The sequence below is a fragment of the Sceloporus occidentalis genome, unplaced genomic scaffold (genome assembly GCF_023333645.1).
Source record: "Sceloporus occidentalis isolate IW3139 unplaced genomic scaffold, rSceOcc1.0.p SCAF_108, whole genome shotgun sequence".
In the NCBI taxonomy this organism is placed as follows: Eukaryota; Metazoa; Chordata; class Lepidosauria; order Squamata; family Phrynosomatidae; genus Sceloporus; species Sceloporus occidentalis.
This window is the reverse complement of record NW_028317088.1, coordinates 2,553,281-2,625,369: the sequence shown is the minus strand read 5'-3', so window position 1 is coordinate 2,625,369 and position 72,089 is coordinate 2,553,281.

Sequence of the window (72,089 nt, the reverse complement as noted above, 5' to 3'; positions counted from 1 at the left end):
GTACACTCTGTTACTGTCTCTTACACTCTGTTACTGTCTCTTACACTCTGCTGCTGTCTCTTACACTCTGTTGCTGTCTCTTACACTCTGTTACTGTCTCTTACACTCTCTTACACTCTCCTACACTCTGCTACTGTCTCTTACACCCTCTTACACTCTTACTGTCTCTTACACTCTGTTACTGTCTCTTAAACTCTGCTACTGTCTATAAAACTCTCTTACACTCTATTACTGTCTATTACACTCTGCTACTGTCTCTTACACTCTCTTACACTATTTTACACTCTGCTACAGTCTATTACACTCTGCTACTGTCTCTTACACTCTGCTATTGTCCCTTACACTCTGCTACTGTCTATAACACTCTCTTACACTCTGCTACTGTCTCTTACACTCTGTTACTGTCTCTTACACTCTCCTACACTATGTTACTGTCTCTTACACTCTCTTACACTCTGTTACACTCTCTTACACTCTGTAACTGTCTCTTACACTCTCTTACACTCTGCTACTGTCTATAACACTCTCTTACACTCTGTTACTGTCTATTACACTCTGCTACTGTCTCTTACACTCTCTTACACTCTGCTGCTGTCTATTACACTCTGCTACTGTCTCTTACACTCTGCTATTGTCTCTTACACTCTGCTACTGTCTATAACACTCTCTTACACTCTGTTACTGTCTATTACACTCTGCTACAGTCTCTTACACTCTCTTACACTATGTTACACTCTGCTCCAGTCTATTACACTCTGTTACTGTCTCTTACACTCTCTTACACTCTGCTGCTGTCTATTACACTCTGCTACTGTCTCTTACACTCTGCTATTGTCTCTTACACTCTGCTACTGTCTATAACACTCTCTTACACTCTGTTACTGTCTATTACACTCTGCGACTGTCTCTTCAACTCTCTTACACTCTTCTGCTGTCTCTTACACTCTGTTACTGTCTCTTACACTATGTTACACTCTTACACTCTGTAACTGTCTCTTACACTCTCTTACACTCTGTTACTGTCTCCTATACTCTGTTACTGTCTCCTATACTCTGTTACACTCTCTTACACTCTGCTGCTGTCTCTTACACTCTGTTACTGTCTCTTACACTCTGTTACTGTCTCTTACACTCTCTTACACTCTCCTACACTCTGCTACTGTCTCTTACACCCTCTTACACTCTGTTACTGTCTCTTACACTCTGTTACTGTCTCTTAAACTCTGCTACTGTCTATAACACTCTCTTACACTCTGTTACTGTCTATTACACTCTGCTACTGTCTCTTACACTCTCTTACACTATGTTACACTCTGCTACAGTCTATTACACTCTGCTACTGTCTCTTACACTCTGCTATTGTCTCTTACACTCTGCTACTGTCTATAACACTCTCTTACACTCTGTTACTGTCTATTACACTCTGCTACTGTCTCTTACACTCTCTTACACTCTGCTGCTGTCTATTACACTCTGCTACTGTCTCTTACACTCTGCTATTGTCTATAACACTCTGCTACTGTCTATAACACTCTCTTACACTCTGTTACTGTCTATTACACTCTGCTACTGTCTCTCACACTCTCTTACACTCTGCTGCTGTCTCTTACACTCTGTTACTGTCTCTTACACTCTGTTACACTCTCTTACACTCTCTTACACTCTGTAACTGTCTCTTACACTCTCTTACACTCTGTTACTGTCTCCTATACTCTGTTACACTTTCTTACACTCCACTACTGTCTCATATACTCTTTTACTGTCTCTTACACAGGTTTACGAGGTCTACGCGAAGAGATCCCCAAAGACGTTCACAGTATACTGAGATCATTCAGGACTATGTGATCCTAGAGGACGGTATATGCCATGTGACACTCTCTTACACTCTACTACACTCTACTACTGTCTCTTTCACTCTGCTACTGTCTCTTACACTCTGTTACTGTCTTTTACACTCTGTTACTGTCTCTTACACTCTGCTACTGTATCTTACACTCTGCTATTGTCTCTTACACTCTGCTACTGTCTATAACACTCTCTTACACTCTGTTACTGTCTATTACACTCTGCTACTGTCTCTTACACTCTCTTACACTATGTTACACTCTCTTACACTCTGCTGCTGACTCTTACACTCTGTTACTGTCTCTGACACTCTCCTACACTCTGTTACTGTCTATTACACTCTGCTACTGTCTCTTTCACTCTCTTACACTATGTTACACTCTCTTACACTCTGCTGCTGTCTCTTACACTCTGTTACTGTCTCTTACACTCTGTTACTGTCTCTTACACTCTCTTACACTCTGTTACCGTCTCCTATACTCTGTTACTGTCTCCTATGCTCTGTCACACTCTCTTACACTCCGCTACTGTCTCATATACTCTTTTACTGTCTCTTACACAGGTTTACGATGTCTACGCGAAGAGATCCCCAAAGACGTTCACAGTATACTGAGATCATTCAGGACTATGTGATCCTAGAGGACGGTATATGCCATGTGACACTCTGGTACACTCTACTACACTCTACTACTGCCTCTTTCACTCTGCTACTGTCTCTTACACTCTGTTACTGTCTCTTACACTTTGCTACTGTATCTTACACTCTGCTATTGTCTCTTACACTCTGCTACTGTCTATAACACTCTTTTACACTCTGTTACTGTCTATTACACTCTGCTACTGTCTCTTTCACTCTCTTACACTATGTTACACTCTCTTACACTCTGCTGCTGTCTCTTACACTCTGTTACTGTCTCTTACACTCTGTTACTGTCTCTTACACTCTACTACACTCTGTTACTGTCTCTTACACTCTCTTACACTCTGTTACACTCTCTTACATGCTGTTACACTCTCTTACACTCTGTTACTGTCTCTTACACTCTCTTACACTCTGCTACTGTCTCTTACACTCTGCTACTCTCTCTTTCACTCTGCTTCTGTCTCTTACACTCTGCTACTGACTCTTACGCTCTGTTACTGTCTCTTACACTCTGTTACACTCTCTTACACTCGGCTGCTGTCTCTTACACTCTGTTACTGTCTCTTACACTCTTACTGTCTCTTACACTCTCTTACACTCTCCTACACTCTGCTACTGTCTCTTACACCCTCTTACACTCTGTTACTGTCTCTTACACTCTGTTACTGTCTCTTACACTCTCCTACACTATGTTACTGTCTCTTACACTCTCTTACACTCTGTTACACTCTCTTACACTCTGTAACTGTCTCTTACACTCTCTTACACTCTGCTACTGTCTATAACACGCTCTTACACTCTGTTACTGTCCATTACACTCTGCTACTGTCTCTTACACTCTCTTACACTATGTTACACTCTGCTACAGTCTATTACACTCTGCTACTGTCTCTTACACTCTGCTATTGTCTCTTACACTCTGATACTGTCTATAACACTCTCTTACACTCTGTTACTGTCTATTACACTCTGCTACTGTCTCTTACACTCTCTTACACTCTGCTGCTGTCTATTACACTCTGCTACTGTCTCTTACACTCTGCTATTGTCTATAACACTCTGCTACTGTCTATAACACTCTCTTACACTCTCTTACTGTCTATTACACTCCGCTACTGTCTCTTACACTCTCTTACACTCTGTTACACTCTGTTACAGTCTATTACACTCGGCTACTGTCTCTTACACTCTGCTATTGTCTCTTGCACTCTGCTACTGTCTATAACACTCTCTTACACTCTGTTACTGTCTATTACACTCTGCTATTGTCTCTTACACTCTCTTACACTCTGTTACAGTCTATTACACTCTGCTACTGTCTCTTACACTCTATTACACTCTGTTACTGTCTATTACACTCTGCTACTGTCTCTTACACTCTCTTACACTATGTTACACTCTCTTACACTCTGCTGCTGTCTCTTACACTCTGTTACTGTCTCTTACACTCCGTTACTGTCTCTTACACTCTCCTACACTCTGTTACTGTCTCTTACACTCTGTTACACTCTCTTACTGTCTCTTACACTCTGTTACACTCTCTTACACGCTGTTACACTCTCTTACACTCTGTTACTGTCTCTTACACTCTTACACTCTGCTACTGTCTCTTACACTCTGCTACTGTCTCTTACACTCTGCTACTCTCTCTTTCACTTTGCTTCTGTCTCTTACACACTGCTACTGTCTCTTACGCTCTGTTACTGTCTCTTACACTCTACTACACTCTCGTATACTCTGTTACTGTCTCTTACACTCTGTTACTGTCTCTTACACTCTGTTACTGTCTCGTACACTCTGTTACTGTCTCTTACACTCTGTTACACTCTCTTACTGTCTCTTACACTCTCTTACACTCTGCTGCTGTCTCTTACACTCTGTTACTGTCTCTTACACTCTGTTACTGTCTATTACACTCTCTTACACTCTCCTACACTCTCCTACACTCTTCTACTGTCTCTTACACCCCCTTACACTCTGTTACTGTCTCTTACACTCCCTTACACTCTGTTACACTCTCTTACATGCTGTTACACTCTCTTACACGCTGTTACACCCTCTTACACACTGTTACTGTCTCTTACACTCTCTTACACTCTGCTACTATCTCTTACACTCTGTTACTGTCTCTTACACTCTGCTACTGTCTCTTACACTCTACTACTGTCTCTTTCACTCTGCTACTGTCTCTTACACTCTGCTACTATCTCTTACGCTCTGTTACTGTCTCTTACACTCTACTACACTCTCATACACTCTGTTACTGTCTCTTACACTATGTTACTGTCTCTTACACTCTGTTACTGTCTCTTACACTCTGCTATTGTCTCTTACACTCTGCTACTGTCTATAACACTGTCTTACACTCTGTTACTGTCTATTACACTCTGCTACTGTCTCTTTCACTCTCTTACACTATGTTACACTCTCTTACACTCTGCTGCTGTCTCTTACACTCTGTTACTGTCTCTTACACTCTGTTACTGTCTCTTACACTCTCCTACACTCTGTTACTGTCTCCTACACTCTCTTACACTCTGTTACACTCTCTTACACGCTGTTACACTCTATTACACTCTGTTAATTTCTCTTACACTCTCTTACACTCTGCTACTGTCTCTTACACTCTGCTACTCTCTCTTTCACTCTGTTTCTGTCTCTTACACTCTGCTTCTGTCTCTTATGCTCTGTTACTGTCTCTTATGCTCTGTTACTGTCTCTTACACTCTACTACACTCTCGTACACTCTGTTACTGTCTCTTACACTCTGTTACACTCTCTTACACTCTGTTACTGTCTCTTACACTCTGCTGCTGTCTCTTACACTCTGTTACTGTCTCTTACACTCTCTTATACTCTCCTACACTCTGCTACTGTCTCTTACACCCTCTTACACTCTTACTGTCTCTTACACTCTGTTACTGTCTCTTAAACTCTGCTACTGTCTATAACACTCTCTTACACTCTATTACTGTCTATTACACTCTGCTACTGTATCTTACACTCTCTTACACTATTTTACACTCTGCTACAGTCTATTACACTCTGCTACTGTCTCTTACACTCTGCTATTGTCCCTTACACTCTGCTACTGTCTATAACACTCTCTTACACTCTCTTACACTCTGCTACTGTCTCTTACACTCTGTTACTGTCTCTTACACTCTCCTACACTATGTTACTGTCTCTTACACTCTCTTACACTCTGTTACACTCTCTTACACTCTGTAACTGTCTCTTACACTCTCTTACACTCTGCTACTGTCTATAACACTCTCTTACACTCTGTTACTGTCTATTACACTCTGCTACTGTCTCTTACACTCTCTTACACTATGTTACACTCTGCTACAGTCTATTACACTCTGCTACTGTCTCTTACACTCTGCTATTGTCTCTTACACTCTGCTACTGTCTATAACACTCTCTTACACTCTGTTACTGTCTATTACACTCTGCTACTGTCTCTTACACTCTCTTACACTCTGCTGCTGTCTATTACACTCTGCTACTGTCTCTTACACTCTGCTATTGTCTCTTACACTCTGCTACTGTCTATAACACTCTCTTACACTCTGTTACTGTCTATTACACTCTGCTACAGTCTCTTACACTGTCTTACACTATGCTACACTCTGCTCCAGTCTATTACACTCTGCTATTGTCTCTTACACTCTGCTACTGTCTATAACACTCTCTTACACTCTGTTACTGTCTATTACACTCTGCGACTGTCTCTTCAACTCTCTTACACTCTTCTGCTGTCTCTTACACTCTGTTACTGTCTCTTACACTATGTTACACTCTCTTACACTCTGTAACTGTCTCTTACACTCTCTTACACTCTGTTACTGTCTCCTATACTCTGTTACTGTCTCCTATACTCTGTTAAACTCTCTTACACTCTGCTGCTGTCTCTTACACTCTGTTACTGTCTCTTACACTCTGTTACTGTCTCTTACACTCTCTTACACTCTCTTACACTCTCCTACACTCTGCTACTGTCTCTTACACCCTCTTACACTCTGTTACTGTCTCTTACACTCTGTTACTGTCTCTTAAACTCTGCTACTGTCTATAACACTCTCTTACACTCTGTTACTGTCTATTATACTCTGCTACTGTCTCTTACACTCTCTTACACTATGTTACACTCTGCTACAGTCTATTACACTCTGCTACTGTCTCTTACACTCTGCTATTGTCTCTTACACTCTGCTACTGTCTATAACACTCTCTTACACTCTGTTACACTCTCTTACACGCTGTTACACTCTCCTACACTCTGTTACTGTCTATTACACTCTGCTACTGTCTCTTTCACTCTCTTACACTATGTTACACTCTCTTACACTCTGCTGCTGTCTCTTACACTCTGTTACTGTCTCGTACACTCTGTTACTGTCTCTTACACTCTGTTACACTCTCTTACACTCTGTTACTGTCTCTTACACTCTTACACTCTGCTGCTGTCTCTTACACTCTGTTACTGTCTCTTACACTCTGTTACTGTCTCTTACACTCTGTTACTGTCTCTTACACTCTCCTACACTCTGTTACTGTCTCTTACACTCTCTTACACTCTGTTACACTCTCTTACACGCTGTTACACTCTCCTACACTCTGTTACTGTCTATTACACTCTGCTACTGTCTCTTTCACTCTCTTACACTATGTTACACTCTCTTACACTCTGCTGCTGTCTCTTACACTCTGTTACTGTCTCTTACACTCTGTTACTGTCTCTTACACTCTCTTACACTCTGTTACCGTCTCCTATACTCTGTTACTGTCTCCTATGCTCTGTCACACTCTCTTACACTCCGCTACTGTCTCATATACTCTTTTACTGTCTCTTACACAGGTTTACGATGTCTACGCGAAGAGATCCCCAAAGACGTTCACAGTATACTGAGATCATTCAGGACTATGTGATCCTAGAGGACGGTATATGCCATGTGACACTCTGGTACACTCTACTACACTCTACTACTGCCTCTTTCACTCTGCTACTGTCTCTTACACTCTGTTACTGTCTCTTACACTTTGCTACTGTATCTTACACTCTGCTATTGTCTCTTACACTCTGCTACTGTCTATAACACTCTCTTACACTCTGTTACTGTCTATTACACTCTGCTACTGTCTCTTTCACTCTCTTACACTATGTTACACTCTCTTACACTCTGCTGCTGTCTCTTACACTCTGTTACTGTCTCTTACACTCTGTTACTGTCTCTTACACTCTACTACACTCTGTTACTGTCTCTTACACTCTCTTACACTCTGTTACACTCTCTTACATGCTGTTACACTCTCTTACACTCTGTTACTGTCTCTTACACTCTCTTACACTCTGCTACTGTCTCTTACACTCTGCTACTCTCTCTTTCACTCTGTTTCTGTCTCTTTCACTCTGCTTCTGTCTCTTATGCTCTGTTACTGTCTCTTATGCTCTGTTACTGTCTCTTACACTCTACTACACTCTCGTACACTCTGTTACTGTCTCTTACACTCTGTTACTGTCTCTTACACTCTGCTGCTGTCTCTTACACTCTGTTGCTGTCTCTTACACTCTGTTACTGTCTCTTACACTCTCTTACACTCTCCTACACTCTGCTACTGTCTCTTACACCCTCTTACACTCTTACTGTCTCTTACACTCTGTTACTGTCTCTTAAACTCTGCTACTGTCTATAACACTCTCTTACACTCTATTACTGTCTATTACACTCTGCTACTGTCTCTTACACTCTCTTACACTATTTTACACTCTGCTACAGTCTATTACACTCTGCTACTGTCTCTTACACTCTGCTATTGTCCCTTACACTCTGCTACTGTCTATAACACTCTCTTACACTCTCTTACACTCTGCTACTGTGTCTTACACTCTGTTACTGTCTCTTACACTCTCATACACTATGTTACTGTCTCTTACACTCTCTTACACTCTGTTACACTCTCTTACACTCTGTAACTGTCTCTTACACTCTCTTACACTCTGCTACTGTCTATAACACTCTCTTACACTCTGTTACTGTCTATTACACTCTGCTACTGTCTCTTACACTCTCTTACACTCTGCTGCTGTCTATTACACTCTGCTACTGTCTCTTACACTCTGCTATTGTCTCTTACACTCTGCTACTGTCTATAACACTCTCTTACACTCTGTTACTGTCTATTACACTCTGCTACAGTCTCTTACACTCTCTTACACTATGTTACACTCTGCTCCAGTCTATTACACTCTGCTATTGTCTCTTACACTCTGCTGCTGTCTATTACACTCTGCTACTGTCTCTTACACTCTGCTATTGTCTCTTACACTCTGCTACTGTCTATAACACTCTCTTACACTCTGTTACTGTCTATTACACTCTGCGACTGTCTCTTCAACTCTCTTACACTCTTCTGCTGTCTCTTACACTCTGTTACTGTCTCTTACACTATGTTACACTCTCTTACACTCTGTAACTGTCTCTTACACTCTCTTACACTCTGTTACTGTCTCCTATACTCTGTTACTGTCTCCTATACTCTGTTACACTCTCTTACACTCTGCTGCTGTCTCTTACACTCTGTTACTGTCTCTTACACTCTGTTACTGTCTCTTACACTCTCTTACACTCTCCTACACTCTGCTACTGTCTCTTACACCCTCTTACACTCTGTTACTGTCTCTTACACTCTGTTACTGTCTCTTAAACTCTGCTACTGTCTATAACACTCTCTTACACTCTGTTACTGTCTATTACACTCTGCTACTGTCTCTTACACTCTCTTACACTATGTTACACTCTGCTACAGTCTATTACACTCTGCTACTGTCTCTTACACTCTGCTATTGTCTCTTACACTCTGCTACTGTCTATAACACTCTCTTACACTCTGTTACTGTCTATTACACTCTGCTACTGTCTCTTACACTCTCTTACACTCTGCTGCTGTCTATTACACTCTGCTACTGTCTCTTACACTCTGCTATTGTCTATAACACTCTGCTACTGTCTATAACACTCTCTTACACTCTGTTACTGTCTATTACACTCTGCGACTGTCTCTTCAACTCTCTTACACTCTTCTGCTGTCTCTTACACTCTGTTACTGTCTCTTACACTATGTTACACTCTCTTACACTCTGTAACTGTCTCTTACACTCTCTTACACTCTGTTACTGTCTCCTATACTCTGTTACTGTCTCCTATACTCTGTTACACTCTCTTACACTCTGCTGCTGTCTCTTACACTCTGTTACTGTCTCTTACACTCTGTTACTGTCTCTTACACTCTCTTACACTCTCCTACACTCTGCTACTGTCTCTTACACCCTCTTACACTCTGTTACTGTCTCTTACACTCTGTTACTGTCTCTTAAACTCTGCTACTGTCTATAACACTCTCTTACACTCTGTTACTGTCTATTACACTCTGCTACTGTCTCTTACACTCTCTTACACTATGTTACACTCTGCTACAGTCTATTACACTCTGCTACTGTCTCTTACACTCTGCTATTGTCTCTTACACTCTGCTACTGTCTATAACACTCTCTTACACTCTGTTACTGTCTATTACACTCTGCTACTGTCTCTTACACTCTCTTACACTCTGCTGCTGTCTATTACACTCTGCTACTGTCTCTTACACTCTGCTATTGTCTATAACACTCTGCTACTGTCTATAACACTCTCTTACACTCTGTTACTGTCTATTACACTCTGCTACTGTCTCTCACACTCTCTTACACTCTGCTGCTGTCTCTTACACTCTGTTACTGTCTCTTACACTCTGTTACACTCTCTTACACTCTCTTACACTCTGTAACTGTCTCTTACACTCTCTTACACTCTGTTACTGTCTCCTATACTCTGTTACACTTTCTTACACTCCACTACTGTCTCATATACTCTTTTACTGTCTCTTACACAGGTTTACGAGGTCTACGCGAAGAGATCCCCAAAGACGTTCACAGTATACTGAGATCATTCAGGACTATGTGATCCTAGAGGACGGTATATGCCATGTGACACTCTCTTACACTCTACTACACTCTACTACTGTCTCTTTCACTCTGCTACTGTCTCTTACACTCTGTTACTGTCTTTTACACTCTGTTACTGTCTCTTACACTCTGCTACTGTATCTTACACTCTGCTATTGTCTCTTACACTCTGCTACTGTCTATAACACTCTCTTACACTCTGTTACTGTCTATTACACTCTGCTACTGTCTCTTACACTCTCTTACACTATGTTACACTCTCTTACACTCTGCTGCTGACTCTTACACTCTGTTACTGTCTCTGACACTCTCCTACACTCTGTTACTGTCTAATACACTCTGCTACTGTCTCTTTCACTCTCTTACACTATGTTACACTCTCTTACACTCTGCTGCTGTCTCTTACACTCTGTTACTGTCTCTTACACTCTGTTACTGTCTCTTACACTCTGTTACTGTCTCTTACACTCTCCTACACTCTGTTACTGTCTCTTACACTCTCTTACACTCTGTTACACTCTCTTACACGCTGTTACACTCTCCTACACTCTGTTACTGTCTATTACACTCTGCTACTGTCTCTTTCACTCTCTTACACTATGTTACACTCTCTTACACTCTGCTGCTGTCTCTTACACTCTGTTACCGTCTCCTATACTCTGTTACTGTCTCCTATGCTCTGTCACACTCTCTTACACTCCGCTACTGTCTCATATACTCTTTTACTGTCTCTTACACAGGTTTACGATGTCTACGCGAAGAGATCCCCAAAGACGTTCACAGTATACTGAGATCATTCAGGACTATGTGATCCTAGAGGACGGTATATGCCATGTGACACTCTGGTACACTCTACTACACTCTACTACTGCCTCTTTCACTCTGCTACTGTCTCTTACACTCTGTTACTGTCTCTTACACTTTGCTACTGTATCTTACACTCTGCTATTGTCTCTTACACTCTGCTACTGTCTATAACACTCTCTTACACTCTGTTACTGTCTATTACACTCTGCTACTGTCTCTTTCACTCTCTTACACTATGTTACACTCTCTTACACTCTGCTGCTGTCTCTTACACTCTGTTACTGTCTCTTACACTCTGTTACTGTCTCTTACACTCTACTACACTCTGTTACTGTCTCTTACACTCTCTTACACTCTGTTACACTCTCTTACATGCTGTTACACTCTCTTACACTCTGTTACTGTCTCTTACACTCTCTTACACTCTGCTACTGTCTCTTACACTCTGCTACTGTCTCTTACACTCTGCTACTCTCTCTTTCACTCTGCTTCTGTCTCTTACACTCTGCTACTGACTCTTACGCTCTGTTACTGTCTCTTACACTCTGTTACACTCTCTTACACTCGGCTGCTGTCTCTTACACTCTGTTACTGTCTCTTACACTCTTACTGTCTCTTACACTCTCTTACACTCTCCTACACTCTGCTACTGTCTCTTACACCCTCTTACACTCTGTTACTGTCTCTTACACTCTGTTACTGTCTCTTACACTCTCCTACACTATGTTACTGTCTCTTACACTCTCTTACACTCTGTTACACTCTCTTACACTCTGTAACTGTCTCTTACACTCTCTTACACTCTGCTACTGTCTATAACACTCTCTTACACTCTGTTACTGTCCATTACACTCTGCTACTGTCTCTTACACTCTCTTACACTATGTTACACTCTGCTACAGTCTATTACACTCTGCTACTGTCTCTTACACTCTGCTATTGTCTCTTACACTCTGATACTGTCTATAACACTCTCTTACACTCTGTTACTGTCTATTACACTCTGCTACTGTCTCTCACACTCTCTTACACTCTGCTGCTGTCTCTTACACTCTGTTACTGTCTCTTACACTCTGTTACACTCTCTTACACTCTCTTACACTCTGTAACTGTCTCTTACACTCTCTTACACTCTGTTACTGTCTCCTATACTCTGTTACACTTTCTTACACTCCACTACTGTCTCATATACTCTTTTACTGTCTCTTACACAGGTTTACGAGGTCTACGCGAAGAGATCCCCAAAGACGTTCACAGTATACTGAGATCATTCAGGACTATGTGATCCTAGAGGACGGTATATGCCATGTGACACTCTCTTACACTCTACTACACTCTACTACTGTCTCTTTCACTCTGCTACTGTCTCTTACACTCTGTTACTGTCTTTTACACTCTGTTACTGTCTCTTACACTCTGCTACTGTATCTTACACTCTGCTATTGTCTCTTACACTCTGCTACTGTCTATAACACTCTCTTACACTCTGTTACTGTCTATTACACTCTGCTACTGTCTCTTACACTCTCTTACACTATGTTACACTCTCTTACACTCTGCTGCTGACTCTTACACTCTGTTACTGTCTCTGACACTCTCCTACACTCTGTTACTGTCTAATACACTCTGCTACTGTCTCTTTCACTCTCTTACACTATGTTACACTCTCTTACACTCTGCTGCTGTCTCTTACACTCTGTTACTGTCTCTTACACTCTGTTACTGTCTCTTACACTCTGTTACTGTCTCTTACACTCTCCTACACTCTGTTACTGTCTCTTACACTCTCTTACACTCTGTTACACTCTCTTACACGCTGTTACACTCTCCTACACTCTGTTACTGTCTATTACACTCTGCTACTGTCTCTTTCACTCTCTTACACTATGTTACACTCTCTTACACTCTGCTGCTGTCTCTTACACTCTGTTACCGTCTCCTATACTCTGTTACTGTCTCCTATGCTCTGTCACACTCTCTTACACTCCGCTACTGTCTCATATACTCTTTTACTGTCTCTTACACAGGTTTACGATGTCTACGCGAAGAGATCCCCAAAGACGTTCACAGTATACTGAGATCATTCAGGACTATGTGATCCTAGAGGACGGTATATGCCATGTGACACTCTGGTACACTCTACTACACTCTACTACTGCCTCTTTCACTCTGCTACTGTCTCTTACACTCTGTTACTGTCTCTTACACTTTGCTACTGTATCTTACACTCTGCTATTGTCTCTTACACTCTGCTACTGTCTATAACACTCTCTTACACTCTGTTACTGTCTATTACACTCTGCTACTGTCTCTTTCACTCTCTTACACTATGTTACACTCTCTTACACTCTGCTGCTGTATCTTACACTCTGTTACTGTCTCTTACACTCTGTTACTGTCTCTTACACTCTACTACACTCTGTTACTGTCTCTTACACTCTCTTACACTCTGTTACACTCTCTTACATGCTGTTACACTCTCTTACACTCTGTTACTGTCTCTTACACTCTCTTACACTCTGCTACTGTCTCTTACACTCTGCTACTGTCTCTTACACTCTGCTACTCTCTCTTTCACTCTGCTTCTGTCTCTTACACTCTGCTACTGACTCTTACGCTCTGTTACTGTCTCTTACACTCTGTTACACTCTCTTACACTCGGCTGCTGTCTCTTACACTCTGTTACTGTCTCTTACACTCTTACTGTCTCTTACACTCTCTTACACTCTCCTACACTCTGCTACTGTCTCTTACACCCTCTTACACTCTGTTACTGTCTCTTACACTCTGTTACTGTCTCTTACACTCTCCTACACTATGTTACTGTCTCTTACACTCTCTTACACTCTGTTACACTCTCTTACACTCTGTAACTGTCTCTTACACTCTCTTACACTCTGCTACTGTCTATAACACTCTCTTACACTCTGTTACTGTCCATTACACTCTGCTACTGTCTCTTACACTCTCTTACACTATGTTACACTCTGCTACTGTCTATTACACTCTGCTACTGTCTCTTACACTCTGCTATTGTCTCTTACACTCTGATACTGTCTATAACACTCTCTTACACTCTGTTACTGTCTATTACACTCTGCTACTGTCTCTTACACTCTCTTACACTCTGCTGCTGTCTATTACACTCTGCTACTGTCTCTTACACTCTGCTATTGTCTATAACACTCTGCTACTGTCTATAACACTCTCTTACACTCTCTTACTGTCTATTACACTCCGCTACTGTCTCTTACACTCTCTGACACTCTGTTACACTCTGTTACAGTCTATTACACTCGGCTACTGTCTCTTACACTCTGCTATTGTCTCTTGCACTCTGCTACTGTCTATAACACTCTCTTACACTCTGTTACTGTCTATTACACTCTGCTATTGTCTCTTACACTCTCTTACACTCTGTTACAGTCTATTACACTCTGCTACTGTCTCTTACACTCTATTACACTCTGTTACTGTCTATTACACTCTGCTACTGTCTCTTACACTCTCTTACACTATGTTACACTCTCTTACACTCTGCTGCTGTCTCTTACACTCTGTTACTGTCTCTTACACTCCGTTACTGTCTCTTACACTCTCCTACACTCTGTTACTGTCTCTTACACTCTGTTACACTCTCTTACTGTCTCTTACACTCTGTTACACTCTCTTACACGCTGTTACACTCTCTTACACTCTGTTACTGTCTCTTACACTCTTACACTCTGCTACTGTCTCTTACACTCTGCTACTGTCTCTTACACTCTGCTACTCTCTCTTTCACTTTGCTTCTGTCTCTTACACACTGCTACTGTCTCTTACGCTCTGTTACTGTCTCTTACACTCTACTACACTCTCGTATACTCTGTTACTGTCTCTTACACTCTGTTACTGTCTCTTACACTCTGTTACTGTCTCGTACACTCTGTTACTGTCTCTTACACTCTGTTACACTCTCTTACTGTCTCTTACACTCTCTTACACTCTGCTGCTGTCTCTTACACTCTGTTACTGTCTCTTACACTCTGTTACTGTCTATTACACTCTCTTACACTCTCCTACACTCTTCTACTGTCTCTTACACCCCCTTACACTCTGTTACTGTCTCTTACACTCCCTTACACTCTGTTACACTCTCTTACATGCTGTTACACTCTCTTACACGCTGTTACACCCTCTTACACACTGTTACTGTCTCTTACACTCTCTTACACTCTGCTACTATCTCTTACACTCTGTTACTGTCTCTTACACTCTGCTACTGTCTCTTTCACTCTGCTACTGTCTCTTACACTCTGCTACTATCTCTTATGCTCTGTTACTGTCTCTTACACTCTACTACACTCTCATACACTCTGTTACTGTCTCTTACACTATGTTACTGTCTCTTACACTCTGTTACTGTCTCTTACACTCTGCTATTGTCTCTTACACTCTGCTACTGTCTATAACACTGTCTTACACTCTGTTGCTGTCTATTACACTCTGCTACTGTCTCTTTCACTCTCTTACACTATGTTACACTCTCTTACACTCTGCTGCTGTCTCTTACACTCTGTTACTGTCTCTTACACTCTGTTACTGTCTCTTACACTCTCCTACACTCTGTTACTGTCTCCTACACTCTCTTACACTCTTTTACACTCTCTTACACGCTGTTACACTCTATTACACTCTGTTAATTTCTCTTACACTCTCTTACACTCTGCTACTGTCTCTTACACTCTGCTACTCTCTCTTTCACTCTGTTTCTGTCTCTTACACTCTGCTTCTGTCTCTTATGCTCTGTTACTGTCTCTTATGCTCTGTTACTGTCTCTTACACTCTACTACACTCTCGTACACTCTGTTACTGTCTCTTACACTCTGTTACACTCTCTTACACTCTGTTACTGTCTCTTACACTCTGCTGCTGTCTCTTACACTCTGTTACTGTCTCTTACACTCTCTTATACTCTCCTACACTCTGCTACTGTCTCTTACACCCTCTTACACTCTTACTGTCTCTTACACTCTGTTACTGTCTCTTAAACTCTGCTACTGTCTATAACACTCTCTTACACTCTATTACTGTCTATTACACTCTGCTACTGTCTCTTACACTCTCTTACACTATTTTACACTCTGCTACAGTCTATTACACTCTGCTACTGTCTCTTACACTCTGCTATTGTCCCTTACACTCTGCTACTGTCTATAACACTCTCTTACACTCTCTTACACTCTGCTACTGTCTCTTACACTCTCCTACACTATGTTACTGTCTCTTACACTCTCTTACACTCTGTTACACTCTCTTACACTCTGTAACTGTCTCTTACACTCTCTTACACTCTGCTACTGTCTATAACACTCTCTTACACTCTGTTACTGTCTATTACACTCTGCTACTGTCTCTTACACTCTCTTACACTATGTTACACTCTGCTACAGTCTATTACACTCTGCTACTGTCTCTTACACTCTGCTATTGTCTCTTACACTCTGCTACTGTCTATAACACTCTCTTACACTCTGTTACTGTCTATTACACTCTGCTACTGTCTCTTACACTCTCTTACACTCTGCTGCTGTCTATTACACTCTGCTACTGTCTCTTACACTCTGCTATTGTCTATAACACTCTGCTACTGTCTATAACACTCTCTTACACTCTGTTACTGTCTATTACACTCTGCTACTGTCTCTTACACTCTCTTACACTCTGCTGCTGTCTCTTACACTCTGTTACTGTCTCTTACACTCTGTTACACTCTCTTACACTCTCTTACACTCTGTAACTGTCTCTTACACTCTCTTACACTCTGTTACTGTCTCCTATACTCTGTTACACTTTCTTACACTCCACTACTGTCTCATATACTCTTTTACTGTCTCTTACACAGGTTTACGAGGTCTACGCGAAGAGATCCCCAAAGACGTTCACAGTATACTGAGATCATTCAGGACTATGTGATCCTAGAGGACGGTATATGCCATGTGACACTCTCTTACACTCTACTACACTCTACTACTGTCTCTTTCACTCTGCTACTGTCTCTTACACTCTGTTACTGTCTTTTACACTATGTTACTGTATCTTACACTCTGCTACTGTATCTTACACTCTGCTATTGTCTCTTACACTCTGTTACTGTCTATTACACTCTGCTACTGTCTCTTACACTCTCTTACACTATGTTACACTCTCTTACACTCTGCTGCTGACTCTTACACTCTGTTACTGTCTCTGACACTCTCCTACACTCTGTTACTGTCTATTACACTCTGCTACTGTCTCTTTCACTCTCTTACACTATGTTACACTCTCTTACACTCTGCTGCTGTCTCTTACACTCTGTTACTGTCTCTTACACTCTACTACACTCTGTTACTCTCTCTTACACTCTCGTACACTCTGTTACACTCTCTTACATGCTGTTACACTCTCTTACACTCTGTTACTGTCTCTTACACTCTCTTACACTCTGCTACTGTCTCTTACACTCTGCTACTGTCTCTTACACTCTGCTACTCTCTCTTTCACTCTGCTTCTGTCTCTTACACTCTGCTACTGTCTCTTACGCTCTGTTACTGTCTCTTACACTCTGTTACACTCTCTTACACTCTGCTGCTGTCTCTTACACTCTGTTACTGTCTCTTACACTCTTACTGTCTCTTACACTCTCTTACACTCTCCTACACTCTGCTACTGTCTCTTACACCCTCTTACACTCTGTTACTGTCTCTTACACTCTGTTACTGTCTCTTACACTCTCCTACACTATGTTACTGTCTCTTACACTCTCTTACACTCTGTTACACTCTCTTACACTCTGTAACTGTCTCTTACACTCTCTTACACTCTGCTACTGTCTATAACACTCTCTTACACTCTGTTACTGTCTATTACACTCTGCTACTGTCTCTTACACTCTCTTACACTATGTTACACTCTGCTACTGTCTCTTACACTCTGCTATTGTCTCTTACACTCTGCTACTGTCTATAACACTCTCTTACACTCTGTTACTGTCTATTACACTCTGCTACTGTCTCTTACACTCTCTTACACTCTGCTGCTGTCTATTACACTCTGCTACTGTCTCTTACACTCTGCTATTGTCTATAACACTCTGCTACTGTCTATAACACTCTCTTACACTCTGTTACTGTCTATTACACTCTGCTACTGTCTCTTACACTCTCTTACACTCTGCTGCTGTCTCTTACACTCTGTTACTGTCTCTTACACTCTGTTACACTCTCTTACACTCTCTTACACTCTGTAACTGTCTCTTACACTCTCTTACACTCTGTTACTGTCTCCTATACTCTGTTACACTTTCTTACACTCCACTACTGTCTCATATACTCTTTTACTGTCTCTTACACAGGTTTACGAGGTCTACGCGAAGAGATCCCCAAAGACGTTCACAGTATACTGAGATCATTCAGGACTATGTGATCCTAGAGGACGGTATATGCCATGTGACACTCTCTTACACTCTACTACACTCTACTACTGTCTCTTTCACTCTGCTACTGTCTCTTACACTCTGTTACTGTCTTTTACACTCTGTTACTGTCTCTTACACTCTGCTACTGTATCTTACACTCTGCTATTGTCTCTTACACTCTGCTACTGTCTATAACACTCTCTTACACTCTGTTACTGTCTATTACACTCTGCTACTGTCTCTTACACTCTCTTACACTATGTTACACTCTCTTACACTCTGTTACTGTCTCTGACACTCTCCTACACTCTGTTACTGTCTATTACACTCTGCTACTGTCTCTTTCACTCTCTTACACTATGTTACACTCTCTTACACTCTGCTGCTGTCTCTTACACTCTGTTACTGTCTCTTACACTCTGTTACTGTCTCTTACACTCTGTTACTGTCTCTTACACTCTCCTACACTCTGTTACTGTCTCTTACACTCTCTTACACTCTGTTACACTCTCTTACACGCTGTTACACTCTCCTACACTCTGTTACTGTCTATTACACTCTGCTACTGTCTCTTTCACTCTCTTACACTATGTTACACTCTCTTACACTCTGCTGCTGTCTCTTACACTCTGTTACTGTCTCTTACACTCTGTTACTGTCTCTTACACTCTGTTACCGTCTCCTATACTCTGTTACTGTCTCCTATGCTCTGTCACACTCTCTTACACTCCGCTACTGTCTCATATACTCTTTTACTGTCTCTTACACAGGTTTACGATGTCTACGCGAAGAGATCCCCAAAGACGTTCACAGTATACTGAGATCATTCAGGACTATGTGATCCTAGAGGACGGTATATGCCATGTGACACTCTGGTACACTCTACTACACTCTACTACTGCCTCTTTCACTCTGCTACTGTCTCTTACACTCTGTTACTGTCTCTTACACTCTGTTACTGTCTCTTACACTCTGTTACAGTCTCTTACACTCTTCTACTGTATCTTACACTCTGCTATTGTCTCTTACACTCTGCAACTGTCTATAACACTCTCTTACACTCTGTTACTGTCTATTACACTCTGCTACTGTCTCTTACACTCTCTTACACTCTGCTACACTCTATTACACTCTGCTACACTCTATTACACTCTGATATTGTCTCTTACACTCTGCTACTGTCTATAACACTCTCTTACACTCTGTTACTGTCTATTACACTCTGCTACTGTCTCTTACACTCTCTTACACTATGTTACACTCTGCTACAGTCTATTACACTCTGCTACTGTCTCTTACACTCTGTTACTGTCTCTTACACTGTGTTACACTCTCTTACACTCTGTAACTGTCTCTTACACTCTCTTACACTCTGTTACTGTCTCCTATACTCTGTTACTGTCTCCTATACTCTGTTACACTCTCTTACACTCTGCTGCTGTCTCTTACACTCTGTTACTGTCTCTTACACTCTGTTACTGTCTCTTACACTCTCTTACACTCTCTTACACTCTCCTACACTCTGCTACTGTCTCTTACACCCTCTTACACTCTGTTACTGTCTCTTACACTCTGTTACTGTCTCTTAAACTCTGCTACTGTCTATAACACTCTCTTACACTCTGTTACTGTCTATTACACTCTGCTACTGTCTCTTACACTCTCTTACACTCTCCTACACTCTGCTACTGTCTATAACACTCTCTTACACTCTGCTACTGTCTCTTACACTCTGCTATTGTCTCTTACACTCTGCTACTGTCTATAACACTCTCTTACACTCTGTTACTGTCTATTACACTCTGCTACTGTCTCTTACACTCTCTTACACTCTGCTGCTGTCTATTACACTCTGCTACTGTCTCTTACACTCTGCTATTGTCTATAACACTCTGCTACTGTCTATAACACTCTCTTACACTCTGTTACTGTCTATTACACTCTGCTACTGTCTCTTACACTCTCTTACACTCTGCTGCTGTCTATTACACTCTGTTACTGTCTCTTACACTCTGTTACACTCTCTTACACTCTGTAACTGTCTCTTACACTCTCTTACACTCTGTTACTGTCTCCTATACTCTGTTACAATTTCTTACACTCCACTACTGTCTCATATACTCTTTTACTGTCTCTTACACAGGTTTACGAGGTCTACGCGAAGAGATCCCCAAAGACGTTCACAGTATACTGAGATCATTCAGGACTATGTGATCCTAGAGGACGGTATATGCCATGTGACACTCTCTTACACTCTACTACACTCTACTACTGTCTCTTTCACTCTGCTACTGTCTCTTACACTCTGTTACTGTCTTTTACACTCTGTTACTGTCTCTTACACTCTGCTACTGTATCTTACACTCTGCTATTGTCTCTTACACTCTGCTACAGTCTATAACACTCTTTTACACTATGTTACACTCTCTTACACTCTGCTGCTGACTCTTACACTCTGTTACTGTCTATTACACTCTGCTACTGTCTCTTACACTCTCTTACACTATGTTACACTCTCTTACACTCTGCTGCTGACTCTTACACTCTGTTACTGTCTCTGACACTCTCCTACACTCTGTTACTGTCTATTACACTCTGCTACTGTCTCTTTCACTCTCTTACACTATACTACACTCTCTTACACTCTGCTGCTGTCTCTTACACTCTGTTACTGTCTCTTACACTCTGTTACTGTCTCTTACACTCTGTTACTGTCTCTTACACTCTCCTACACTCTGTTACTGTCTCTTACACTCTCTTACACTCTGTTACACTCTCTTACACGCTGTTACACTCTCCTACACTCTGTTACTGTCTATTACACTCTGCTACTGTCTCTTTCACTCTCTTACACTATGTTACACTCTCTTACACTCTGCTGCTGTCTCTTACACTCTGTTACTGTCTCTTACACTCTGTTACTGTCTCTTACACTCTCTTACACTCTGTTACCGTCTCCTATACTCTGTTACTGTCTCCTATGCTCTGTCACACTCTCTTACACTCCGCTACTGTCTCATATACTCTTTTACTGTCTCTTACACAGGTTTACGATGTCTACGCGAAGAGATCCCCAAAGACGTTCACAGTATACTGAGATCATTCAGGACTATGTGATCCTAGAGGACGGTATATGCCATGTGACACTCTGGTACACTCTACTACACTCTACTACTGCCTCTTTCACTCTGCTACTGTCTCTTACACTCTGTTACTGTCTCTTACACTTTGCTACTGTATCTTACACTCTGCTATTGTCTCTTACACTCTGCTACTGTCTATAACACTCTCTTACACTCTGTTACTGTCTATTACACTCTGCTACTGTCTCTTTCACTCTCTTACACTATGTTACACTCTCTTACACTCTGCTGCTGTCTCTTACACTCTGTTACTGTCTCTTACACTCTGTTACTGTCTCTTACACTCTACTACACTCTGTTACTGTCTCTTACACTCTCTTACACTCTGTTACACTCTCTTACATGCTGTTACACTCTCTTACACTCTGTTACTGTCTCTTACACTCTCTTACACTCTGCTACTGTCTCTTACACTCTGCTACTCTCTCTTTCACTCTGTTTCTGTCTCTTTCACTCTGCTTCTGTCTCTTATGCTCTGTTACTGTCTCTTATGCTCTGTTACTGTCTCTTACACTCTACTACACTCTCGTACACTCTGTTACTGTCTCTTACACTCTGTTACTGTCTCTTACACTCTGCTGCTGTCTCTTACACTCTGTTGCTGTCTCTTACACTCTGTTACTGTCTCTTACACTCTCTTACACTCTCCTACACTCTGCTACTGTCTCTTACACCCTCTTACACTCTTACTGTCTCTTACACTCTGTTACTGTCTCTTAAACTCTGCTACTGTCTATAACACTCTCTTACACTCTATTACTGTCTATTACACTCTGCTACTGTCTCTTACACTCTCTTACACTATTTTACACTCTGCTACAGTCTATTACACTCTGCTACTGTCTCTTACACTCTGCTATTGTCCCATACACTCTGCTACTGTCTATAACACTCTCTTACACTCTCTTACACTCTGCTACTGTCTCTTACACTCTGTTACTGTCTCTTACACTCTCATACACTATGTTACTGTCTCTTACACTCTCTTACACTCTGTTACACTCTCTTACACTCTGTAACTGTCTCTTACACTCTCTTACACTCTGCTACTGTCTATAACACTCTCTTACACTCTGTTACTGTCTATTACACTCTGCTACTGTCTCTTACACTCTCTTACACTCTGCTGCTGTCTATTACACTCTGCTACTGTCTCTTACACTCTGCTATTGTCTCTTACACTCTGCTACTGTCTATAACACTCTCTTACACTCTGTTACTGTCTATTACACTCTGCTACTGTCTCTTACACTCTCTTACACTCTGCTGCTGTCTATTACACTCTGCTACTGTCTCTTACACTCTGCTATTGTCTATAACACTCTGCTACTGTCTATAACACTCTCTTACACTCTGTTACTGTCTATTACACTCTGCGACTGTCTCTTCAACTCTCTTACACTCTTCTGCTGTCTCTTACACTCTGTTACTGTCTCTTACACTATGTTACACTCTCTTATACTCTGTAACTGTCTCTTACACTCTCTTACACTCTGTTACTGTCTCCTATACTCTGTTACTGTCTCCTATACTCTGTTACACTCTCTTACACTCTGCTGCTGTCTCTTACACTCTGTTACTGTCTCTTACACTCTGTTACTGTCTCTTACACTCTCTTACACTCTCCTACACTCTGCTACTGTCTCTTACACCCTCTTACACTCTGTTACTGTCTCTTACACTCTGTTACTGTCTCTTAAACTCTGCTACTGTCTATAACACTCTCTTACACTCTGTTACTGTCTATTACACTCTGCTACTGTCTCTTACACTCTCTTACACTATGTTACACTCTGCTACAGTCTATTACACTCTGCTACTGTCTCTTACACTCTGCTATTGTCTCTTACACTCTGCTACTGTCTATAACACTCTCTTACACTCTGTTACTGTCTATTACACTCTGCTACTGTCTCTTACACTCTCTTACACTCTGCTGCTGTCTATTACACTCTGCTACTGTCTCTTACACTCTGCTATTGTCTATAACACTCTGCTACTGTCTATAACACTCTCTTACACTCTGTTACTGTCTATTACACTCTGCTACTGTCTCTCACACTCTCTTACACTCTGCTGCTGTCTCTTACACTCTGTTACTGTCTCTTACACTCTGTTACACTCTCTTACACTCTCTTACACTCTGTAACTGTCTCTTACACTCTCTTACACTCTGTTACTGTCTCCTATACTCTGTTACACTTTCTTACACTCCACTACTGTCTCATATACTCTTTTACTGTCTCTTACACAGGTTTACGAGGTCTACGCGAAGAGATCCCCAAAGACGTTCACAGTATACTGAGATCATTCAGGACTATGTGATCCTAGAGGACGGTATATGCCATGTGACACTCTCTTACACTCTACTACACTCTACTACTGTCTCTTTCACTCTGCTACTGTCTCTTACACTCTGTTACTGTCTTTTACACTCTGTTACTGTCTCTTACACTCTGCTACTGTATCTTACACTCTGCTATTGTCTCTTACACTCTGCTACTGTCTATAACACTCTCTTACACTCTGTTACTGTCTATTACACTCTGCTACTGTCTCTTACACTCTCTTACACTATGTTACACTCTCTTACACTCTGCTGCTGACTCTTACACTCTGTTACTGTCTCTGACACTCTCCTACACTCTGTTACTGTCTAATACACTCTGCTACTGTCTCTTTCACTCTCTTACACTATGTTACACTCTCTTACACTCTGCTGCTGTCTCTTACACTCTGTTACTGTCTCTTACACTCTGTTACTGTCTCTTACACTCTGTTACTGTCTCTTACACTCTCCTACACTCTGTTACTGTCTCTTACACTCTCTTACACTCTGTTACACTCTCTTACACGCTGTTACACTCTCCTACACTCTGTTACTGTCTATTACACTCTGCTACTGTCTCTTTCACTCTCTTACACTATGTTACACTCTCTTACACTCTGCTGCTGTCTCTTACACTCTGTTACCGTCTCCTATACTCTGTTACTGTCTCCTATGCTCTGTCACACTCTCTTACACTCCGCTACTGTCTCATATACTCTTTTACTGTCTCTTACACAGGTTTACGATGTCTACGCGAAGAGATCCCCAAAGACGTTCACAGTATACTGAGATCATTCAGGACTATGTGATCCTAGAGGACGGTATATGCCATGTGACACTCTGGTACACTCTACTACACTCTACTACTGCCTCTTTCACTCTGCTACTGTCTCTTACACTCTGTTACTGTCTCTTACACTTTGCTACTGTATCTTACACTCTGCTATTGTCTCTTACACTCTGCTACTGTCTATAACACTCTCTTACACTCTGTTACTGTCTATTACACTCTGCTACTGTCTCTTTCACTCTCTTACACTATGTTACACTCTCTTACACTCTGCTGCTGTCTCTTACACTCTGTTACTGTCTCTTACACTCTGTTACTGTCTCTTACACTCTACTACACTCTGTTACTGTCTCTTACACTCTCTTACACTCTGTTACACTCTCTTACATGCTGTTACACTCTCTTACACTCTGTTACTGTCTCTTACACTCTCTTACACTCTGCTACTGTCTCTTACACTCTGCTACTGTCTCTTACACTCTGCTACTCTCTCTTTCACTCTGCTTCTGTCTCTTACACTCTGCTACTGACTCTTACGCTCTGTTACTGTCTCTTACACTCTGTTACACTCTCTTACACTCGGCTGCTGTCTCTTACACTCTCTTACTGTCTCTTACACTCTTACTGTCTCTTACACTCTCTTACACTCTCCTACACTCTGCTACTGTCTCTTACACCCTCTTACACTCTGTTACTGTCTCTTACACTCTGTTACTGTCTCTTACACTCTCCTACACTATGTTACTGTCTCTTACACTCTCTTACACTCTGTTACACTCTCTTACACTCTGTAACTGTCTCTTACACTCTCTTACACTCTGCTACTGTCTATAACACTCTCTTACACTCTGTTACTGTCCATTACACTCTGCTACTGTCTCTTACACTCTCTTACACTATGTTACACTCTGCTACAGTCTATTACACTCTGCTACTGTCTCTTACACTCTGCTATTGTCTCTTACACTCTGATACTGTCTATAACACTCTCTTACACTCTGTTACTGTCTATTACACTCTGCTACTGTCTCTTACACTCTCTTACACTCTGCTGCTGTCTATTACACTCTGCTACTGTCTCTTACACTCTGCTATTGTCTATAACACTCTGCTACTGTCTATAACACTCTCTTACACTCTCTTACTGTCTATTACACTCCGCTACTGTCTCTTACACTCTCTTACACTCTGTTACACTCTGTTACAGTCTATTACACTCGGCTACTGTCTCTTACACTCTGCTATTGTCTCTTGCACTCTGCTACTGTCTATAACACTCTCTTACACTCTGTTACTGTCTATTACACTCTGCTATTGTCTCTTACACTCTCTTACACTCTGTTACAGTCTATTACACTCTGCTACTGTCTCTTACACTCTATTACACTCTGTTACTGTCTATTACACTCTGCTACTGTCTCTTACACTCTCTTACACTATGTTACACTCTCTTACACTCTGCTGCTGTCTCTTACACTCTGTTACTGTCTCTTACACTCCGTTACTGTCTCTTACACTCTCCTACACTCTGTTACTGTCTCTTACACTCTGTTACACTCTCTTACTGTCTCTTACACTCTGTTACACTCTCTTACACGCTGTTACACTCTCTTACACTCTGTTACTGTCTCTTACACTCTTACACTCTGCTACTGTCTCTTACACTCTGCTACTGTCTCTTACACTCTGCTACTCTCTCTTTCACTTTGCTTCTGTCTCTTACACACTGCTACTGTCTCTTACGCTCTGTTACTGTCTCTTACACTCTACTACACTCTCGTATACTCTGTTACTGTCTCTTACACTCTGTTACTGTCTCTTACACTCTGTTACTGTCTCGTACACTCTGTTACTGTCTCTTACACTCTGTTACACTATCTTACTGTCTCTTACACTCTCTTACACTCTGCTGCTGTCTCTTACACTCTGTTACTGTCTCTTACACTCTGTTACTGTCTATTACACTCTCTTACACTCTCCTACACTCTCCTACACTCTTCTACTGTCTCTTACACCCCCTTACACTCTGTTACTGTCTCTTACACTCCCTTACACTCTGTTACACTCTCTTACATGCTGTTACACTCTCTTACACGCTGTTACACCCTCTTACACACTGTTACTGTCTCTTACACTCTCTTACACTCTGCTACTATCTCTTACACTCTGTTACTGTCTCTTACACTCTGCTACTGTCTCTTTCACTCTGCTACTGTCTCTTACACTCTGCTACTATCTCTTATGCTCTGTTACTGTCTCTTACACTCTACTACACTCTCATACACTCTGTTACTGTCTCTTACACTATGTTACTGTCTCTTACACTCTGTTACTGTCTCTTACACTCTGCTATTGTCTCTTACACTCTGCTACTGTCTATAACACTGTCTTACACTCTGTTGCTGTCTATTACACTCTGCTACTGTCTCTTTCACTCTCTTACACTATGTTACACTCTCTTACACTCTGCTGCTGTCTCTTACACTCTGTTACTGTCTCTTACACTCTGTTACTGTCTCTTACACTCTCCTACACTCTGTTACTGTCTCCTACACTCTCTTACACTCTTTTACACTCTCTTACACGCTGTTACACTCTATTACACTCTGTTAATTTCTCTTACACTCTCTTACACTCTGCTACTGTCTCTTACACTCTGCTACTCTCTCTTTCACTCTGTTTCTGTCTCTTACACTCTGCTTCTGTCTCTTATGCTCTGTTACTGTCTCTTATGCTCTGTTACTGTCTCTTACACTCTACTACACTCTCGTACACTCTGTTACTGTCTCTTACACTCTGTTACACTCTCTTACACTCTGCTGCTGTCTCTTACACTCTGTTACTGTCTCTTACACTCTCTTATACTCTCCTACACTCTGCTACTGTCTCTTACACCCTCTTACACTCTTACTGTCTCTTACACTCTGTTACTGTCTCTTAAACTCTGCTACTGTCTATAACACTCTCTTACACTCTATTACTGTCTATTACACTCTGCTACTGTCTCTTACACTCTCTTACACTATTTTACACTCTGCTACAGTCTATTACACTCTGCTACTGTCTCTTACACTCTGCTATTGTCCCTTACACTCTGCTACTGTCTATAACACTCTCTTACACTCTCTTACACTCTGCTACTGTCTCTTACACTCTCCTACACTATGTTACTGTCTCTTACACTCTCTTACACTCTGTTACACTATCTTACACTCTGTAACTGTCTCTTACACTCTCTTACACTCTGCTACTGTCTATAACACTCTCTTACACACTGTTACTGTCTATTACACTCTGCTACTGTCTCTTACACTCTCTTACACTATGTTACACTCTGCTACAGTCTATTACACTCTGCTACTGTCTCTTACACTCTGCTATTGTCTCTTACACTCTGCTACTGTCTATAACACTCTCTTACACTCTGTTACTGTCTATTACACTCTGCTACTGTCTCTTACACTCTCTTACACTCTGCTGCTGTCTATTACACTCTGCTACTGTCTCTTACACTCTGCTATTGTCTATAACACTCTGCTACTGTCTATAACACTCTCTTACACTCTGTTACTGTCTATTACACTCTGCTACTGTCTCTTACACTCTCTTACACTCTGCTGCTGTCTCTTACACTCTGTTACTGTCTCTTACACTCTGTTACACTCTCTTACACTCTCTTACACTCTCTTACACTCTGTAACTGTCTCTTACACTCTCTTACACTCTGTTACTGTCTCCTATACTCTGTTACACTTTCTTACACTCCACTACTGTCTCATATACTCTTTTACTGTCTCTTACACAGGTTTACGAGGTCTACGCGAAGAGATCCCCAAAGACGTTCACAGTATACTGAGATCATTCAGGACTATGTGATCCTAGAGGACGGTATATGCCATGTGACACTCTCTTACACTCTACTACACTCTACTACTGTCTCTTTCACTCTGCTACTGTCTCTTACACTCTGTTACTGTCTTTTACACTCTGTTACTGTCTCTTACACTCTGCTACTGTATCTTACACTCTGCTATTGTCTCTTACACTCTGCTACTGTCTATAACACTCTCTTACACTCTGTTACTGTCTATTACACTCTGCTACTGTCTCTTACACTCTCTTACACTATGTTACACTCTCTTACACTCTGTTACTGTCTCTGACACTCTCCTACACTCTGTTACTGTCTATTACACTCTGCTACTGTCTCTTTCACTCTCTTACACTATGTTACACTCTCTTACACTCTGCTGCTGTCTCTTACACTCTGTTACTGTCTCTTACACTCTGTTACTGTCTCTTACACTCTGTTACTGTCTCTTACACTCTCCTACACTCTGTTACTGTCTCTTACACTCTCTTACACTCTGTTACACTCTCTTACACGCTGTTACACTCTCCTACACTCTGTTACTGTCTATTACACTCTGCTACTGTCTCTTTCACTCTCTTACACTATGTTACACTCTCTTACACTCTGCTGCTGTCTCTTACACTCTGTTACTGTCTCTTACACTCTGTTACTGTCTCTTACACTCTCTTACACTCTGTTACCGTCTCCTATACTCTGTTACTGTCTCCTATGCTCTGTCACACTCTCTTACACTCCGCTACTGTCTCATATACTCTTTTACTGTCTCTTACACAGGTTTACGATGTCTACGCGAAGAGATCCCCAAAGACGTTCACAGTATACTGAGATCATTCAGGACTATGTGATCCTAGAGGACGGTATATGCCATGTGACACTCTGGTACACTCTACTACACTCTACTACTGCCTCTTTCACTCTGCTACTGTCTCTTACACTCTGTTACTGTCTCTTACACTCTGTTACTGTCTCTTACACTCTGTTACAGTCTCTTACACTCTTCTACTGTATCTTACACTCTGCTATTGTCTCTTACACTCTGCAACTGTCTATAACACTCTCTTACACTCTGTTACTGTCTATTACACTCTGCTACTGTCTCTTACACTCTCTTACACTCTGCTACACTCTATTACACTCTGCTACACTCTATTACACTCTGATATTGTCTCTTACACTCTGCTACTGTCTATAACACTCTCTTACACTCTGTTACTGTCTATTACACTCTGCTACTGTCTCTTACACTCTCTTACACTATGTTACACTCTGCTACAGTCTATTACACTCTGTTACTGTCTCTTACACTGTGTTACACTCTCTTACACTCTGTAACTGTCTCTTACACTCTCTTACACTCTGTTACTGTCTCCTATACTCTGTTACTGTCTCCTATACTCTGTTACACTCTCTTACACTCTGCTGCTGTCTCTTACACTCTGTTACTGTCTCTTACACTCTGTTACTGTCTCTTACACTCTCTTACACTCTCTTACACTCTCCTACACTCTGCTACTGTCTCTTACACCCTCTTACACTCTGTTACTGTCTCTTACACTCTGTTACTGTCTCTTAAACTCTGCTACTGTCTATAACACTCTCTTACACTCTGTTACTGTCTATTACACTCTGCTACTGTCTCTTACACTCTCTTACACTCTCCTACACTCTGCTACTGTCTATAACACTCTCTTACACTCTGCTACTGTCTCTTACACTCTGCTATTGTCTCTTACACTCTGCTACTGTCTATAACACTCTCTTACACTCTGTTACTGTCTATTACACTCTGCTACTGTCTCTTACACTCTCTTACACTCTGCTGCTGTCTATTACACTCTGCTACTGTCTCTTACACTCTGCTATTGTCTATAACACTCTGCTACTGTCTATAACACTCTCTTACACTCTGTTACTGTCTATTACACTCTGCTACTGTCTCTTACACTCTCTTACACTCTGCTGCTGTCTCTTACACTCTGTTACTGTCTCTTACACTCTGTTACACTCTCTTACACTCTGTAACTGTCTCTTACACTCTCTTACACTCTGTTACTGTCTCCTATACTCTGTTACAATTTCTTACACTCCACTACTGTCTCATATACTCTTTTACTGTCTCTTACACAGGTTTACGAGGTCTACGCGAAGAGATCCCCAAAGACGTTCACAGTATACTGAGATCATTCAGGACTATGTGATCCTAGAGGACGGTATATGCCATGTGACACTCTCTTACACTCTACTACACTCTACTACTGTCTCTTTCACTCTGCTACTGTCTCTTACACTCTGTTACTGTCTTTTACACTCTGTTACTGTCTCTTACACTCTGCTACTGTATCTTACACTCTGCTATTGTCTCTTACACTCTGCTACAGTCTATAACACTCTTTTACACTATGTTACACTCTCTTACACTCTGCTGCTGACTCTTACACTCTGTTACTGTCTATTACACTCTGCTACTGTCTCTTACACTCTCTTACACTATGTTACACTCTCTTACACTCTGCTGCTGACTCTTACACTCTGTTACTGTCTCTGACACTCTCCTACACTCTGTTACTGTCTATTACACTCTGCTACTGTCTCTTTCACTCTCTTACACTATACTACACTCTCTTACACTCTGCTGCTGTCTCTTACACTCTGTTACTGTCTCTTACACTCTGTTACTGTCTCTTACACTCTGTTACTGTCTCTTACACTCTGTTACTGTCTCTTACACTCTCCTACACTCTGTTACTGTCTCTTACACTCTCTTACACTCTGTTACACTCTCTTACACGCTGTTACACTCTCCTACACTCTGTTACTGTCTATTACACTCTGCTACTGTCTCTTTCACTCTCTTACACTATGTTACACTCTCTTACACTCTGCTGCTGTCTCTTACACTCTGTTACTGTCTCTTACACTCTGTTACTGTCTCTTACACTCTCTTACACTCTGTTACCGTCTCCTATACTCTGTTACTGTCTCCTATGCTCTGTCACACTCTCTTACACTCCGCTACTGTCTCATATACTCTTTTACTGTCTCTTACACAGGTTTACGATGTCTACGCGAAGAGATCCCCAAAGACGTTCACAGTATACTGAGATCATTCAGGACTATGTGATCCTAGAGGACGGTATATGCCATGTGACACTCTGGTACACTCTACTACACTCTACTACTGCCTCTTTCACTCTGCTACTGTCTCTTACACTCTGTTACTGTCTCTTACACTTTGCTACTGTATCTTACACTCTGCTATTGTCTCTTACACTCTGCTACTGTCTATAACACTCTCTTACACTCTGTTACTGTCTATTACACTCTGCTACTGTCTCTTTCACTCTCTTACACTATGTTACACTCTCTTACACTCTGCTGCTGTCTCTTACACTCTGTTACTGTCTCTTACACTCTGTTACTGTCTCTTACACTCTACTACACTCTGTTACTGTCTCTTACACTCTCTTACACTCTGTTACACTCTCTTACATGCTGTTACACTCTCTTACACTCTGTTACTGTCTCTTACACTCTCTTACACTCTGCTACTGTCTCTTACACTCTGCTACTCTCTCTTTCACTCTGTTTCTGTCTCTTTCACTCTGCTTCTGTCTCTTATGCTCTGTTACTGTCTCTTATGCTCTGTTACTGTCTCTTACACTCTACTACACTCTCGTACACTCTGTTACTGTCTCTTACACTCTGTTACTGTCTCTTACACTCTGCTGCTGTCTCTTACACTCTGTTGCTGTCTCTTACACTCTGTTACTGTCTCTTACACTCTGTTACTGTCTCTTACACTCTCTTACACTCTCCTACACTCTGCTACTGTCTCTTACACCCTCTTACACTCTTACTGTCTCTTACACTCTGTTACTGTCTCTTAAACTCTGCTACTGTCTATAACACTCTCTTACACTCTATTACTGTCTATTACACTCTGCTACTGTCTCTTACACTCTCTTACACTATTTTACACTCTGCTACAGTCTATTACACTCTGCTACTGTCTCTTACACTCTGCTATTGTCCCTTACACTCTGCTACTGTCTATAACACTCTCTTACACTCTCTTACACTCTGCTACTGTCTCTTACACTCTGTTACTGTCTCTTACACTCTCATACACTATGTTACTGTCTCTTACACTCTCTTACACTCTGTTACACTCTCTTACACTCTGTAACTGTCTCTTACACTCTCTTACACTCTGCTACTGTCTATAACACTCTCTTACACTCTGTTACTGTCTATTACACTCTGCTACTGTCTCTTACACTCTCTTACACTCTGCTGCTGTCTATTACACTCTGCTACTGTCTCTTACACTCTGCTATTGTCTCTTACACTCTGCTACTGTCTATAACACTCTCTTACACTCTGTTACTGTCTATTACACTCTGCTACAGTCTCTTACACTCTCTTACACTATGTTACACTCTGCTCCAGTCTATTACACTCTGCTATTGTCTCTTACACTCTGCTACTGTCTATAACACTCTCTTACACTCTGTTACTGTCTATTACACTCTGCGACTGTCTCTTCAACTCTCTTACACTCTTCTGCTGTCTCTTACACTCTGTTACTGTCTCTTACACTATGTTACACTCTCTTACACTCTGTAACTGTCTCTTACACTCTCTTACACTCTGTTACTGTCTCCTATACTCTGTTACTGTCTCCTATACTCTGTTACACTCTCTTACACTCTGCTGCTGTCTCTTACACTCTGTTACTGTCTCTTACACTCTGTTACTGTCTCTTACACTCTCTTACACTCTCTTACACTCTCCTACACTCTGCTACTGTCTCTTACACCCTCTTACACTCTGTTACTGTCTCTTACACTCTGTTACTGTCTATTACACTCTGCTACTGTCTCTTACACTCTCTTACACTATGTTACACTCTGCTGCAGTCTATTACACTCTGCTACTGTCTCTTACACTCTCTTACACTCTGCTGCTGTCTATTACACTCTGCTACTGTCTCTTACACTCTGCTATTGTCTATAACACTCTGCTACTGTCTATAACACTCTCTTACACTCTGTTACTGTCTATTACACTCTGCTACTGTCTCTTACACTCTCTTACACTCTGCTGCTGTCTCTTACACTCTGTTACTGTCTCTTACACTCTGTTACACTCTCTTACACTCTGTAACTGTCTCTTACACTCTCTTACACTCTGTTACTGTCTCCTATACTCTGTTACACTTTCTTACACTCCACTACTGTCTCATATACTCTTTTACTGTCTCTTACACAGGTTTACGAGGTCTACGCGAAGAGATCCCCAAAGACGTTCACAGTATACTGAGATCATTCAGGACTATGTGATCCTAGAGGACGGTATATGCCATGTGACACTCTCTTACACTCTACTACACTCTACTACTGTCTCTTTCACTCTGCTACTGTCTCTTACACTCTGTTACTGTCTTTTACACTCTGTTACTGTCTCTTACACTCTGCTACTGTATCTTACACTCTGCTATTGTCTCTTACACTCTGCTACTGTCTATAACACTCTCTTACACTATGTTACACTCTCTTACACTCTGCTGCTGACTCTTACACTCTGTTACTGTCTATTACACTCTGCTACTGTCTCTTACACTCTCTTACACTATGTTACACTCTCTTACACTCTGCTGCTGACTCTTACACTCTGTTACTGTCTCTGACACTCTCCTACACTCTGTTACTGTCTATTACACTCTGCTACTGTCTCTTTCACTCTCTTACACTATGTTACACTCTCTTACACTCTGCTGCTGTCTCTTACACTCTGTTACTGTCTCTTACACTCTGTTACTGTCTCTTACACTCTGTTGCTGTCTCTTACACTCTCCTACACTCTGTTACTGTCTCTTACACTCTCTTACACTCTGTTACACTCTCTTACACGCTGTTACACTCTCCTACACTCTGTTACTGTCTATTACACTCTGCTACTGTCTCTTTCACTCTCTTACACTATGTTACACTCTCTTACACTCTGCTGCTGTCTCTTACACTCTGTTACTGTCTCTTACACTCTGTTACTGTCTCTTACACTCTCTTACACTCTGTTACCGTCTCCTATACTCTGTTACTGTCTCCTATGCTCTGTCACACTCTCTTACACTCCGCTACTGTCTCATATACTCTTTTACTGTCTCTTACACAGGTTTACGATGTCTACGCGAAGAGATCCCCAAAGACGTTCACAGTATACTGAGATCATTCAGGACTATGTGATCCTAGAGGACGGTATATGCCATGTGACACTCTGGTACACTCTACTACACTCTACTACTGCCTCTTTCACTCTGCTACTGTCTCTTACACTCTGTTACTGTCTCTTACACTTTGCTACTGTATCTTACACTCTGCTATTGTCTCTTACACTCTGCTACTGTCTATAACACTCTCTTACACTCTGTTACTGTCTATTACACTCTGCTACTGTCTCTTTCACTCTCTTACACTATGTTACACTCTCTTACACTCTGCTGCTGTCTCTTACACTCTGTTACTGTCTCTTACACTCTATTACTGTCTCTTACACTCTACTACACTCTGTTACTGTCTCTTACACTCTCTTACACTCTGTTACACTCTCTTACATGCTGTTACACTCTCTTACACTCTGTTACTGTCTCTTACACTCTCTTACACTCTGCTACTGTCTCTTACACTCTGCTACTCTCTCTTTCACTCTGTTTCTGTCTCTTTCACTCTGCTTCTGTCTCTTATGCTCTGTTACTGTCTCTTATGCTCTGTTACTGTCTCTTACACTCTACTACACTCTCGTACACTCTGTTACTGTCTCTTACACTCTGTTACTGTCTCTTACACTCTGCTGCTGTCTCTTACACTCTGTTGCTGTCTCTTACACTCTGTTACTGTCTCTTACACTCTCTTACACTCTCCTACACTCTGCTACTGTCTCTTACACCCTCTTACACTCTTACTGTCTCTTACACTCTGTTACTGTCTCTTAAACTCTGCTACTGTCTATAAAACTCTCTTACACTCTATTACTGTCTATTACACTCTGCTACTGTCTCTTACACTCTCTTACACTATTTTACACTCTGCTACAGTCTATTACACTCTGCTACTGTCTCTTACACTCTGCTATTGTCCCTTACACTCTGCTACTGTCTATAACACTCTCTTACACTCTGCTACTGTCTCTTACACTCTGTTACTGTCTCTTACACTCTCCTACACTATGTTACTGTCTCTTACACTCTCTTACACTCTGTTACACTCTCTTACACTCTGTAACTGTCTCTTACACTCTCTTACACTCTGCTACTGTCTATAACACTCTCTTACACTCTGTTACTGTCTATTACACTCTGCTACTGTCTCTTACACTCTCTTACACTCTGCTGCTGTCTATTACACTCTGCTACTGTCTCTTACACTCTGCTATTGTCTCTTACACTCTGCTACTGTCTATAACACTCTCTTACACTCTGTTACTGTCTATTACACTCTGCTACAGTCTCTTACACTCTCTTACACTATGTTACACTCTGCTCCAGTCTATTACACTCTGTTACTGTCTCTTACACTCTCTTACACTCTGCTGCTGTCTATTACACTCTGCTACTGTCTCTTACACTCTGCTATTGTCTCTTACACTCTGCTACTGTCTATAACACTCTCTTACACTCTGTTACTGTCTATTACACTCTGCGACTGTCTCTTCAACTCTCTTACACTCTTCTGCTGTCTCTTACACTCTGTTACTGTCTCTTACACTATGTTACACTCTTACACTCTGTAACTGTCTCTTACACTCTCTTACACTCTGTTACTGTCTCCTATACTCTGTTACTGTCTCCTATACTCTGTTACACTCTCTTACACTCTGCTGCTGTCTCTTACACTCTGTTACTGTCTCTTACACTCTGTTACTGTCTCTTACACTCTCTTACACTCTCCTACACTCTGCTACTGTCTCTTACACCCTCTTACACTCTGTTACTGTCTCTTACACTCTGTTACTGTCTCTTAAACTCTGCTACTGTCTATAACACTCTCTTACACTCTGTTACTGTCTATTACACTCTGCTACTGTCTCTTACACTCTCTTACACTATGTTACACTCTGCTACAGTCTATTACACTCTGCTACTGTCTCTTACACTCTGCTATTGTCTCTTACACTCTGCTACTGTCTATAACACTCTCTTACACTCTGTTACTGTCTATTACACTCTGCTACTGTCTCTTACACTCTCTTACACTCTGCTGCTGTCTATTACACTCTGCTACTGTCTCTTACACTCTGCTATTGTCTATAACACTCTGCTACTGTCTATAACACTCTCTTACACTCTGTTACTGTCTATTACACTCTGCTACTGTCTCTCACACTCTCTTACACTCTGCTGCTGTCTCTTACACTCTGTTACTGTCTCTTACACTCTGTTACACTCTCTTACACTCTCTTACACTCTGTAACTGTCTCTTACACTCTCTTACACTCTGTTACTGTCTCCTATACTCTGTTACACTTTCCTACACTCCACTACTGTCTCATATACTCTTTTACTGTCTCTTACACAGGTTTACGAGGTCTACGCGAAGAGATCCCCAAAGACGTTCACAGTATACTGAGATCATTCAGGACTATGTGATCCTAGAGGACGGTATATGCCATGTGACACTCTCTTACACTCTACTACACTCTACTACTGTCTCTTTCACTCTGCTACTGTCTCTTACACTCTGTTACTGTCTTTTACACTCTGTTACTGTCTCTTACACTCTGCTACTGTATCTTACACTCTGCTATTGTCTCTTACACTCTGCTACTGTCTATAACACTCTCTTACACTCTGTTACTGTCTATTACACTCTGCTACTGTCTCTTACACTCTCTTACACTATGTTACACTCTCTTACACTCTGCTGCTGACTCTTACACTCTGTTACTGTCTCTGACACTCTCCTACACTCTGTTACTGTCTATTACACTCTGCTACTGTCTCTTTCACTCTCTTACACTATGTTACACTCTCTTACACTCTGCTGCTGTCTCTTACACTCTGTTACTGTCTCTTACACTCTGTTACTGTCTCTTACACTCTCTTACACTCTGTTACCGTCTCCTATACTCTGTTACTGTCTCCTATGCTCTGTCACACTCTCTTACACTCCGCTACTGTCTCATATACTCTTTTACTGTCTCTTACACAGGTTTACGATGTCTACGCGAAGAGATCCCCAAAGACGTTCACAGTATACTGAGATCATTCAGGACTATGTGATCCTAGAGGACGGTATATGCCATGTGACACTCTGGTACACTCTACTACACTCTACTACTGCCTCTTTCACTCTGCTACTGTCTCTTACACTCTGTTACTGTCTCTTACACTTTGCTACTGTATCTTACACTCTGCTATTGTCTCTTACACTCTGCTACTGTCTATAACACTCTTTTACACTCTGTTACTGTCTATTACACTCTGCTACTGTCTCTTTCACTCTCTTACACTATGTTACACTCTCTTACACTCTGCTGCTGTCTCTTACACTCTGTTACTGTCTCTTACACTCTGTTACTGTCTCTTACACTCTACTACACTCTGTTACTGTCTCTTACACTCTCTTACACTCTGTTACACTCTCTTACATGCTGTTACACTCTCTTACACTCTGTTACTGTCTCTTACACTCTCTTACACTCTGCTACTGTCTCTTACACTCTGCTACTCTCTCTTTCACTCTGCTTCTGTCTCTTACACTCTGCTACTGACTCTTACGCTCTGTTACTGTCTCTTACACTCTGTTACACTCTCTTACACTCGGCTGCTGTCTCTTACACTCTGTTACTGTCTCTTACACTCTTACTGTCTCTTACACTCTCTTACACTCTCCTACACTCTGCTACTGTCTCTTACACCCTCTTACACTCTGTTACTGTCTCTTACACTCTGTTACTGTCTCTTACACTCTCCTACACTATGTTACTGTCTCTTACACTCTCTTACACTCTGTTACACTCTCTTACACTCTGTAACTGTCTCTTACACTCTCTTACACTCTGCTACTGTCTATAACACGCTCTTACACTCTGTTACTGTCCATTACACTCTGCTACTGTCTCTTACACTCTCTTACACTATGTTACACTCTGCTACAGTCTATTACACTCTGCTACTGTCTCTTACACTCTGCTATTGTCTCTTACACTCTGATACTGTCTATAACACTCTCTTACACTCTGTTACTGTCTATTACACTCTGCTACTGTCTCTTACACTCTCTTACACTCTGCTGCTGTCTATTACACTCTGCTACTGTCTCTTACACTCTGCTATTGTCTATAACACTCTGCTACTGTCTATAACACTCTCTTACACTCTCTTACTGTCTATTACACTCCGCTACTGTCTCTTACACTCTCTTACACTCTGTTACACTCTGTTACAGTCTATTACACTCGGCTACTGTCTCTTACACTCTGCTATTGTCTCTTGCACTCTGCTACTGTCTATAACACTCTCTTACACTCTGTTACTGTCTATTACACTCTGCTATTGTCTCTTACACTCTCTTACACTCTGTTACAGTCTATTACACTCTGCTACTGTCTCTTACACTCTATTACACTCTGTTACTGTCTATTACACTCTGCTACTGTCTCTTACACTCTCTTACACTATGTTACACTCTCTTACACTCTGCTGCTGTCTCTTACACTCTGTTACTGTCTCTTACACTCCGTTACTGTCTCTTACACTCTCCTACACTCTGTTACTGTCTCTTACACTCTGTTACACTCTCTTACTGTCTCTTACACTCTGTTACACTCTCTTACACGCTGTTACACTCTCTTACACTCTGTTACTGTCTCTTACACTCTTACACTCTGCTACTGTCTCTTACACTCTGCTACTGTCTCTTACACTCTGCTACTCTCTCTTTCACTTTGCTTCTGTCTCTTACACACTGCTACTGTCTCTTACGCTCTGTTACTGTCTCTTACACTCTACTACACTCTCGTATACTCTGTTACTGTCTCTTACACTCTGTTACTGTCTCTTACACTCTGTTACTGTCTCGTACACTCTGTTACTGTCTCTTACACTCTGTTACACTCTCTTACTGTCTCTTACACTCTCTTACACTCTGCTGCTGTCTCTTACACTCTGTTACTGTCTCTTACACTCTGTTACTGTCTATTACACTCTCTTACACTCTCCTACACTCTCCTACACTCTTCTACTGTCTCTTACACCCCCTTACACTCTGTTACTGTCTCTTACACTCCCTTACACTCTGTTACACTCTCTTACATGCTGTTACACTCTCTTACACGCTGTTACACCCTCTTACACACTGTTACTGTCTCTTACACTCTCTTACACTCTGCTACTGTCTATTACACTCTGCTACTGTCTCTTACACTCTCTTACACTCTGCTGCTGTCTCTTACACTCTGTTACTGTCTCTTACACTCTGTTACACTCTCTTACACTCTCTTACACTCTCTTACACTCTGTAACTGTCTCTTACACTCTCTTACACTCTGTTACTGTCTCCTATACTCTGTTACACTTTCTTACACTCCACTACTGTCTCATATACTCTTTTACTGTCTCTTACACAGGTTTACGAGGTCTACGCGAAGAGATCCCCAAAGACGTTCACAGTATACTGAGATCATTCAGGACTATGTGATCCTAGAGGACGGTATATGCCATGTGACACTCTCTTACACTCTACTACACTCTACTACTGTCTCTTTCACTCTGCTACTGTCTCTTACACTCTGTTACTGTCTTTTACACTCTGTTACTGTCTCTTACACTCTGCTACTGTATCTTACACTCTGCTATTGTCTCTTACACTCTGCTACTGTCTATAACACTCTCTTACACTCTGTTACTGTCTATTACACTCTGCTACTGTCTCTTACACTCTCTTACACTATGTTACACTCTCTTACACTCTGTTACTGTCTCTGACACTCTCCTACACTCTGTTACTGTCTATTACACTCTGCTACTGTCTCTTTCACTCTCTTACACTATGTTACACTCTCTTACACTCTGCTGCTGTCTCTTACACTCTGTTACTGTCTCTTACACTCTGTTACTGTCTCTTACACTCTGTTACTGTCTCTTACACTCTCCTACACTCTGTTACTGTCTCTTACACTCTCTTACACTCTGTTACACTCTCTTACACGCTGTTACACTCTCCTACACTCTGTTACTGTCTATTACACTCTGCTACTGTCTCTTTCACTCTCTTACACTATGTTACACTCTCTTACACTCTGCTGCTGTCTCTTACACTCTGTTACTGTCTCTTACACTCTGTTACTGTCTCTTACACTCTCTTACACTCTGTTACCGTCTCCTATACTCTGTTACTGTCTCCTATGCTCTGTCACACTCTCTTACACTCCGCTACTGTCTCATATACTCTTTTACTGTCTCTTACACAGGTTTACGATGTCTACGCGAAGAGATCCCCAAAGACGTTCACAGTATACTGAGATCATTCAGGACTATGTGATCCTAGAGGACGGTATATGCCATGTGACACTCTGGTACACTCTACTACACTCTACTACTGCCTCTTTCACTCTGCTACTGTCTCTTACACTCTGTTACTGTCTCTTACACTCTGTTACTGTCTCTTACACTCTGTTACAGTCTCTTACACTCTTCTACTGTATCTTACACTCTGCTATTGTCTCTTACACTCTGCAACTGTCTATAACACTCTCTTACACTCTGTTACTGTCTATTACACTCTGCTACTGTCTCTTACACTCTCTTACACTCTGCTACACTCTATTACACTCTGCTACACTCTATTACACTCTGATATTGTCTCTTACACTCTGCTACTGTCTATAACACTCTCTTACACTCTGTTACTGTCTATTACACTCTGCTACTGTCTCTTACACTCTCTTACACTATGTTACACTCTGCTACAGTCTATTACACTCTGCTACTGTCTCTTACACTCTGTTACTGTCTCTTACACTGTGTTACACTCTCTTACACTCTGTAACTGTCTCTTACACTCTCTTACACTCTGTTACTGTCTCCTATACTCTGTTACTGTCTCCTATACTCTGTTACACTCTCTTACACTCTGCTGCTGTCTCTTACACTCTGTTACTGTCTCTTACACTCTGTTACTGTCTCTTACACTCTCTTACACTCTCTTACACTCTCCTACACTCTGCTACTGTCTCTTACACCCTCTTACACTCTGTTACTGTCTCTTACACTCTGTTACTGTCTCTTAAACTCTGCTACTGTCTATAACACTCTCTTACACTCTGTTACTGTCTATTACACTCTGCTACTGTCTCTTACACTCTCTTACACTCTCCTACACTCTGCTACTGTCTATAACACTCTCTTACACTCTGCTACTGTCTCTTACACTCTGCTATTGTCTCTTACACTCTGCTACTGTCTATAACACTCTCTTACACTCTGTTACTGTCTATTACACTCTGCTACTGTCTCTTACACTCTCTTACACTCTGCTGCTGTCTATTACACTCTGCTACTGTCTCTTACACTCTGCTATTGTCTATAACACTCTGCTACTGTCTATAACACTCTCTTACACTCTGTTACTGTCTATTACACTCTGCTACTGTCTCTTACACTCTCTTACACTCTGCTGCTGTCTCTTACACTCTGTTACTGTCTCTTACACTCTGTTACACTCTCTTACACTCTGTAACTGTCTCTTACACTCTCTTACACTCTGTTACTGTCTCCTATACTCTGTTACAATTTCTTACACTCCACTACTGTCTCATATACTCTTTTACTGTCTCTTACACAGGTTTACGAGGTCTACGCGAAGAGATCCCCAAAGACGTTCACAGTATACTGAGATCATTCAGGACTATGTGATCCTAGAGGACGGTATATGCCATGTGACACTCTCTTACACTCTACTACACTCTACTACTGTCTCTTTCACTCTGCTACTGTCTCTTACACTCTGTTACTGTCTTTTACACTCTGTTACTGTCTCTTACACTCTGCTACTGTATCTTACACTCTGCTATTGTCTCTTACACTCTGCTACAGTCTATAACACTCTTTTACACTATGTTACACTCTCTTACACTCTGCTGCTGACTCTTACACTCTGTTACTGTCTATTACACTCTGCTACTGTCTCTTACACTCTCTTACACTATGTTACACTCTCTTACACTCTGCTGCTGACTCTTACACTCTGTTACTGTCTCTGACACTCTCCTACACTCTGTTACTGTCTATTACACTCTGCTACTGTCTCTTTCACTCTCTTACACTATACTACACTCTCTTACACTCTGCTGCTGTCTCTTACACTCTGTTACTGTCTCTTACACTCTGTTACTGTCTCTTACACTCTGTTACTGTCTCTTACACTCTCCTACACTCTGTTACTGTCTCTTACACTCTCTTACACTCTGTTACACTCTCTTACACGCTGTTACACTCTCCTACACTCTGTTACTGTCTATTACACTCTGCTACTGTCTCTTTCACTCTCTTACACTATGTTACACTCTCTTACACTCTGCTGCTGTCTCTTACACTCTGTTACTGTCTCTTACACTCTGTTACTGTCTCTTACACTCTCTTACACTCTGTTACCGTCTCCTATACTCTGTTACTGTCTCCTATGCTCTGTCACACTCTCTTACACTCCGCTACTGTCTCATATACTCTTTTACTGTCTCTTACACAGGTTTACGATGTCTACGCGAAGAGATCCCCAAAGACGTTCACAGTATACTGAGATCATTCAGGACTATGTGATCCTAGAGGACGGTATATGCCATGTGACACTCTGGTACACTCTACTACACTCTACTACTGCCTCTTTCACTCTGCTACTGTCTCTTACACTCTGTTACTGTCTCTTACACTTTGCTACTGTATCTTACACTCTGCTATTGTCTCTTACACTCTGCTACTGTCTATAACACTCTCTTACACTCTGTTACTGTCTATTACACTCTGCTACTGTCTCTTTCACTCTCTTACACTATGTTACACTCTCTTACACTCTGCTGCTGTCTCTTACACTCTGTTACTGTCTCTTACACTCTGTTACTGTCTCTTACACTCTACTACACTCTGTTACTGTCTCTTACACTCTCTTACACTCTGTTACACTCTCTTACATGCTGTTACACTCTCTTACACTCTGTTACTGTCTCTTACACTCTCTTACACTCTGCTACTGTCTCTTACACTCTGCTACTCTCTCTTTCACTCTGTTTCTGTCTCTTTCACTCTGCTTCTGTCTCTTATGCTCTGTTACTGTCTCTTATGCTCTGTTACTGTCTCTTACACTCTACTACACTCTCGTACACTCTGTTACTGTCTCTTACACTCTGTTACTGTCTCTTACACTCTGCTGCTGTCTCTTACACTCTGTTGCTGTCTCTTACACTCTGTTACTGTCTCTTACACTCTCTTACACTCTCCTACACTCTGCTACTGTCTCTTACACCCTCTTACACTCTTACTGTCTCTTACACTCTGTTACTGTCTCTTAAACTCTGCTACTGTCTATAACACTCTCTTACACTCTATTACTGTCTATTACACTCTGCTACTGTCTCTTACACTCTCTTACACTATTTTACACTCTGCTACAGTCTATTACACTCTGCTACTGTCTCTTACACTCTGCTATTGTCCCTTACACTCTGCTACTGTCTATAACACTCTCTTACACTCTCTTACACTCTGCTACTGTCTCTTACACTCTGTTACTGTCTCTTACACTCTCATACACTATGTTACTGTCTCTTACACTCTCTTACACTCTGTTACACTCTCTTACACTCTGTAACTGTCTCTTACACTCTCTTACACTCTGCTACTGTCTATAACACTCTCTTACACTCTGTTACTGTCTATTACACTCTGCTACTGTCTCTTACACTCTCTTACACTCTGCTGCTGTCTATTACACTCTGCTACTGTCTCTTACACTCTGCTATTGTCTCTTACACTCTGCTACTGTCTATAACACTCTCTTACACTCTGTTACTGTCTATTACACTCTGCTACAGTCTCTTACACTCTCTTACACTATGTTACACTCTGCTCCAGTCTATTACACTCTGCTATTGTCTCTTACACTCTGCTACTGTCTATAACACTCTCTTACACTCTGTTACTGTCTATTACACTCTGCGACTGTCTCTTCAACTCTCTTACACTCTTCTGCTGTCTCTTACACTCTGTTACTGTCTCTTACACTATGTTACACTCTCTTACACTCTGTAACTGTCTCTTACACTCTCTTACACTCTGTTACTGTCTCCTATACTCTGTTACTGTCTCCTATACTCTGTTACACTCTCTTACACTCTGCTGCTGTCTCTTACACTCTGTTACTGTCTCTTACACTCTGTTACTGTCTCTTACACTCTCTTACACTCTCTTACACTCTCCTACACTCTGCTACTGTCTCTTACACCCTCTTACACTCTGTTACTGTCTCTTACACTCTGTTACTGTCTATTACACTCTGCTACTGTCTCTTACACTCTCTTACACTATGTTACACTCTGCTGCAGTCTATTACACTCTGCTACTGTCTCTTACACTCTCTTACACTCTGCTGCTGTCTATTACACTCTGCTACTGTCTCTTACACTCTGCTATTGTCTATAACACTCTGCTACTGTCTATAACACTCTCTTACACTCTGTTACTGTCTATTACACTCTGCTACTGTCTCTTACACTCTCTTACACTCTGCTGCTGTCTCTTACACTCTGTTACTGTCTCTTACACTCTGTTACACTCTCTTACACTCTGTAACTGTCTCTTACACTCTCTTACACTCTGTTACTGTCTCCTATACTCTGTTACACTTTCTTACACTCCACTACTGTCTCATATACTCTTTTACTGTCTCTTACACAGGTTTACGAGGTCTACGCGAAGAGATCCCCAAAGACGTTCACAGTATACTGAGATCATTCAGGACTATGTGATCCTAGAGGACGGTATATGCCATGTGACACTCTCTTACACTCTACTACACTCTACTACTGTCTCTTTCACTCTGCTACTGTCTCTTACACTCTGTTACTGTCTTTTACACTCTGTTACTGTCTCTTACACTCTGCTACTGTATCTTACACTCTGCTATTGTCTCTTACACTCTGCTACTGTCTATAACACTCTCTTACACTATGTTACACTCTCTTACACTCTGCTGCTGACTCTTACACTCTGTTACTGTCTATTACACTCTGCTACTGTCTCTTACACTCTCTTACACTATGTTACACTCTCTTACACTCTGCTGCTGACTCTTACACTCTGTTACTGTCTCTGACACTCTCCTACACTCTGTTACTGTCTATTACACTCTGCTACTGTCTCTTTCACTCTCTTACACTATGTTACACTCTCTTACACTCTGCTGCTGTCTCTTACACTCTGTTACTGTCTCTTACACTCTGTTACTGTCTCTTACACTCTGTTGCTGTCTCTTACACTCTCCTACACTCTGTTACTGTCTCTTACACTCTCTTACACTCTGTTACACTCTCTTACACGCTGTTACACTCTCCTACACTCTGTTACTGTCTATTACACTCTGCTACTGTCTCTTTCACTCTCTTACACTATGTTACACTCTCTTACACTCTGCTGCTGTCTCTTACACTCTGTTACTGTCTCTTACACTCTGTTACTGTCTCTTACACTCTCTTACACTCTGTTACCGTCTCCTATACTCTGTTACTGTCTCCTATGCTCTGTCACACTCTCTTACACTCCGCTACTGTCTCATATACTCTTTTACTGTCTCTTACACAGGTTTACGATGTCTACGCGAAGAGATCCCCAAAGACGTTCACAGTATACTGAGATCATTCAGGACTATGTGATCCTAGAGGACGGTATATGCCATGTGACACTCTGGTACACTCTACTACACTCTACTACTGCCTCTTTCACTCTGCTACTGTCTCTTACACTCTGTTACTGTCTCTTACACTTTGCTACTGTATCTTACACTCTGCTATTGTCTCTTACACTCTGCTACTGTCTATAACACTCTCTTACACTCTGTTACTGTCTATTACACTCTGCTACTGTCTCTTTCACTCTCTTACACTATGTTACACTCTCTTACACTCTGCTGCTGTCTCTTACACTCTGTTACTGTCTCTTACACTCTATTACTGTCTCTTACACTCTACTACACTCTGTTACTGTCTCTTACACTCTCTTACACTCTGTTACACTCTCTTACATGCTGTTACACTCTCTTACACTCTGTTACTGTCTCTTACACTCTCTTACACTCTGCTACTGTCTCTTACACTCTGCTACTCTCTCTTTCACTCTGTTTCTGTCTCTTTCACTCTGCTTCTGTCTCTTATGCTCTGTTACTGTCTCTTATGCTCTGTTACTGTCTCTTACACTCTACTACACTCTCGTACACTCTGTTACTGTCTCTTACACTCTGTTACTGTCTCTTACACTCTGCTGCTGTCTCTTACACTCTGTTGCTGTCTCTTACACTCTGTTACTGTCTCTTACACTCTCTTACACTCTCCTACACTCTGCTACTGTCTCTTACACCCTCTTACACTCTTACTGTCTCTTACACTCTGTTACTGTCTCTTAAACTCTGCTACTGTCTATAAAACTCTCTTACACTCTATTACTGTCTATTACACTCTGCTACTGTCTCTTACACTCTCTTACACTATTTTACACTCTGCTACAGTCTATTACACTCTGCTACTGTCTCTTACACTCTGCTATTGTCCCTTACACTCTGCTACTGTCTATAACACTCTCTTACACTCTGCTACTGTCTCTTACACTCTGTTACTGTCTCTTACACTCTCCTACACTATGTTACTGTCTCTTACACTCTCTTACACTCTGTTACACTCTCTTACACTCTGTAACTGTCTCTTACACTCTCTTACACTCTGCTACTGTCTATAACACTCTCTTACACTCTGTTACTGTCTATTACACTCTGCTACTGTCTCTTACACTCTCTTACACTCTGCTGCTGTCTATTACACTCTGCTACTGTCTCTTACACTCTGCTATTGTCTCTTACACTCTGCTACTGTCTATAACACTCTCTTACACTCTGTTACTGTCTATTACACTCTGCTACAGTCTCTTACACTCTCTTACACTATGTTACACTCTGCTCCAGTCTATTACACTCTGTTACTGTCTCTTACACTCTCTTACACTCTGCTGCTGTCTATTACACTCTGCTACTGTCTCTTACACTCTGCTATTGTCTCTTACACTCTGCTACTGTCTATAACACTCTCTTACACTCTGTTACTGTCTATTACACTCTGCGACTGTCTCTTCAACTCTCTTACACTCTTCTGCTGTCTCTTACACTCTGTTACTGTCTCTTACACTATGTTACACTCTTACACTCTGTAACTGTCTCTTACACTCTCTTACACTCTGTTACTGTCTCCTATACTCTGTTACTGTCTCCTATACTCTGTTACACTCTCTTACACTGTGCTGCTGTCTCTTACACTCTGTTACTGTCTCTTACACTCTGTTACTGTCTCTTACACTCTCTTACACTCTCCTACACTCTGCTACTGTCTCTTACACCCTCTTACACTCTGTTACTGTCTCTTACACTCTGTTACTGTCTCTTAAACTCTGCTACTGTCTATAACACTCTCTTACACTCTGTTACTGTCTATTACACTCTGCTACTGTCTCTTACACTCTCTTACACTATGTTACACTCTGCTACAGTCTATTACACTCTGCTACTGTCTCTTACACTCTGCTATTGTCTCTTACACTCTGCTACTGTCTATAACACTCTCTTACACTCTGTTACTGTCTATTACACTCTGCTACTGTCTCTTACACTCTCTTACACTCTGCTGCTGTCTATTACACTCTGCTACTGTCTCTTACACTCTGCTATTGTCTATAACACTCTGCTACTGTCTATAACACTCTCTTACACTCTGTTACTGTCTATTACACTCTGCTACTGTCTCTCACACTCTCTTACACTCTGCTGCTGTCTCTTACACTCTGTTACTGTCTCTTACACTCTGTTACACTCTCTTACACTCTCTTACACTCTGTAACTGTCTCTTACACTCTCTTACACTCTGTTACTGTCTCCTATACTCTGTTACACTTTCTTACACTCCACTACTGTCTCATATACTCTTTTACTGTCTCTTACACAGGTTTACGAGGTCTACGCGAAGAGATCCCCAAAGACGTTCACAGTATACTGAGATCATTCAGGACTATGTGATCCTAGAGGACGGTATATGCCATGTGACACTCTCTTACACTCTACTACACTCTACTACTGTCTCTTTCACTCTGCTACTGTCTCTTACACTCTGTTACTGTCTTTTACACTCTGTTACTGTCTCTTACACTCTGCTACTGTATCTTACACTCTGCTATTGTCTCTTACACTCTGCTACTGTCTATAACACTCTCTTACACTCTGTTACTGTCTATTACACTCTGCTACTGTCTCTTACACTCTCTTACACTATGTTACACTCTCTTACACTCTGCTGCTGACTCTTACACTCTGTTACTGTCTCTGACACTCTCCTACACTCTGTTACTGTCTATTACACTCTGCTACTGTCTCTTTCACTCTCTTACACTATGTTACACTCTCTTACACTCTGCTGCTGTCTCTTACACTCTGTTACTGTCTCTTACACTCTGTTACTGTCTCTTACACTCTCTTACACTCTGTTACCGTCTCCTATACTCTGTTACTGTCTCCTATGCTCTGTCACACTCTCTTACACTCCGCTACTGTCTCATATACTCTTTTACTGTCTCTTACACAGGTTTACGATGTCTACGCGAAGAGATCCCCAAAGACGTTCACAGTATACTGAGATCATTCAGGACTATGTGATCCTAGAGGACGGTATATGCCATGTGACACTCTGGTACACTCTACTACACTCTACTACTGCCTCTTTCACTCTGCTACTGTCTCTTACACTCTGTTACTGTCTCTTACACTTTGCTACTGTATCTTACACTCTGCTATTGTCTCTTACACTCTGCTACTGTCTATAACACTCTTTTACACTCTGTTACTGTCTATTACACTCTGCTACTGTCTCTTTCACTCTCTTACACTATGTTACACTCTCTTACACTCTGCTGCTGTCTCTTACACTCTGTTACTGTCTCTTACACTCTGTTACTGTCTCTTACACTCTACTACACTCTGTTACTGTCTCTTACACTCTCTTACACTCTGTTACACTCTCTTACATGCTGTTACACTCTCTTACACTCTGTTACTGTCTCTTACACTCTCTTACACTCTGCTACTGTCTCTTACACTCTGCTACTCTCTCTTTCACTCTGCTTCTGTCTCTTACACTCTGCTTCTGACTCTTACGCTCTGTTACTGTCTCTTACACTCTGTTACACTCTCTTACACTCGGCTGCTGTCTCTTACACTCTGTTACTGTCTCTTACACTCTTACTGTCTCTTACACTCTCTTACACTCTCCTACACTCTGCTACTGTCTCTTACACCCTCTTACACTCTGTTACTGTCTCTTACACTCTGTTACTGTCTCTTACACTCTCCTACACTATGTTACTGTCTCTTACACTCTCTTACACTCTGTTACACTCTCTTACACTCTGTAACTGTCTCTTACACTCTCTTACACTCTGCTACTGTCTATAACACGCTCTTACACTCTGTTACTGTCCATTACACTCTGCTACTGTCTCTTACACTCTCTTACACTATGTTACACTCTGCTACAGTCTATTACACTCTGCTACTGTCTCTTACACTCTGCTATTGTCTCTTACACTCTGATACTGTCTATAACACTCTCTTACACTCTGTTACTGTCTATTACACTCTGCTACTGTCTCTTACACTCTCTTACACTCTGCTGCTGTCTATTACACTCTGCTACTGTCTCTTACACTCTGCTATTGTCTATAACACTCTGCTACTGTCTATAACACTCTCTTACACTCTCTTACTGTCTATTACACTCCGCTACTGTCTCTTACACTCTCTTACACTCTGTTACACTCTGTTACAGTCTATTACACTCGGCTACTGTCTCTTACACTCTGCTATTGTCTCTTGCACTCTGCTACTGTCTATAACACTCTCTTACACTCTGTTACTGTCTATTACACTCTGCTATTGTCTCTTACACTCTCTTACACTCTGTTACAGTCTATTACACTCTGCTACTGTCTCTTACACTCTATTACACTCTGTTACTGTCTATTACACTCTGCTACTGTCTCTTACACTCTCTTACACTATGTTACACTCTCTTACACTCTGCTGCTGTCTCTTACACTCTGTTACTGTCTCTTACACTCCGTTACTGTCTCTTACACTCTCCTACACTCTGTTACTGTCTCTTACACTCTGTTACACTCTCTTACTGTCTCTTACACTCTGTTACACTCTCTTACACGCTGTTACACTCTCTTACACTCTGTTACTGTCTCTTACACTCTTACACTCTGCTACTGTCTCTTACACTCTGCTACTGTCTCTTACACTCTGCTACTCTCTCTTTCACTTTGCTTCTGTCTCTTACACACTGCTACTGTCTCTTACGCTCTGTTACTGTCTCTTACACTCTACTACACTCTCGTATACTCTGTTACTGTCTCTTACACTCTGTTACTGTCTCTTACACTCTGTTACTGTCTCGTACACTCTGTTACTGTCTCTTACACTCTGTTACACTCTCTTACTGTCTCTTACACTCTCTTACACTCTGCTGCTGTCTCTTACACTCTGTTACTGTCTCTTACACTCTGTTACTGTCTATTACACTCTCTTACACTCTCCTACACTCTCCTACTGTCTCTTACACCCCCTTACACTCTGTTACTGTCTCTTACACTCCCTTACACTCTGTTACACTCTCTTACATGCTGTTACACTCTCTTACACGCTGTTACACCCTCTTACACACTGTTACTGTCTCTTACACTCTCTTACACTCTGCTACTATCTCTTACACTCTGTTACTGTCTCTTACACTCTGCTACTGTCTCTTACACTCTACTACTGTCTCTTTCACTCTGCTACTGTCTCTTACACTCTGCTACTATCTCTTACGCTCTGTTACTGTCTCTTACACTCTACTACACTCTCATACACTCTGTTACTGTCTCTTACACTATGTTACTGTCTCTTACACTCTGTTACTGTCTCTTACACTCTGCTATTGTCTCTTACACTCTGCTACTGTCTATAACACTGTCTTACACTCTGTTACTGTCTATTACACTCTGCTACTGTCTCTTTCACTCTCTTACACTATGTTACACTCTCTTACACTCTGCTGCTGTCTCTTACACTCTGTTACTGTCTCTTACACTCTGTTACTGTCTCTTACACTCTCCTACACTCTGTTACTGTCTCCTACACTCTCTTACACTCTGTTACACTCTCTTACACGCTGTTACACTCTATTACACTCTGTTAATTTCTCTTACACTCTCTTACACTCTGCTACTGTCTCTTACACTCTGCTACTCTCTCTTTCACTCTGTTTCTGTCTCTTACACTCTGCTTCTGTCTCTTATGCTCTGTTACTGTCTCTTATGCTCTGTTACTGTCTCTTACACTCTACTACACTCTCGTACACTCTGTTACTGTCTCTTACACTCTGTTACACTCTCTTACACTCTGTTACTGTCTCTTACACTCTGCTGCTGTCTCTTACACTCTGTTACTGTCTCTTACACTCTCTTATACTCTCCTACACTCTGCTACTGTCTCTTACACCCTCTTACACTCTTACTGTCTCTTACACTCTGTTACTGTCTCTTAAACTCTGCTACTGTCTATAACACTCTCTTACACTCTATTACTGTCTATTACACTCTGCTACTGTATCTTACACTCTCTTACACTATTTTACACTCTGCTACAGTCTATTACACTCTGCTACTGTCTCTTACACTCTGCTATTGTCCCTTACACTCTGCTACTGTCTATAACACTCTCTTACACTCTCTTACACTCTGCTACTGTCTCTTACACTCTGTTACTGTCTCTTACACTCTCCTACACTATGTTACTGTCTCTTACACTCTCTTACACTCTGTTACACTCTCTTACACTCTGTAACTGTCTCTTACACTCTCTTACACTCTGCTACTGTCTATAACACTCTCTTACACTCTGTTACTGTCTATTACACTCTGCTACTGTCTCTTACACTCTCTTACACTATGTTACACTCTGCTACAGTCTATTACACTCTGCTACTGTCTCTTACACTCTGCTATTGTCTCTTACACTCTGCTACTGTCTATAACACTCTCTTACACTCTGTTACTGTCTATTACACTCTGCTACTGTCTCTTACACTCTCTTACACTCTGCTGCTGTCTATTACACTCTGCTACTGTCTCTTACACTCTGCTATTGTCTCTTACACTCTGCTACTGTCTATAACACTCTCTTACACTCTGTTACTGTCTATTACACTCTGCTACAGTCTCTTACACTGTCTTACACTATGCTACACTCTGCTCCAGTCTATTACACTCTGCTATTGTCTCTTACACTCTGCTACTGTCTATAACACTCTCTTACACTCTGTTACTGTCTATTACACTCTGCGACTGTCTCTTCAACTCTCTTACACTCTTCTGCTGTCTCTTACACTCTGTTACTGTCTCTTACACTATGTTACACTCTCTTACACTCTGTAACTGTCTCTTACACTCTCTTACACTCTGTTACTGTCTCCTATACTCTGTTACTGTCTCCTATACTCTGTTACACTCTCTTACACTCTGCTGCTGTCTCTTACACTCTGTTACTGTCTCTTACACTCTGTTACTGTCTCTTACACTCTCTTACACTCTCTTACACTCTCCTACACTCTGCTACTGTCTCTTACACCCTCTTACACTCTGTTACTGTCTCTTACACTCTGTTACTGTCTCTTAAACTCTGCTACTGTCTATAACACTCTCTTACACTCTGTTACTGTCTATTATACTCTGCTACTGTCTCTTACACTCTCTTACACTATGTTACACTCTGCTACAGTCTATTACACTCTGCTACTGTCTCTTACACTCTGCTATTGTCTCTTACACTCTGCTACTGTCTATAACACTCTCTTACACTCTGTTACACTCTCTTACACGCTGTTACACTCTCCTACACTCTGTTACTGTCTATTACACTCTGCTACTGTCTCTTTCACTCTCTTACACTATGTTACACTCTCTTACACTCTGCTGCTGTCTCTTACACTCTGTTACTGTCTCGTACACTCTGTTACTGTCTCTTACACTCTGTTACACTCTCTTACACTCTGTTACTGTCTCTTACACTCTTACACTCTGCTGCTGTCTCTTACACTCTGTTACTGTCTCTTACACTCTGTTACTGTCTCTTACACTCTCCTACACTCTGTTACTGTCTCTTACACTCTCTTACACTCTGTTACACTCTCTTACACGCTGTTACACTCTCCTACACTCTGTTACTGTCTATTACACTCTGCTACTGTCTCTTTCACTCTCTTACACTATGTTACACTCTCTTACACTCTGCTGCTGTCTCTTACACTCTGTTACTGTCTCTTACACTCTGTTACTGTCTCTTACACTCTCTTACACTCTGTTACCGTCTCCTATACTCTGTTACTGTCTCCTATGCTCTGTCACACTCTCTTACACTCCGCTACTGTCTCATATACTCTTTTACTGTCTCTTACACAGGTTTACGATGTCTACGCGAAGAGATCCCCAAAGACGTTCACAGTATACTGAGATCATTCAGGACTATGTGATCCTAGAGGACGGTATATGCCATGTGACACTCTGGTACACTCTACTACACTCTACTACTGCCTCTTTCACTCTGCTACTGTCTCTTACACTCTGTTACTGTCTCTTACACTTTGCTACTGTATCTTACACTCTGCTACTGTATCTTACACTCTGCTATTGTCTCTTACACTCTGCTACTGTCTATAACACTCTCTTACACTCTGTTACTGTCTATTATACTCTGCTACTGTCTCTTACACTCTCTTACACTATGTTACACTCTCTTACACTCTGCTGCTGACTCTTACACTCTGTTACTGTCTCTGACACTCTCCTACACTCTGTTATTGTCTATTACACTCTGCTACTGTCTCTTACACTCTCTTACACTATACTACACTCTCTTACACTCTGCTGCTGTCTCTTACACTCTGTTACTGTCTCTTACACTCTGTTACTGTCTCTTACACTCTCCTACACTCTGTTACTGTCTCTTACACTCTCTTACACTCTGTTACACTCTCTTACACGCTGTTACACTCTCCTACACTCTGTTACTGTCTATTACACTCTGCTACTGTCTCTTTCACTCTCTTACACTATGTTACACTCTCTTACACTCTGCTGCTGTCTCTTACACTCTGTTACTGTCTCTTACACTCTGTTACTGTCTCTTACACTCTCTTACACTCTGTTACCGTCTCCTATACTCTGTTACTGTCTCCTATGCTCTGTCACACTCTCTTACACTCCGCTACTGTCTCATATACTCTTTTACTGTCTCTTACACAGGCTTACGATGTCTACGCGAAGAGATCCCCAAAGACGTTCACAGTATACTGAGATCATTCAGGACTATGTGATCCTAGAGGACGGTATATGCCATGTGACACTCTGGTACACTCTACTACACTCTACTACTGCCTCTTTCACTCTGCTACTGTCTCTTACACTCTGTTACTGTCTCTTACACTTTGCTACTGTATCTTACACTCTGCTATTGTCTCTTACACTCTGCTACTGTCTATAACACTCTCTTACACTCTGTTACTGTCTATTACACTCTGCTACTGTCTCTTTCACTCTCTTACACTATGTTACACTATCTTACACTCTGCTGCTGTCTCTTACACTCTGTTACTGTCTCTTACACTCTGTTACTGTCTCTTACACTCTACTACACTCTGTTACTGTCTCTTACACTCTCTTACACTCTGTTACACTCTCTTACATGCTGTTACACTCTCTTACACTCTGTTACTGTCTCTTACACTCTCTTACACTCTGCTACTGTCTCTTACACTCTGCTACTCTCTCTTTCACTCTGCTTCTGTCTCTTACACTCTGCTACTGACTCTTACGCTCTGTTACTGTCTCTTACACTCTGTTACACTCTCTTACACTCGGCTGCTGTCTCTTACACTCTGTTACTGTCTCTTACACTCTTACTGTCTCTTACACTCTCTTACACTCTCCTACACTCTGCTACTGTCTCTTACACCCTCTTACACTCTGTTACTGTCTCTTACACTCTGTTACTGTCTCTTACACTCTCCTACACTATGTTACTGTCTCTTACACTCTCTTACACTCTGTTACACTCTCTTACACTCTGTAACTGTCTCTTACACTCTCTTACACTCTGCTACTGTCTATAACACGCTCTTACACTCTGTTACTGTCCATTACACTCTGCTACTGTCTCTTACACTCTCTTACACTATGTTACACTCTGCTACAGTCTATTACACTCTGCTACTGTCTCTTACACTCTGCTATTGTCTCTTACACTCTGATACTGTCTATAACACTCTCTTACACTCTGTTACTGTCTATTACACTCTGCTACTGTCTCTTACACTCTCTTACACTCTGCTGCTGTCTATTACACTCTGCTACTGTCTCTTACACTCTGCTATTGTCTATAACACTCTGCTACTGTCTATAACACTCTCTTACACTCTCTTACTGTCTATTACACTCCGCTACTGTCTCTTACACTCTCTTACACTCTGTTACACTCTGTTACAGTCTATTACACTCGGCTACTGTCTCTTACACTCTGCTATTGTCTCTTGCACTCTGCTACTGTCTATAACACTCTCTTACACTCTGTTACTGTCTATTACACTCTGCTATTGTCTCTTACACTCTCTTACACTCTGTTACAGTCTATTACACTCTGCTACTGTCTCTTACACTCTATTACACTCTGTTACTGTCTATTACACTCTGCTACTGTCTCTTACACTCTCTTACACTATGTTACACTCTCTTACACTCTGCTGCTGTCTCTTACACTCTGTTACTGTCTCTTACACTCCGTTACTGTCTCTTACACTCTCCTACACTCTGTTACTGTCTCTTACACTCTGTTACACTCTCTTACTGTCTCTTACACTCTGTTACACTCTCTTACACGCTGTTACACTCTCTTACACTCTGTTACTGTCTCTTACACTCTTACACTCTGCTACTGTCTCTTACACTCTGCTACTGTCTCTTACACTCTGCTACTCTCTCTTTCACTTTGCTTCTGTCTCTTACACACTGCTACTGTCTCTTACGCTCTGTTACTGTCTCTTACACTCTACTACACTCTCGTATACTCTGTTACTGTCTCTTACACTCTGTTACTGTCTCTTACACTCTGTTACTGTCTCGTACACTCTGTTACTGTCTCTTACACTCTGTTACACTCTCTTACTGTCTCTTACACTCTCTTACACTCTGCTGCTGTCTCTTACACTCTGTTACTGTCTCTTACACTCTGTTACTGTCTATTACACTCTCTTACACTCTCCTACACTCTCCTACACTCTTCTACTGTCTCTTACACCCCCTTACACTCTGTTACTGTCTCTTACACTCCCTTACACTCTGTTACACTCTCTTACATGCTGTTACACTCTCTTACACGCTGTTACACCCTCTTACACACTGTTACTGTCTCTTACACTCTCTTACACTCTGCTACTGTCTATTACACTCTGCTACTGTCTCTTACACTCTCTTACACTCTGCTGCTGTCTCTTACACTCTGTTACTGTCTCTTACACTCTGTTACACTCTCTTACACTCTCTTACACTCTCTTACACTCTGTAACTGTCTCTTACACTCTCTTACACTCTGTTACTGTCTCCTATACTCTGTTACACTTTCTTACACTCCACTACTGTCTCATATACTCTTTTACTGTCTCTTACACAGGTTTACGAGGTCTACGCGAAGAGATCCCCAAAGACGTTCACAGTATACTGAGATCATTCAGGACTATGTGATCCTAGAGGACGGTATATGCCATGTGACACTCTCTTACACTCTACTACACTCTACTACTGTCTCTTTCACTCTGCTACTGTCTCTTACACTCTGTTACTGTCTTTTACACTCTGTTACTGTCTCTTACACTCTGCTACTGTATCTTACACTCTGCTATTGTCTCTTACACTCTGCTACTGTCTATAACACTCTCTTACACTCTGTTACTGTCTATTACACTCTGCTACTGTCTCTTACACTCTCTTACACTATGTTACACTCTCTTACACTCTGTTACTGTCTCTGACACTCTCCTACACTCTGTTACTGTCTATTACACTCTGCTACTGTCTCTTTCACTCTCTTACACTATGTTACACTCTCTTACACTCTGCTGCTGTCTCTTACACTCTGTTACTGTCTCTTACACTCTGTTACTGTCTCTTACACTCTGTTACTGTCTCTTACACTCTCCTACACTCTGTTACTGTCTCTTACACTCTCTTACACTCTGTTACACTCTCTTACACGCTGTTACACTCTCCTACACTCTGTTACTGTCTATTACACTCTGCTACTGTCTCTTTCACTCTCTTACACTATGTTACACTCTCTTACACTCTGCTGCTGTCTCTTACACTCTGTTACTGTCTCTTACACTCTGTTACTGTCTCTTACACTCTCTTACACTCTGTTACCGTCTCCTATACTCTGTTACTGTCTCCTATGCTCTGTCACACTCTCTTACACTCCGCTACTGTCTCATATACTCTTTTACTGTCTCTTACACAGGTTTACGATGTCTACGCGAAGAGATCCCCAAAGACGTTCACAGTATACTGAGATCATTCAGGACTATGTGATCCTAGAGGACGGTATATGCCATGTGACACTCTGGTACACTCTACTACACTCTACTACTGCCTCTTTCACTCTGCTACTGTCTCTTACACTCTGTTACTGTCTCTTACACTCTGTTACTGTCTCTTACACTCTGTTACAGTCTCTTACACTCTTCTACTGTATCTTACACTCTGCTATTGTCTCTTACACTCTGCAACTGTCTATAACACTCTCTTACACTCTGTTACTGTCTATTACACTCTGCTACTGTCTCTTACACTCTCTTACACTCTGCTACACTCTATTACACTCTGCTACACTCTATTACACTCTGATATTGTCTCTTACACTCTGCTACTGTCTATAACACTCTCTTACACTCTGTTACTGTCTATTACACTCTGCTACTGTCTCTTACACTCTCTTACACTATGTTACACTCTGCTACAGTCTATTACACTCTGCTACTGTCTCTTACACTCTGTTACTGTCTCTTACACTGTGTTACACTCTCTTACACTCTGTAACTGTCTCTTACACTCTCTTACACTCTGTTACTGTCTCCTATACTCTGTTACTGTCTCCTATACTCTGTTACACTCTCTTACACTCTGCTGCTGTCTCTTACACTCTGTTACTGTCTCTTACACTCTGTTACTGTCTCTTACACTCTCTTACACTCTCTTACACTCTCCTACACTCTGCTACTGTCTCTTACACCCTCTTACACTCTGTTACTGTCTCTTACACTCTGTTACTGTCTCTTAAACTCTGCTACTGTCTATAACACTCTCTTACACTCTGTTACTGTCTATTACACTCTGCTACTGTCTCTTACACTCTCTTACACTCTCCTACACTCTGCTACTGTCTATAACACTCTCTTACACTCTGCTACTGTCTCTTACACTCTGCTATTGTCTCTTACACTCTGCTACTGTCTATAACACTCTCTTACACTCTGTTACTGTCTATTACACTCTGCTACTGTCTCTTACACTCTCTTACACTCTGCTGCTGTCTATTACACTCTGCTACTGTCTCTTACACTCTGCTATTGTCTCTTACACTCTGCTACTGTCTATAACACTCTCTTACACTCTGTTACTGTCTATTACACTCTGCTACAGTCTCTTACACTCTCTTACACTATGTTACACTCTGCTCCAGTCTATTACACTCTGCTATTGTCTCTTACACTCTGCTACTGTCTATAACACTCTCTTACACTCTGTTACTGTCTATTACACTCTGCGACTGTCTCTTCAACTCTCTTACACTCTTCTGCTGTCTCTTACACTCTGTTACTGTCTCTTACACTATGTTACACTCTCTTACACTCTGTAACTGTCTCTTACACTCTCTTACACTCTGTTACTGTCTCCTATACTCTGTTACTGTCTCCTATACTCTGTTACACTCTCTTACACTCTGCTGCTGTCTCTTACACTCTGTTACTGTCTCTTACACTCTGTTACTGTCTCTTACACTCTCTTACACTCTCTTACACTCTCCTACACTCTGCTACTGTCTCTTACACCCTCTTACACTCTGTTACTGTCTCTTACACTCTGTTACTGTCTATTACACTCTGCTACTGTCTCTTACACTCTCTTACACTATGTTACACTCTGCTGCAGTCTATTACACTCTGCTACTGTCTCTTACACTCTCTTACACTCTGCTGCTGTCTATTACACTCTGCTACTGTCTCTTACACTCTGCTATTGTCTATAACACTCTGCTACTGTCTATAACACTCTCTTACACTCTGTTACTGTCTATTACACTCTGCTACTGTCTCTTACACTCTCTTACACTCTGCTGCTGTCTCTTACACTCTGTTACTGTCTCTTACACTCTGTTACACTCTCTTACACTCTGTAACTGTCTCTTACACTCTCTTACACTCTGTTACTGTCTCCTATACTCTGTTACACTTTCTTACACTCCACTACTGTCTCATATACTCTTTTACTGTCTCTTACACAGGTTTACGAGGTCTACGCGAAGAGATCCCCAAAGACGTTCACAGTATACTGAGATCATTCAGGACTATGTGATCCTAGAGGACGGTATATGCCATGTGACACTCTCTTACACTCTACTACACTCTACTACTGTCTCTTTCACTCTGCTACTGTCTCTTACACTCTGTTACTGTCTTTTACACTCTGTTACTGTCTCTTACACTCTGCTACTGTATCTTACACTCTGCTATTGTCTCTTACACTCTGCTACTGTCTATAACACTCTCTTACACTATGTTACACTCTCTTACACTCTGCTGCTGACTCTTACACTCTGTTACTGTCTATTACACTCTGCTACTGTCTCTTACACTCTCTTACACTATGTTACACTCTCTTACACTCTGCTGCTGACTCTTACACTCTGTTACTGTCTCTGACACTCTCCTACACTCTGTTACTGTCTATTACACTCTGCTACTGTCTCTTTCACTCTCTTACACTATGTTACACTCTCTTACACTCTGCTGCTGTCTCTTACACTCTGTTACTGTCTCTTACACTCTGTTACTGTCTCTTACACTCTGTTGCTGTCTCTTACACTCTCCTACACTCTGTTACTGTCTCTTACACTCTCTTACACTCTGTTACACTCTCTTACACGCTGTTACACTCTCCTACACTCTGTTACTGTCTATTACACTCTGCTACTGTCTCTTTCACTCTCTTACACTATGTTACACTCTCTTACACTCTGCTGCTGTCTCTTACACTCTGTTACTGTCTCTTACACTCTGTTACTGTCTCTTACACTCTCTTACACTCTGTTACCGTCTCCTATACTCTGTTACTGTCTCCTATGCTCTGTCACACTCTCTTACACTCCGCTACTGTCTCATATACTCTTTTACTGTCTCTTACACAGGTTTACGATGTCTACGCGAAGAGATCCCCAAAGACGTTCACAGTATACTGAGATCATTCAGGACTATGTGATCCTAGAGGACGGTATATGCCATGTGACACTCTGGTACACTCTACTACACTCTACTACTGCCTCTTTCACTCTGCTACTGTCTCTTACACTCTGTTACTGTCTCTTACACTTTGCTACTGTATCTTACACTCTGCTATTGTCTCTTACACTCTGCTACTGTCTATAACACTCTCTTACACTCTGTTACTGTCTATTACACTCTGCTACTGTCTCTTTCACTCTCTTACACTATGTTACACTCTCTTACACTCTGCTGCTGTCTCTTACACTCTGTTACTGTCTCTTACACTCTATTACTGTCTCTTACACTCTACTACACTCTGTTACTGTCTCTTACACTCTCTTACACTCTGTTACACTCTCTTACATGCTGTTACACTCTCTTACACTCTGTTACTGTCTCTTACACTCTCTTACACTCTGCTACTGTCTCTTACACTCTGCTACTCTCTCTTTCACTCTGTTTCTGTCTCTTTCACTCTGCTTCTGTCTCTTATGCTCTGTTACTGTCTCTTATGCTCTGTTACTGTCTCTTACACTCTACTACACTCTCGTACACTCTGTTACTGTCTCTTACACTCTGTTACTGTCTCTTACACTCTGCTGCTGTCTCTTACACTCTGTTGCTGTCTCTTACACTCTGTTACTGTCTCTTACACTCTCTTACACTCTCCTACACTCTGCTACTGTCTCTTACACCCTCTTACACTCTTACTGTCTCTTACACTCTGTTACTGTCTCTTAAACTCTGCTACTGTCTATAAAACTCTCTTACACTCTATTACTGTCTATTACACTCTGCTACTGTCTCTTACACTCTCTTACACTATTTTACACTCTGCTACAGTCTATTACACTCTGCTACTGTCTCTTACACTCTGCTATTGTCCCTTACACTCTGCTACTGTCTATAACACTCTCTTACACTCTGCTACTGTCTCTTACACTCTGTTACTGTCTCTTACACTCTCCTACACTATGTTACTGTCTCTTACACTCTCTTACACTCTGTTACACTCTCTTACACTCTGTAACTGTCTCTTACACTCTCTTACACTCTGCTACTGTCTATAACACTCTCTTACACTCTGTTACTGTCTATTACACTCTGCTACTGTCTCTTACACTCTCTTACACTCTGCTGCTGTCTATTACACTCTGCTACTGTCTCTTACACTCTGCTATTGTCTCTTACACTCTGCTACTGTCTATAACACTCTCTTACACTCTGTTACTGTCTATTACACTCTGCTACAGTCTCTTACACTCTCTTACACTATGTTACACTCTGCTCCAGTCTATTACACTCTGTTACTGTCTCTTACACTCTCTTACACTCTGCTGCTGTCTATTACACTCTGCTACTGTCTCTTACACTCTGCTATTGTCTCTTACACTCTGCTACTGTCTATAACACTCTCTTACACTCTGTTACTGTCTATTACACTCTGCGACTGTCTCTTCAACTCTCTTACACTCTTCTGCTGTCTCTTACACTCTGTTACTGTCTCTTACACTATGTTACACTCTTACACTCTGTAACTGTCTCTTACACTCTCTTACACTCTGTTACTGTCTCCTATACTCTGTTACTGTCTCCTATACTCTGTTACACTCTCTTACACTCTGCTGCTGTCTCTTACACTCTGTTACTGTCTCTTACACTCTGTTACTGTCTCTTACACTCTCTTACACTCTCCTACACTCTGCTACTGTCTCTTACACCCTCTTACACTCTGTTACTGTCTCTTACACTCTGTTACTGTCTCTTAAACTCTGCTACTGTCTATAACACTCTCTTACACTCTGTTACTGTCTATTACACTCTGCTACTGTCTCTTACACTCTCTTACACTATGTTACACTCTGCTACAGTCTATTACACTCTGCTACTGTCTCTTACACTCTGCTATTGTCTCTTACACTCTGCTACTGTCTATAACACTCTCTTACACTCTGTTACTGTCTATTACACTCTGCTACTGTCTCTTACACTCTCTTACACTCTGCTGCTGTCTATTACACTCTGCTACTGTCTCTTACACTCTGCTATTGTCTATAACACTCTGCTACTGTCTATAACACTCTCTTACACTCTGTTACTGTCTATTACACTCTGCTACTGTCTCTCACACTCTCTTACACTCTGCTGCTGTCTCTTACACTCTGTTACTGTCTCTTACACTCTGTTACACTCTCTTACACTCTCTTACACTCTGTAACTGTCTCTTACACTCTCTTACACTCTGTTACTGTCTCCTATACTCTGTTACACTTTCTTACACTCCACTACTGTCTCATATACTCTTTTACTGTCTCTTACACAGGTTTACGAGGTCTACGCGAAGAGATCCCCAAAGACGTTCACAGTATACTGAGATCATTCAGGACTATGTGATCCTAGAGGACGGTATATGCCATGTGACACTCTCTTACACTCTACTACACTCTACTACTGTCTCTTTCACTCTGCTACTGTCTCTTACACTCTGTTACTGTCTTTTACACTCTGTTACTGTCTCTTACACTCTGCTACTGTATCTTACACTCTGCTATTGTCTCTTACACTCTGCTACTGTCTATAACACTCTCTTACACTCTGTTACTGTCTATTACACTCTGCTACTGTCTCTTACACTCTCTTACACTATGTTACACTCTCTTACACTCTGCTGCTGACTCTTACACTCTGTTACTGTCTCTGACACTCTCCTACACTCTGTTACTGTCTATTACACTCTGCTACTGTCTCTTTCACTCTCTTACACTATGTTACACTCTCTTACACTCTGCTGCTGTCTCTTACACTCTGTTACTGTCTCTTACACTCTGTTACTGTCTCTTACACTCTCTTACACTCTGTTACCGTCTCCTATACTCTGTTACTGTCTCCTATGCTCTGTCACACTCTCTTACACTCCGCTACTGTCTCATATACTCTTTTACTGTCTCTTACACAGGTTTACGATGTCTACGCGAAGAGATCCCCAAAGACGTTCACAGTATACTGAGATCATTCAGGACTATGTGATCCTAGAGGACGGTATATGCCATGTGACACTCTGGTACACTCTACTACACTCTACTACTGCCTCTTTCACTCTGCTACTGTCTCTTACACTCTGTTACTGTCTCTTACACTTTGCTACTGTATCTTACACTCTGCTATTGTCTCTTACACTCTGCTACTGTCTATAACACTCTTTTACACTCTGTTACTGTCTATTACACTCTGCTACTGTCTCTTTCACTCTCTTACACTATGTTACACTCTCTTACACTCTGCTGCTGTCTCTTACACTCTGTTACTGTCTCTTACACTCTGTTACTGTCTCTTACACTCTACTACACTCTGTTACTGTCTCTTACACTCTCTTACACTCTGTTACACTCTCTTACATGCTGTTACACTCTCTTACACTCTGTTACTGTCTCTTACACTCTCTTACACTCTGCTACTGTCTCTTACACTCTGCTACTCTCTCTTTCACTCTGCTTCTGTCTCTTACACTCTGCTTCTGACTCTTACGCTCTGTTACTGTCTCTTACACTCTGTTACACTCTCTTACACTCGGCTGCTGTCTCTTACACTCTGTTACTGTCTCTTACACTCTTACTGTCTCTTACACTCTCTTACACTCTCCTACACTCTGCTACTGTCTCTTACACCCTCTTACACTCTGTTACTGTCTCTTACACTCTGTTACTGTCTCTTACACTCTCCTACACTATGTTACTGTCTCTTACACTCTCTTACACTCTGTTACACTCTCTTACACTCTGTAACTGTCTCTTACACTCTCTTACACTCTGCTACTGTCTATAACACGCTCTTACACTCTGTTACTGTCCATTACACTCTGCTACTGTCTCTTACACTCTCTTACACTATGTTACACTCTGCTACAGTCTATTACACTCTGCTACTGTCTCTTACACTCTGCTATTGTCTCTTACACTCTGATACTGTCTATAACACTCTCTTACACTCTGTTACTGTCTATTACACTCTGCTACTGTCTCTTACACTCTCTTACACTCTGCTGCTGTCTATTACACTCTGCTACTGTCTCTTACACTCTGCTATTGTCTATAACACTCTGCTACTGTCTATAACACTCTCTTACACTCTCTTACTGTCTATTACACTCCGCTACTGTCTCTTACACTCTCTTACACTCTGTTACACTCTGTTACAGTCTATTACACTCGGCTACTGTCTCTTACACTCTGCTATTGTCTCTTGCACTCTGCTACTGTCTATAACACTCTCTTACACTCTGTTACTGTCTATTACACTCTGCTATTGTCTCTTACACTCTCTTACACTCTGTTACAGTCTATTACACTCTGCTACTGTCTCTTACACTCTATTACACTCTGTTACTGTCTATTACACTCTGCTACTGTCTCTTACACTCTCTTACACTATGTTACACTCTCTTACACTCTGCTGCTGTCTCTTACACTCTGTTACTGTCTCTTACACTCCGTTACTGTCTCTTACACTCTCCTACACTCTGTTACTGTCTCTTACACTCTGTTACACTCTCTTACTGTCTCTTACACTCTGTTACACTCTCTTACACGCTGTTACACTCTCTTACACTCTGTTACTGTCTCTTACACTCTTACACTCTGCTACTGTCTCTTACACTCTGCTACTGTCTCTTACACTCTGCTACTCTCTCTTTCACTTTGCTTCTGTCTCTTACACACTGCTACTGTCTCTTACGCTCTGTTACTGTCTCTTACACTCTACTACACTCTCGTATACTCTGTTACTGTCTCTTACACTCTGTTACTGTCTCTTACACTCTGTTACTGTCTCGTACACTCTGTTACTGTCTCTTACACTCTGTTACACTCTCTTACTGTCTCTTACACTCTCTTACACTCTGCTGCTGTCTCTTACACTCTGTTACTGTCTCTTACACTCTGTTACTGTCTATTACACTCTCTTACACTCTCCTACACTCTCCTACTGTCTCTTACACCCCCTTACACTCTGTTACTGTCTCTTACACTCCCTTACACTCTGTTACACTCTCTTACATGCTGTTACACTCTCTTACACGCTGTTACACCCTCTTACACACTGTTACTGTCTCTTACACTCTCTTACACTCTGCTACTATCTCTTACACTCTGTTACTGTCTCTTACACTCTGCTACTGTCTCTTACACTCTACTACTGTCTCTTTCACTCTGCTACTGTCTCTTACACTCTGCTACTATCTCTTACGCTCTGTTACTGTCTCTTACACTCTACTACACTCTCATACACTCTGTTACTGTCTCTTACACTATGTTACTGTCTCTTACACTCTGTTACTGTCTCTTACACTCTGCTATTGTCTCTTACACTCTGCTACTGTCTATAACACTGTCTTACACTCTGTTACTGTCTATTACACTCTGCTACTGTCTCTTTCACTCTCTTACACTATGTTACACTCTCTTACACTCTGCTGCTGTCTCTTACACTCTGTTACTGTCTCTTACACTCTGTTACTGTCTCTTACACTCTCCTACACTCTGTTACTGTCTCCTACACTCTCTTACACTCTGTTACACTCTCTTACACGCTGTTACACTCTATTACACTCTGTTAATTTCTCTTACACTCTCTTACACTCTGCTACTGTCTCTTACACTCTGCTACTCTCTCTTTCACTCTGTTTCTGTCTCTTACACTCTGCTTCTGTCTCTTATGCTCTGTTACTGTCTCTTATGCTCTGTTACTGTCTCTTACACTCTACTACACTCTCGTACACTCTGTTACTGTCTCTTACACTCTGTTACACTCTCTTACACTCTGTTACTGTCTCTTACACTCTGCTGCTGTCTCTTACACTCTGTTACTGTCTCTTACACTCTCTTATACTCTCCTACACTCTGCTACTGTCTCTTACACCCTCTTACACTCTTACTGTCTCTTACACTCTGTTACTGTCTCTTAAACTCTGCTACTGTCTATAACACTCTCTTACACTCTATTACTGTCTATTACACTCTGCTACTGTATCTTACACTCTCTTACACTATTTTACACTCTGCTACAGTCTATTACACTCTGCTACTGTCTCTTACACTCTGCTATTGTCCCTTACACTCTGCTACTGTCTATAACACTCTCTTACACTCTCTTACACTCTGCTACTGTCTCTTACACTCTGTTACTGTCTCTTACACTCTCCTACACTATGTTACTGTCTCTTACACTCTCTTACACTCTGTTACACTCTCTTACACTCTGTAACTGTCTCTTACACTCTCTTACACTCTGCTACTGTCTATAACACTCTCTTACACTCTGTTACTGTCTATTACACTCTGCTACTGTCTCTTACACTCTCTTACACTATGTTACACTCTGCTACAGTCTATTACACTCTGCTACTGTCTCTTACACTCTGCTATTGTCTCTTACACTCTGCTACTGTCTATAACACTCTCTTACACTCTGTTACTGTCTATTACACTCTGCTACTGTCTCTTACACTCTCTTACACTCTGCTGCTGTCTATTACACTCTGCTACTGTCTCTTACACTCTGCTATTGTCTCTTACACTCTGCTACTGTCTATAACACTCTCTTACACTCTGTTACTGTCTATTACACTCTGCTACAGTCTCTTACACTGTCTTACACTATGCTACACTCTGCTCCAGTCTATTACACTCTGCTATTGTCTCTTACACTCTGCTACTGTCTATAACACTCTCTTACACTCTGTTACTGTCTATTACACTCTGCGACTGTCTCTTCAACTCTCTTACACTCTTCTGCTGTCTCTTACACTCTGTTACTGTCTCTTACACTATGTTACACTCTCTTACACTCTGTAACTGTCTCTTACACTCTCTTACACTCTGTTACTGTCTCCTATACTCTGTTACTGTCTCCTATACTCTGTTACACTCTCTTACACTCTGCTGCTGTCTCTTACACTCTGTTACTGTCTCTTACACTCTGTTACTGTCTCTTACACTCTCTTACACTCTCTTACACTCTCCTACACTCTGCTACTGTCTCTTACACCCTCTTACACTCTGTTACTGTCTCTTACACTCTGTTACTGTCTCTTAAACTCTGCTACTGTCTATAACACTCTCTTACACTCTGTTACTGTCTATTATACTCTGCTACTGTCTCTTACACTCTCTTACACTATGTTACACTCTGCTACAGTCTATTACACTCTGCTACTGTCTCTTACACTCTGCTATTGTCTCTTACACTCTGCTACTGTCTATAACACTCTCTTACACTCTGTTACACTCTCTTACACGCTGTTACACTCTCCTACACTCTGTTACTGTCTATTACACTCTGCTACTGTCTCTTTCACTCTCTTACACTATGTTACACTCTCTTACACTCTGCTGCTGTCTCTTACACTCTGTTACTGTCTCGTACACTCTGTTACTGTCTCTTACACTCTGTTACACTCTCTTACACTCTGTTACTGTCTCTTACACTCTTACACTCTGCTGCTGTCTCTTACACTCTGTTACTGTCTCTTACACTCTGTTACTGTCTCTTACACTCTCCTACACTCTGTTACTGTCTCTTACACTCTCTTACACTCTGTTACACTCTCTTACACGCTGTTACACTCTCCTACACTCTGTTACTGTCTATTACACTCTGCTACTGTCTCTTTCACTCTCTTACACTATGTTACACTCTCTTACACTCTGCTGCTGTCTCTTACACTCTGTTACTGTCTCTTACACTCTGTTACTGTCTCTTACACTCTCTTACACTCTGTTACCGTCTCCTATACTCTGTTACTGTCTCCTATGCTCTGTCACACTCTCTTACACTCCGCTACTGTCTCATATACTCTTTTACTGTCTCTTACACAGGTTTACGATGTCTACGCGAAGAGATCCCCAAAGACGTTCACAGTATACTGAGATCATTCAGGACTATGTGATCCTAGAGGACGGTATATGCCATGTGACACTCTGGTACACTCTACTACACTCTACTACTGCCTCTTTCACTCTGCTACTGTCTCTTACACTCTGTTACTGTCTCTTACACTTTGCTACTGTATCTTACACTCTGCTACTGTATCTTACACTCTGCTATTGTCTCTTACACTCTGCTACTGTCTATAACACTCTCTTACACTCTGTTACTGTCTATTATACTCTGCTACTGTCTCTTACACTCTCTTACACTATGTTACACTCTCTTACACTCTGCTGCTGACTCTTACACTCTGTTACTGTCTCTGACACTCTCCTACACTCTGTTATTGTCTATTACACTCTGCTACTGTCTCTTACACTCTCTTACACTATACTACACTCTCTTACACTCTGCTGCTGTCTCTTACACTCTGTTACTGTCTCTTACACTCTGTTACTGTCTCTTACACTCTCCTACACTCTGTTACTGTCTCTTACACTCTCCTACACTCTGTTACTGTCTCTTACACTCTCTTACACTCTGTTACACTCTCTTACACGCTGTTACACTCTCCTACACTCTGTTACTGTCTATTACACTCTGCTACTGTCTCTTTCACTCTCTTACACTATGTTACACTCTCTTACACTCTGCTGCTGTCTCTTACACTCTGTTACTGTCTCTTACACTCTGTTACTGTCTCTTACACTCTCTTACACTCTGTTACCGTCTCCTATACTCTGTTACTGTCTCCTATGCTCTGTCACACTCTCTTACACTCCGCTACTGTCTCATATACTCTTTTACTGTCTCTTACACAGGCTTACGATGTCTACGCGAAGAGATCCCCAAAGACGTTCACAGTATACTGAGATCATTCAGGACTATGTGATCCTAGAGGACGGTATATGCCATGTGACACTCTGGTACACTCTACTACACTCTACTACTGCCTCTTTCACTCTGCTACTGTCTCTTACACTCTGTTACTGTCTCTTACACTTTGCTACTGTATCTTACACTCTGCTATTGTCTCTTACACTCTGCTACTGTCTATAACACTCTCTTACACTCTGTTACTGTCTATTACACTCTGCTACTGTCTCTTTCACTCTCTTACACTATGTTACACTATCTTACACTCTGCTGCTGTCTCTTACACTCTGTTACTGTCTCTTACACTCTGTTACTGTCTCTTACACTCTACTACACTCTGTTACTGTCTCTTACACTCTCTTACACTCTGTTACACTCTCTTACATGTTGTTACACTCTCTTACACTCTGTTACTGTCTCTTACACTCTCTTACACTCTGCTACTGTCTCTTACACTCTGCTACTCTCTCTTTCACTCTGTTTCTGTCTCTTTCACTCTGCTTCTGTCTCTTATGCTCTGTTACTGTCTCTTATGCTCTGTTACTGTCTCTTACACTCTACTACACTCTCGTACACTCTGTTACTGTCTCTTACACTCTGTTACTGTCTCTTACACTCTGCTGCTGTCTCTTACACTCTGTTGCTGTCTCTTACACTCTGTTACTGTCTCTTACACTCTCTTACACTCTCCTACACTCTGCTACTGTCTCTTACACCCTCTTACACTCTTACTGTCTCTTACACTCTGTTACTGTCTCTTAAACTCTGCTACTGTCTCTTACACTCTCTTACACTATGTTACACTCTGCTACAGTCTATTACACTCTGCTACTGTCTCTTACACTCTCTTACTGTCTCTTACACTATGTTACACTCTCTTACACTCTGTAACTGTCTCTTACACTCTCTTACACTCTGTTACTGTCTCCTATACTCTGTTACTGTCTCCTATACTCTGTTACACTCTCTTACACTCTGCTGCTGTCTCTTACACTCTGTTACTGTCTCTTACACTCTGTTACTGTCTCTTACACTCTCTTACACTCTCTTACACTCTCCTACACTCTGCTACTGTCTCTTACACCCTCTTACACTCTGTTACTGTCTCTTACACTCTGTTACTGTCTCTTAAACTCTGCTACTGTCTATAACACTCTCTTACACTCTGTTACTGTCTATTACACTCTGCTACTGTCTCTTACACTCTCTTACACTATGTTACACTCTGCTACAGTCTATTACACTCTGCTACTGTCTCTTACACTCTGCTATTGTCTCTTACACTCTGCTACTGTCTATAACACTCTCTTACACTCTGTTACTGTCTATTACACTCTGCTACTGTCTCTTACACTCTCTTACACTCTGCTGCTGTCTCTTACACTCTGCTATTGTCTATAACACTCTGCTACTGTCTATAACACTCTCTTACACTCTGTTACTGTCTATTACACTCTGCTACTGTCTCTCACACTCTCTTACACTCTGCTG